Here is a 72,089-nt window from a genome sequence, read left to right on the forward strand (position 1 = left end):
AGATGGAAACGTTTTGTCTAGTTTTGTAAAGGACTAACTGTTATTTCTTTATTTTTCACACAATAGGCCATCATCTGACTTAGATTGGAAGCCGGGTACTTCGTCCCCAGTCAAGCCCCCAGTCAGCAAGCGGCCAAATACAGTGGAGGAAGGTACCTCATCGGAAGAGGAGCCCCGTATCCCAACTCCCCAAAGAGGTTCTGCCAGCAGGAGAACACCGAGAGGCAGAGGACGTGGGGGGAGAGGAAGATGGAGAGGCAGCAGCCGCAGCAATCAAGCTGGGTCGTCAACCGGCAGATCGGACGAAGGATGGAATGACACAGACATTCCAGACATAACACCACCACAGCCCACCTTCAGACCCAAGCGTGCACTAGGACCACAGCTGATTTGTACAGCAACATATACATCCCTGCAGCTGTTCCAGCTGTTTTTCACCACATGCATTTTAAAAACAATAGTTCAAAACACAAATGAGTTTGGGCCAACTCACTACAGAGCACCATCCAACCCATGGATTGCTATAACATTGGAGGGCATGTATTCATTCATGTCCTTGTTGGTCTACATTGGTTTTGCAAAATTGTCTGCATTCACTGACTACTGGAGAGGGGGAAACCTGTACAGCTTGCCTTTCCCAAAAAAGGTCATGACTGAAAAGAAGTTCCTCAGGATCGTCCGGACACTTCACCTCAGCAACGTGAAGACAGATGCTGCAAACGACCAGAAGAGAGGCACACCAGCCTATGATCGACTCTGCAAAATAAAACCTCTCTACGAGGAGATGAAGGAAGCCTGTAGAACTAACCATCACCCCAGCCAAGACATTTCCATAGATGAGAGAATGGTTCCCACCAAAGCCCGCATTGGTCTCAAGCAATATATGAAAAACAAGCCAGTTCGCTGGGGATTAAAACTTTTTGTTCTGGCGGACTCCAAGAATGGATATACCTGGGATTTTTCTATATATGAGAGCAAGATACAGGAAAAGACTGGCAAGGGACTGAGTTATGATGCAGTGATGGGGCTAATTGACACACATTTGCTGGGCACTGGCTACAAGCTATATGTGGACAATTTTTATAGCAGTTCAACCCTTTTTACTGACCTCTTACAAAAGAGGATCTGGGCGTGTGGAACCATCCGCACAAACAGAATTGGATTCCCCAAAAGCAAAATAAAGTCTAGTCTCTAAATCAGTCCGTGGAAGCATTCACTGGATGCGGAAGGATGCCACTAAAGTGCCCCACATGTAATGTGGCTTTGTGTCTGAAGCCTACTAGGAACTGTTTCGATGATTGGCACACTGCTAATGGCATGTAATAGCCATGCACATTGTCTGCAAAACCAGATTTGCACATATAAATAGTTTTCTGTGTATAAATGTAAATAGTTTGCTGTGTGTTATTATTAGTATAAATGTAAATAGTTTGCTGTGTGTTTATTTTTTATATAAACTGCTTTTCCACCAAAACACTTGTTTATAACACTTATATTCACACAATTTAGTTTCAACTAGGGGAAAAAACACTATAATGTGTTCATGCTTGTCAGCCATAGTGAATATGTATATGGGATAGGATACCTCTCAGTGTCACCTTTCATTAGAGCCTAAAATGAAGACTGTACGTTCAAGCGTAGTAGTCTTTTTAGCATATATGTGACTTTGGGGTACCTAGGGTCCTTTTGGAGTCTCCAAATGGCCTTTATTGGAAAACGCCTGGACATAGCCTTAGTAAAACATGTGTTAAATCTTCATTTTCTGTGATTTTTTTTCCATTGTGTTTTCCAGCTCATAAGTCCCAGCTATAATCACCTGCAGGCATCTATTTCACAACAAAATTCAGGCGGAAATAAAAAACCTTATATTTATCCATCCATCCATTTTCAACCGCTTATCCGGGGTCGGGTCGCAGTGGCAGCAGGTTCAGCAGACCGACCCAGGCTTCTCTCTCACCCGCAACATTTTCCAGCTCATTCTGGGGGACCCCGAGGCGTTCCAAAGCCAGCCGGGAGATATAATCCCTCCAGCGTGTCCTCAGTCTTCCCCGGGGCCTCCTACCAGTTGGACGTGCCTGGAAAACCTCTAATGGGAGGCGTCCAGGAGGCATCCTGACTAGATGCCCGAACCACCTCAGCTGACTCCTTTCGACACGAAGGAGCAGCGGCTCGACTCCAAGCTCCCTCCTGATGTCCGAGCTCCTTACCCTATATCTAAGGCTGAGCCCGGCCACCCTACGGAGGAAGCTCCTTTCGGCCGCTTGTATCCGAGACCTCGTTCTATCGGTCACGACCCAGAGTTTGTGGCCATAGGTGAGGGTTGGAACGTAGACCAACCAGTAAATGGAGAGCTTTGCCTTCCGGCTCAGCTCCCTCTTCACCAAGATGGACCGGTGCAGCGCCTGTTTTACAGCTGCAGCTGCACCGATCCGCCTGTCGATCTCCCGCTCCACCTTACCCTCACTCGTGAACAAGACCCCGAGATACTTGAACTCCTTCGCTTGGGGTAGGCAGTTTGTCCCCACCTGGAGGGAGCAATCCACCGGTTTCCGGCAGAGCACCATGGCCTCAGATTTGGAGGTGCTAACTCTCATCCCTGCCGCTTCACACTCGGCTGCAAAACGCCCCAGTGAATGCTTGAGGTCACGGTCCGAGGAGGCAAACAGGACCACATCATCCGCGAACAGCAGAGAGGCGATCCCGAGACTCCCGAACCGGATCCTCTCCGCCCCCTGGCTGCGCCTAGATATCCTGTCCATGAAAGTAACGAACGGGACTGGTGATAAAGGGCAGCCCTGGCGGAGGCCAACACCCACCGGGAACGTGTCTGACTTATTACCGAGGATACGAACACAGCTCCTACTGCAGGCGTACAGAGAGGGTCCGGCACCCCATACTCCCGCAGCACCCCCGACAAAAACCCCCGAGGGACCCGGTCGAAAGCTTTCTCCAGGTCTACAAAGCACATGTAGACTGGTTGGGCGAACTCCCATGACCCCTCCAGTAGTCTTGCGAGGGTAAAGAGCTGGTCCACTGTTCCACGGCCAGGACGGAATCCGCACTGTTCGTCTTGAATCTAAGGTTTGACAATCGGTCGGAGCCTCCCTTCCAGCACCCTGGCATAAGCTTTTCCCGGGAGGCTGAGCAGTGTGATACCACGATAGTTCGAGCACACTCTCCGGTCCCCCTTCTTGAAGATAATTATCTTCAAGAAGATAATAATAATAATATTTATGTGTGTTCCAAATTATATTACTCAATGTCAACAGCACTTAAAGTGATTCTGACTGTTGGGGGGGGGGAAACTTCAGAGTGTTACCTTTCAAAAGAGACCAAACCCATGCATTTACTCCACATGGTTCTACTACAGCGTTCAATTTACTTTGGGTATGCCTGGATAGGCGTTTTTTGAATTTTACAGGAATGCTAAGAGGTTAACAGCTGTTTTCACCGGCGCTGGTCTGCCGCGCTTCACCGTGGTCCATGCTGGCCTGGCATTCTCATCAACATGTGAGCTGGCGGGGGGAACACTAACGCTGTATTCCTGTAACGACGCGCTGCCGTTACCCAGACCACTGATAGTGTATAGTGGTGATATAAGTGATAGCTTGAACTGAAATTGTGATAAATGTAAAGTGGCAGAATATTTGTGTGGATATCTTGCAACAACTTACCTCTACCTATTTCCTCTTCCCAGGGTGTTCGGGCAAAAGATTTCACTGAGCTCCTGAGCACCCATTTATAGTTCCGGGAGATGCCAACTGGAGGAAGCGGGTAGGGGGGAAGTGAAGGTATGTATTGCTGTGTTTAGTTAAATAAAACTATCGGATTTATAATTTACTATATTTATAAGAGTTATAAATAGGATTAAATTACTAGGGATAAGTTTGGTATTGGTAAAATCATGCAATTATTTAGTGCACTTATTATATAATTATATTATATATTTTGTTATAGAGAGACTAAACTCTCGATGGTAGGTCTGATGTAATTAGTCACCAGGGGTGTATATAAAGGGCTCAATTTGTTTGCGAAGAGACGTGTGGAGACCAGTAGAAACTGGCTGACGTTGGTGTGACAACTGAACAGAAAAGAGCAAATAAAAATGAAGTTGCAACCTCAAGGCTTTTGACTCTGGATCGGCTCATTTGTCTCTATGACCACTCGACAGCCCGTTTCCGCCAAAAAAAAAAAAAGATGATTATGAGATAAAAAAAGTCATAATAAGGAGATAGAAAGTCGAAATTATGAGATAGAAAGTACGCATGCGCTTCAGTCGCTTTTTTCCTTTCCTGTTATCTGCCTTGTCTTCACAGATCTCTTCATCCCTTTGCCGGTCTAACGATGCAAACGGTAACTATTGACGTTTTAGTTAAATAAATATAGCATTGTTATTAATGTAGCTGTTGCATGTGTTTCTCAAAAGGGGGCTACCGTAACGACAGGCTCCACATAGCCCTTTCATACTGTAGCGTGAACGATGGTCTTGCCAGGGGAAAGAGAAGGGTAGAGGGGAGAGTAGGAAAGGCAAGACCTCGCACCTAACTCGGTGGCACTCCGTCGGCTGATTATCCTAGTGATCCCGGAAGAAATGATAATCCTCATCCGATATTGGCATAACGCCTTCGGTCTTTTATCTCGCCCCGTGCTATATCGTTAGGTTTTTGTGTTATTTTCGAATTAAGTTATAGGTTTTGTCGAGGGTGTTTTACAGCTTGCGCTCTAGGTCCCCTGCGGTAGGCTGTAACTTGTCTCAACCCTTATCAAGCGAGTACGTATATCGTCTATACCTTCTCTCTACCTATTTTGACACCATCTCATCATTATGACAAACACTTCAAAAGTCTTCACCCAAAGGTACTTACCTTAAGTCTCTTTGGTAGATTCAGTCGTCACCTCTGTATCTCACGGTGGATGGACAGGGAAAGAGGGTTTAAATTGTTTTAAAAAACCAGAACCCTTTGTTTGGTTTCAGTCCCTTCCAGAGGGTAAGGCTGAGTTTTTATTCAAAGTTTATCCTAGATACAAAAAATTAAATTCAATCAAACAGTTTAAAAGTCACAAGTAACTAAGAGAAGGGGTTAAGTTTTTTAGAGCTGGTGAGTGAACACCTCTTCTCTCTTGTCTACTCCTGCACAGATTTGCCAGTCTCCCCCAAAAAAAATGCATTCCTACCCCCTTTTTTTATACACCAGAATACATAAATCTTTCTGTCACCAGAGTTGGACAGAGAAGGTTTCACTACCTTATGTGGTAATACTGCCAATGCATGCTCTTTAACAAAGGAGAGAACATTTAACACATCTCATTCAAAAAGAGTATATAACATAGCAACTTATAGCGTCCTATGAATTTTATGTGGTCTAATCACAAACTATAATGAAAATGAAAACCAAACAGTATATTTATATATTCAATGATTATATAGAAAAAGAAAATGATTATATGGTTATAATAGTTAGACCTTTTTACTTTCATATTATTCCTCGGACACTCAACAATACCCCTCGGTAAGTGTCATCACAGCCGTAATGTCCTACTAACGCTAATGCAATATGTTGAAAAGTAACGCACATATTGTAACTGTGCACCAAGTTGTCCTCTGTCGTTTAGACAGGCGCTTTGCGGTGGAAAGTGTGTTAGCACAATACCATCTAGAGAATGAAGAACAACATTGAGTCTCAAGTATATTGTAGCGACCCTTGGTCAGGAAAGCTACGAGACGTTATATTGCTCATTGTGTGGTTTATTTGGGGACAGAACACAGGCTACTGTGGGCCGTAGGCTCCGCCAACAACAGTCAACACCGTTAAACGTTCTCTTAACGTCCACAAACAATAACACTTTAACATAACAGGTTAACATTACACGTCACTCAGTTTGTTACAGTATTTAATTCAATTCAGTTTATTTTGTATAGCCCAACATCACAAATACAAGTTTGCCTCGGAGGGCGTTACAATCTGTACACATGACATCCCTATTCCGGGACCTCACATCGGATCAGGAAAACTCCCCCAATAAAGATAGTAAAAATCCTTTCACAGGGAAAAAAGGGGAAGAAACCTGAGGGAGAGCAACAGAGGAGGATCCCTCTCCCCGGATGGACAGAAGCAATATATGTCATGTGGCCAGAATGAATAACGTAACGGAGTTACAGCACATTCAATGAATGTGACAGAAATGATTCATATAATGAGTAGTATGCATGGTCCATGATCCAGATAGCCACGACCCATTAAGCAGAAGGAGGTAGAGAGGAGGGGCATCCCAGGGGCAGTGGGAGGAGAAAGCAGGGCCATGGCAGCTGGCAGGACCGGCTCCAGGCCAGTTGCATCAGCAGGGCCATGGTTGCATCAGCAGCAGGCAGCCACGAATCCATGGAAAAAGAAAGTAGAGTTAGTAATATGCATTGAAGAGACAATCATTTATCCAGAAGGAGAGAAAGAAGAGGTGAAGAGGAGGAGCGGAAGAGGAAGAGAAGGAAAGGAGGAGCTCAGTGTATCCTAAAATGTCCCCCAGCAGTCTAGGCCTATAGCAGCATATCTAGGGGCTGGACCAGTGCAAACCTGAGCCAGCCCTAACTATAAGCCTGAAACAGCCCTAACTATAAGCGCCATCAAAGAGGAAAGTCTTAAGTCTACTCTTAAATGAGGTGACCGTGCCTGCCCCCCAAACTGAAAGTGGAAGCTGATTCCACAGAAGAGGAGCCCGATATTGAAAGCTCTAGCCCCCAACCTACTTTTTAACACTCTGGGAACCACAAGTAACCTTGCATTCAGTGAGTGTAATGCTCTCGTGGGGTAATATGGCACTATAAGGTCGTTAAGATATGATGGTGCATTACCAGTTAAGGCTTTGTAGGTAAGGAGAAGGATTTTAAATATGATTCTCGATCTTACAGGAAGCCAGTGGAGAGCAGCTAGTACAGGAGTAATGTGATCTCTCTTCCGCGTCCTCGTTAGTACACGAGCTGCAGCATTCTGGATCAGTTGGAGAGATCCAAGGGATTTACCGGAGCAGCCTGATAATACGGAGTTACAGTAATCCAGTCTTGAGGTAACAAATGCGTGAAGATACGCTTGAAGTTACGCTTGAAGTTTGGCAACCTGGTGGGTTTCATCTGGCTTGATCGACAGATATAGTTGAGTATCATCGGCATACGAGTGAAAGTTTATGGAGTGTTTTCTGATAATATTGCCTAAAGGAAGCATATATAAGGTGAATAAAATTGGTCCAAGCACAGAACCCTGTGGAACTCCATAGCGAACGGCAGTGGTAACCGAGGCCTCATCATTTACAAATACAAACTGAGATCGATCTGATAAATACGACTTATACCAGCTTAGTGCTGTACCTTTAATACCAAGCAACTGGTCTAGTCTCTGTAATAAGATGTCATGGTCAATGGTGTCAAATGTTGCACTAAGGTCTAACAAGACTAGTACAGAGACAAGTCCCCTATCTGATGCAACTAGAAGGTCATTAGTAATTGTCACCAGTGCTGTCTCTGTGCTATGATGCTTTCTAAATCCTGACTGAAACTTCTCAAATAAACTATTGTTATGTAAAAAGTCACACAACTGGTTTGCGACTACCTTCTCCAGTATCTTAGAGAGGAAGGGAAGGTTAGAGATAGGTCTGTAGTTAGCCAACACATCTGGATCCAGAGTGGGCTTCTTAAGAAGAGGTTTAATTACAGCTACTTTAAAAGACTGTGGTACATGACTAGTTAGTAAAGACCCATTGATAATATCTAGTAGAGAGGCACTAACTAAACGTAAAACTTCCTTAAACAGCTTAGTCGGAACAGGGTTCAGGAGACAGGTAGAGGATTTAGAAGTAGAAACCATTGAAGACAGTTGGTCGAGGTTGAGGGTAAAAATCCAGACACACAGCAGGGCCCACAGCCTCCTCCATGGCCATCCCACCTGAGGATGGACCGGCAGTAGTCGAGGACAGGAGATTACCAATCCTGTCTCTAATAGCCAGAATCTTACCATTGAAGAAGTTCATGAAGTCATTACTACTGAGGTCTATAGGAATACACGGATCCACCGAGCTATGACTCTCAGCCAGCCTGGCCACAGTGCTAAAGAGAAACCTAAGGTTGCTCTTGTTTTTCTCTATTAGTGATGAGTAGTAGGCTCCTCTGGCATTACGGAGTCTTATATGTTCTCAGACTATCCTGCCAAACCAACCGGGACTCCAGACCGTTGGAACGCCATAGGCCCTCAAGCTTCCGTGATGCTTGCTTTAATATACGGGTCTGAGGGTTGTTTAACACTCTGGGGTCTGGGTTAATTTTCTTGATTTTACATCATTTTTAAATGTCTCTTTTTAAAGTCACTTGCATATGATACATACATACAAACATTACAGAAGAATCTCAGCTATCTATATAATGAGGCACCATTGTCCCAAGGCACAAGTGTAAAGAGAAAATATGACTAAAGCTGAAAAATGTCATCTTGATTTTGGAAATTGTTCATATTTGTTGTGAAAACATAACTTTACTCATGTGGTATAGCGGTTTTGGTGATGGAAATTGGTTTACCAAAGGTCTTAGGTTCACAAAAGCAGTGGAATATATGAATAAAATGGTAGACACATGTAGATAAATGTCAAAAACCAAATGTGGCTTTGAGGCCTGCTATGGTGATTTGTTGGCAGGCAGACGGACAGGGAGACTGCTGCAGCGATGATGCATGTTGTCCTCTGGACCCTCACAGCTCTGAATCCACTCTGTAAAATACATTAATACAAGTCAGTATGAGTTCACTGAAATAAAGTTAACAGTGATAGAGACAACAGTTGATTACCAACCGTTCATAGCTGTAGTTAGCTATCTCCGTTAGCTCTCGTTAGCTCGTGCCATGTTAGCAGCACCTAACGTGACATAAACACTAATGTAGTAACGATTAACGGAGATCCAACAATACTGGTCGTACTAAGTTCACTGTAAGAAAGTTAACGGTGATCGGTGCAACAGTTGAGTATGCACCGTTCAGTCGTAGACACGTAAGGAAACATCCAAAACGGGGCTATCTAGTGACGCGCTAACGCCAAGCTATCGTCAACAAGCACACGTTAGTTACGGTCTTACAAACACATAATGGAGGTTCAATACTACTGGTCATACTAAGTTCACTGTAAGAAAGTTAACGGTGATAGGGGCAACAATTGATTGCTCACCGTTCAGTCTCACAGAAACGCTGTAGCCAGCTATCTGGCCCGTTAGCTCCGGGTAGCTCCTTGTTAGCGAATCCTTCAGGCACTGGAGCTGCGCCGTCTGTCCCCTCCAATATATTTGCTCAGGACTCTTTGCTTGGCATCTTCTGACTCACATTGAAGCTTTGCACACGTCGTAAGACACGTCCATGTTTAGATGCTCAGACGCGAAAGTGGAAACCATATCCGCCAGATTTTAAACCATATCTCTGTGACGTATTATTGTGATGATAGAATTTTTATTAAAAACTTAAAACACCTGCCCGGCCGTGTCGACGCTGGCCCCGCCCCCAAAGGGTTAAGGTTCCAGCTCAACTGCTGGACCTCAGTGACTATTATTAACCTGTTATGTCGTAGTACTACATATAAAGTATTAAATACTTTGTCGTATTTAAACATGAATTGACTGTGAAGAAGTTTGAATTCCAAAACTACAAACAAGAAAAGATTTTATAAAACTGTATAGATGCATGTTTGATTTAAGGTCACATTTGAGCTATACTTGTATTCAGGAGGTGCAGAGGTTTTTTGAACTGTCACAAAATGGAGGACCTAAGTGACTACTTAAGGTCACGACATGTGCCTGAGGGAGACATACAGCGAATGGAACAGGAGAAGGTAGCTAATATAGGAAATGCTTCATTTGGACTTTTTGGAAAATCTTTGTAAATATCTGATGCAGCTTATGCAGGTTGTTCACTGTTATAATTGAATACACTTGGCCTAAACTAATAGGCCAAACTAATAATAAAGTATTCCTTCATTGTAGATTGATTACAGTGTCATACATCTTATGACAGATGACCAGCTTAAAGAGTACCTGCCATCCTACGGTGATCGACTGGCTGTTTTTGGATACTGTAGGCGGAAGGAAAAAGAACCCAGCTGTCGCAAGTCAAAGCTCTTTGAGCGACTTAGAGGAAAGCTCTCAAGAAACCAAGACGTTCATGTGACTCAGTGAAAGCATCAAACCCCTCCAAAGAATGCTCAAAAGAATCAGAGAAAAATTGAGATTGGATTGATGAATTTTAGAGAAGGGGAATTTGTTCAGGTACGCACCAAAAAGGGTGGAGGTACCAGAAACTTGACACATTACATTATGGAGATACTTTAGAGGATAGTGGCATTGTAACTTTCCACACAGAAAGCATATCTGGGATGAGTACTCTGGTCTCGATACCTTGCCTCTCTCTCAGGAACCATCTTTTGGATCAGCCTTGCCTCCTTCCATGGATGTGTTGCAGGAACAGGCCAATCAGAGAGAAAGAGTAAAGAAAATTATTGTTCTTCATCGTGGACAGATGCTTAGAGAACTTATTCAAGTTTGTTCAGAGGAAAGTATCATGGAAGATGATGTCTACTTTCAAATTATTCTTCCTGATGGAAAGTTTGAAAAGGCTGTGGATGATGGTGGTGTTTTGAGGGATGTACTGTCAGAATTTTTGAAAGACTTTCATGAGCAGTGCACTATTGGGAATGGCTTCAAAGTGCCATTCTTACGTCATGATTTTGGGAAGGAAGAATGGGAAAGCGTAGGACGAATAATCAGATTAGGCTGGCAAAAAGAGAAGTACCTTCCTATCAAACTTGCACCTGTACTTCTAGAGCCAACTGTTTTGGGCTTTGTTGAGAGCGATCTTGTGGACTGCTTTTTCAAGTATATATCAGAGTCTGAGCAAGTGATCTTGGAATCTTGCCGTTCAGATTTTGAAGGTGTTGACCTTGAGGAATTGTTGGAAATAATGGATACTCACAGCTGCCGGAGGGTTCCAACAGCAGACAGCATTGAGCAAATCTTGAGAGAGCTTGCTCACCAGAAGCTGATTCAGGAGCCGGCTTTTGTTATTGAACGGTGGAGCAACATGCTTGCACCTATTAAATCAGAGCTGAAAGGGATTGCAGCAGTCTACGAAGAGCTACAACCAACATCAAGAAAGATCATGAGATTGATTACTTACCCCAGTACCCAGAATGCCCAGGACAAACTAATAGTCAAGTATGTAAGTGCATTCCTTAGAGAATCAGACAACCACCACCTCTCCTTTTCCTTAGATTTTGCACTGGATCAGACTTGTTCACGGGAAAGAACATCACTGTCAGCTTCACACAACTTCAGGGATTTCAAAGAAGACCGGTTGCTCACACGTGTGGCTGTTACTTGGAGTTGCCGGTCAGTTATGACGACTACCCAGATTTTCAACATGAAATTAACAAAGTTCTAGAAAGCAACGTGTGGGTAATGGACATTGCCTAAGCTAAAGAAAAGAGAGTGCATCTTGCTGTGAAAAATATGCTAAGACGGTTTACTTATATATTTGTTTGTATTTGTAAAAACTGGTATTTCATTACCTGATGTTCAGATAACTGTTGTTCAAAAAGCACTATATCCGTTTCAGTAGTTTAATAACATCTAAGCCAGTGGTTCTTAACCTGGGTTCGATCGAACCCCAGGGGTTTGGTGAGTCACTCTCAGGGGTTCGGCAGGGGTAAAGACACACACAGCATAGCCCGGTTCACACTAGCAATTTCGGGCCGCAACACACCATTTTTCTTCCTTTCTTCACATTGATTGTTGTTTTTTTTGTGTGAAATTCATGTTTTGTTGATTTTGTTCTTTGAACACAGTGATTTTATGTGCAACTGATGCATGGTTCATTTTGTGCCCTAACAAAATAAATACCTATGTTTTGAAAGAAATTCATTTTGGTGCCCAGTTTTCCTCTGTGCTCTCATGCAAACGTGCTTTGCTTCTAAAAACAAAAAGATATAGTTTCATATCTTCCAGCTGATGAAACACCAGTTCATGGATATAATCACGTGTTTTGGACTAAATCTTTTATGGGATTTTTTTTAAATTGGACCTTTACTTCTGAATGTGCTGGTATACAAAAGAGTGATCCATCCTCGTCATCAGAACCACACATCAGAAGCTTCTCAGCCTGTGACTCAAGGTAATGGATACATTCTAAATTGTATTTAGTAACTTACAGCCTGTTTGTCTGTCTTAGGTAGCAAACGGTGCCATCGTTTGACTCCAGTCCTGCCGACGAGGACCCCAAATGTCACTTCAGACGCAACAGTGGAGGTCTAAGGATACCTGCATGGACCAAATATCGGAAGATTAGAGAACCCTCTAGAGTATTGAGACGGCCGGGAAAATGTTTATCCGAATTAAGTTAACTTCATCTCCTCCTGCATACTTTCAGCTACAGACACATTTCAACTTTTAAATGTTGACAATCTTCAACTATTACTGTATAATTCAGCTTTTTGATACTGCTGCCACTTCTTGGAACCACTGATACTTCTGCTGCTGCTTCTACTACAACCACTACTAAAACATCTGCTGAAAACTAGTACTCTTGTTAGTACTACGACAACAACATCTACAGTTTAGCTTCACCTGCATTGTAATTCATCTCTTGGATTCTTTAGATGATGCAGTTTTGCTTCCATCTTTTCCAGTTATACATTTCAACTACACGGTTTAGTTTCTCAGGCATAAGAAAAACATTCTTGAACGTCCTCATCTGGAAAATCAGCAACACAACAGCAGTCACTGTAACGGGCACAACTGTAGTCAGTTGTAGTCACTTCCCACATAGCAGATATGCTCCATTTCAAGCAGGTGTGTGTAGTAAAATCTTGTCAAGCATTTGGGTATAAAGGCACCTGCAGAACCTCAGTTTGACCTGCAACAAAGGAGAAGAAAAAACCATCATCCTGAGAGATGAGAAAGGTGCTATGCAGCTCAGAGTGAGCAGGGAAACTGCGGATCGACTGGCAACTGGTGAGTTACAAAAAAGATTACTTCATAAGTTAGTCATTTGTTTTCTCATTTGTATGGCCATCATGACCTTTGATTTGTTTCCAGATCCAATGTTTGTCCAAAACCTAATGGCCCAAATAACAGCTAAAGAAGAGAATCCAGGTAAATACACAAGGATCGTTCTTTTAAATGTTTAGACTTTCTCTGCAGTAAACTCTTAAAAGCCAATGCATCACATTTGTATTGTATTACAGTGTTGTCACCTAGCCTTCTGTCTTACCCACTCCTAAACCTCAAACATTCACCCTTGGCCCACAGTTCCTCCTGCCTTCCCTCCGGTTTGGACCCAGGCGCCAGGGACTTCCACTCCTTGCCCCTCGCCAGTGCCAGAATGCCAGGAATCCCTGACAGGTATAGTGTCTTGTTTTGGAATGGATTATAATTAAATAGGAATGATTTTTACCATTATTGTAATGTCTTTACAGAATTTCAACACGGGACCACATTCCTGCTTCTTGAACTCGCCATGAGCTACCGCCCCTTATATTTCCGCAATAAAATCTCATTCTACCAAAAAACAACAAAAAAGGAAGAAGCCTTCCATGGCAAGGGGTACACATTCACAAATGATAAAATACGGAAAAAGCTTGGCAATATGCTAACCACATATAAAAAAGGGCGAAAGACCGCTCTCGGGTCACAGGAGAGGGCAAGATCACCTGGGACTACTTCTTGGTAAGTGCTTGCTCTCTACACATCTTAAATGTTAGTTGGACTCTATCAGTCTTCCTATTTCCCTTTTCAATATTTTGTCACCTACAATTTTAACTATGCAATATAGTTGTATCTCTGCAGACAAACTTGAAATGACCACTTTGTACATCTGATTTTGATTACAATCCTGTTGTCCTTTTACAGCAAATGGATGAAATATTTGGTGGCTCTGGGGTGGGGAGTGTACCTCCTGGGACGGCATGTCCACGCCCCTTGTCCCCAGTCAGACGCCATCGTGTGACCCTGACGAGGAGCAACCCTGGCGATGCCAGAGAAAAGGACACCAAGGGGGAGAAAAGGCAGCAGCCAGCCTTCCTTGCAGGAGACCAACCAGTCGCATGCCGAGCGGAGGACGCATGCACTGGAGTCCCTGGTGAGGCCGGAACTAGGGGAGTGGAGGCGTCTCAAAGAAAGAAGGGCCCGATTTGAGAAGAAAATGGTGACCTGCATGAGTCAAATATTAAACCAATTAAAAAGGAAATTGGCACACAGAAAAAAGAGATGATTGGACTTTTGAAAGATGGCAATAAATAATATTGAAAACAATATTCATGTGTCTGTTTTTGAGAAATCATGTCATTAATAAACTCAACAAACTTCAAAAGGGAATGCTTTATCAAATATTACAAGGTTGTTTTCTACTTGCCATTTGCCCTGAAGTGCCTTCCATCCCCCTGTGGCACACTGCACACCAGCTCACAAAATGTGTAAAGAAAGTTTTAACTAAAAGTAGTGTGAAGGTGTATATTATCCTTAAATGTGGACACAGATCATGTTTCTGTACTGAGATGCATCCTGGTTGTTGGGCTGTGGTGGATGTGGATCATCAATGTCCTGTCTAAGTTGATGAAGGCCCTGCTCATCTTCATCAAGTTGGTCACCTGAATCCAAACAAATGTTGTGAAGAATGAAACATGCTGTGACAGTTGCACTCATATTTGCCACTTCTTTCATGTGCAGACATTTGATCCTCCGGAATTTGGTTTTCAGGATCCCAAAAGCATGCTCAATGGCCACACGAGCTGCAGTGAGCTTTTGATTAAAGCGCCTCTGCCTGGCGGTTAGGTGCCCATTATCCCTGTAGGGTTTCATCAGTTGTCTCAGAGGATAGGCTGAATCACTGATGATGTGCATTCCCTCTGGGACCAGGGCCTGAGGATCCTCTTCCAATAGTCGTGCAACATCTGTATGACGAAATGCTCTGGCATCATGCCAACTACCAGGGTGACCAACATTACGTGACAGAAGCGCCGTTCACTGTCACAGAATCCAGTGAGGATGATGGAATAGAATTGTTTTCGGTTATAATAGGCTATGGGATTGTTGCAATGTGGTTTAACAATGGGAATGTGACATCCATCAACAGCACAGACTGTATTTGGAAATCCAGCTGTTTGAAAGTGTAACTGGGATGTGTGAAGTGCTTCCCCTGTAGGCCACAGGATGCGATGGGACAGATGTGTAGTGACCAGGGAACAGAAGTGGTGGAGATGTGTTGAAAGTGTCGATTTTGAAATGTTGAAGCTGTCTGCCACACCCCTATAGGACTCCTGGTTAGCCAGAGTCCACAGACAGGCGAGAACACTGTTTGACAGAGGTAGTTTGGTTTTCTGTCTGTTCATGTAGTGCGGTCCCAGCGTGGTCATAACATCCTAGTTAGGAAAGAAGTCAAGAAGAGTCAAACTGACATGCAAATATCAGAGATTTATAATTGGGCCATTAAAATGCTGTAGATAAGCCTACCTCCACATGTCCTCTTGAGTCTGAAATGACTTTGGAAGTCGCTGACACTGTACAGAGCGACAACCTCCTCAACAAAATGCAGTATTTTTGGAACCAACCTAGCAGAAGAATAATGAAGCTGATTCTTTACAGGTTGGAAAAGAAGCAGTTCTTTAATTATTGTGATTTCTGATCACTGAAAATCCCACACCGCCATCCTTTTTAAGAAATAATAAAAACAAAGCTTTTTTAAATGACATGATACGTACATTCTTTGATTATTCCATTGTTTATAGTTTTATAATTTGCCTAAAACTTGACAATCCTCCATGAGTATACGATGCTAAATTGACTGTGCATGAACGTATATTCTGGTTCATTTGAAATATTTAGATAAAACAAAAGATAAGCATATCACCGTTCTCGGTCCATGTCTACCTTCATGGATTAGTCTTCTGCCTCAATTTCATCGGCGATCAAGAATGCAAACGCTATTTCTTCCGCCATAGATATCAAAATTAGGTCTGTAAACTAGTACTAAACTTGTTCCGATCTAAACTACATCACCTTCTGAAGTAGTCTTTAGATCGGAACGAACAACTGTTTATGTGACTTCCTGAACAGTACTTCCTCTGTGTTCTTTGAAGGCTGCTGAAAACTGTCCGACTTGATCGCAGTTTATTGACTCCGCCTCCTGCTGCGGCCGCCTGCTCTCGTCTGGATTCCAGGCGAGGCGCAGCTCTAACGAACGAGCCTAATGCTATTTTCAAATAAGTGGATAAAATGCTGTCCCTAGTAACATAAGCACAGTCTCCCCAATGTGTTTCCACTTTCCCTTTTGACCCCACTATTGTATCAGAAAGACAGACACCATATGATTAAGTTCATAATTTATGTATTGGCATCATAAACGTCATTCGTACATTTATTCAAATCAAAGCTTCACACTCCAAAGTCATGGTGTTGCTACAACCACTGCCTGTTTTACATTTATTGTCCAATTGATGGCGCAGCAGAGTAAATGAAGCTTCGGCCCATGAGCGAACCAAATGGATGGAAAGCTTCATCTCGCCATCACTACTTGTCAGATTTCTAGGACGAAGAAAAAAAGACTATAGGCTGTATTTCAAATGTTGAAATTAAAAACATGATTGAGCTATATTGACGGTGCAAAAGATGCACTTGATGCACTGCTGCAGTCCATGTCTGATGCGCCTCAGTGCCAGAAGAGACATGCACAATGAGTTGCTCTATATGTACGTTGCGCCACAGGTGGACCCAGCCAATCATCAGGGCTTGATTGAAACACATGAAGCCAATCAGGTCATTAGAAACACACCTGAACAAATCACATCCAAAGCATTGGCACATTCTCATATATATATATATATATATATATATATATATATATATATATATATATATATATATATATATAGCAGAGATATCTGCATTCACATTGGAGAAGAATTTGAGCCACATTTCAAAATATAATTATGGCTGAACATGCAGCACATTTTCAGCAAGGAAAGTAACCTGTGGCGTTGTACTATTGTCCCCCTCAGTGTCTGTGTGGACCGAACTCCAGAAAAAGGTTGAGTTCTCTTTGCCAATGTTACTCTCAGATGTCGTTACTTATGTTATTTATAATTGTTTAACCTTTATTTTTTACCCAAATATTTTCCATTGGGATTAAACATCTTATTTTCTATGTAGTTCTGGCCAAGATGGCAGCATAAAAATGGTCATGTCAAAGAAACAAGCAAGAAACTTAGAAAATTAGGAATTAATAAACAGTGATGTTCAGCAACAGCACATTCAGTGGTCAATATATAATATATATATATATATATATATATATATATATATATATATATATATATATATATATATATAAATAAATAAAGCTTAAATGAGTCTGTAGATCACATCAAGATGAGGGTGCTTTAAAACAATGGTTCTCAACTGGTCTGGCTGCGGGACCCACTATCACCCCTGAATAACAAGCCAAATCAAGGAATATTTTCAACTTCTCAAATTGATTAATGGAATGATGCTGCAGTTTGAATTTGAGATGGTACAGAATATCACAGTGCCAACACAAAACAAACTAGTTAGAAATGTTCCCTTTTACAGTCAATTAAAAAACTAAAAGTGCATCTTAAGGACAGACTCAACAGTGTGTTCATGCACAAACATGAAATAAAAAAAGTCCAACGACTGAGAAGTAGTTTAAAAAAGAATCAAATGATGTAACTTTAGCTGAAAATACTCACTCACTGAATCTACGACAACCAATGCTGCACTATGGAAAAACAAATGCAGTGTCTTGAGGAGCAGCTTTTATCTACAAACTCAAAATATGTTTTACAAAAAGTGCAATTCAAAAAAGATTCAAGTATACAAAATGTACTTTTCTTCTGATTACCTTACCAGTAAGGAAATGCTGAAACGCATTGTGCCTTCAAAAATATTAAGCAGCACTCACTTCAACCTGGGGTGTAACACTGACAGACCTGAGTCTGGAGGAAAAAGCAGAAATAGTGGTTATTTTTACCATGGTGGACGGCGGAAATGAACTGTTTTCATGGCGATAAGCCACTCCTCCTCTCCGGCGCCAATGAAGTTGAAAGATCACAAATAGTCCGGCGAGTTTGCGCCGCTTTTGGTGTGAACGCAGCACATATATATATATATATATATATATATATATATATATATATATATATATATATATATATATATATATTTAAAAGGGACCATGTACAGTTAAAACATAAATGTCACCATTTGATGCACTGTACCAGATTTTAGCTACAGCTAATTCGCATCTGTAGTCCCTTGACAGACTATAACAAACATAAAACAAGAGCAAACAGTACAGGATAAAAGACACAATACAACATTATATGTGGGGAGAAGGGCACACAAAACAAAGCTACAGCACATTAAAAATAAGTAATACAAAACAGTAAAAGTAAGTAATACAAACCATTAAAAGTAAGTAATATGAACCATTTAAATTACGTCAGGCAGGGTACAAAGCAGTGTGGCTTTCACAGAAAAGGATGATTGCCCAAATGCAGTGCGGCGAAATGGAATGGTGCAGTCTCGTATGGAGGCTATTCTAGTGGATCTGATGGAACTCACTGAGCGACTGTACACAAGGTCACGCAGTGGAGGAGGGGCCAAGCCATTTTGAATTTTATAAACCATGCATACATTTGTAAATATTCTGAAGTTCACAAAGCTCAGCAGATTGTATTTCTCCAGTATCCAGTATCAGTGATGGAAATCCAATGGCTTTTTGTCCAACGTTTTAAGAGTTTGTTTATATAGGGATTCCAGTGGTCTTATTGTTGTTTCACCAGCCTGCCCCCAACATGTGATGCAATATGATATATGTGAAAGGATCATGGCATGCATAAAAATCTTGGCAGCAAACATTGAGAGACAGTTTCTAATATGTTTAAAATGAGCCAGATTGTACTTTATAGTTTTAAGCATTCTCTTAACATGTTTTTTGCAGTTCAAATTTTGATCCAGTATCATGCCAAGATATTTAAAATCAGTAACAATATCAATCCTTTCACCTTTGATAAGATAAATAAAAGCACAGGCAAAGACCCGCGACCCACTGAAAACCAACAGTTGAGAATCACTGCATTAAAAGAACTTTCACCAAAGATGGCGAGGGTTATAGGAATAATGTATACAATTTTGTTTCACATGGCAAAAGTTTAAAGATACTGTTTTTGGAGTCAGTAAAAAACATCATTAAGGAGGCAGTTTGTGGAATATAGTTTTATAAAGAAAATATACCAATAGTCTATTCTACAGTTTTATAACGAAGACAAACCAATTTTCTTAAACAAAACTGCAATGATGTGTGCTGGGCGGGGTTTCCTGGTTGGCTGCGGCCACTCAAACCTTCACATGTGCTGCTCATCTGCAATCAAGCCACGTACTCTCTCTACTGCATAAAAGCCTGCTTCAGTCTTATGCCGTGTTCACACCAAAACAGTTGCGAAATATTCGCGCGTCCAGATTACATGTTAAGTCAATGCACAGCTGCGTTAAAGCGAATTTTTCGCCGAGCGTCGCGATAGAAGCGAAACGGCGTCGCAACGCCGCTTTTTCGCTGTTTCGCTGGCGTTCAAATATTTCAACTCCAGCGAATAATTCGCATGACGCGGAGTTGCGAAAGCCAATCAGCGTTGAGAAGCTCCGCTCGTCACCGCCGTCCGGTCGTCTATGTTGCATCAGCAAAATGGAGGACCGACGTTCCGACGTTTGTGGTCTTTCCACAACAAGTACAACGCAGCAACAGTTTTTACTCCTTCCATGGTCGAGTAACGGAAATGAAGGAGATTTTCGCGGCGAAAAGGGACTGAAGCCCGCCCCCTTTCCCCAGCGATGGTTGCGAAAAACTAAAAAACACCAGCGGCGCGATAGAAGCGAAAAAGCGTTGCGAATTTTCGCAACTGTTTTGGTGTGAACACGGCATTACACTTGTCGCCAGACTGGCGCTTTAGTGTTCATGGTTGTTTACGGTGGCCAACTTAACGGTGTTGTAACCCGTTTCTTGAGTTCAGTTCTCTGGATCCCAGCCATCTAACGCACTGGAAAGCCCTGTTTGTCCCAGTTCCTCAGCTACCAATAATTTATGTTTCATCCCGGCAACACTTGCTGTAATAAGGAGTCCCTGGAATATCAGCTCCAAACCTACCTGACTGTATTACCACTTGTGCCTTGGCCTGGAAATGGAGGCTAAAGCCTGAGGTTTAAGGAAGATTTGCCTCTTCCTCGGAAGACTTTCAAAGCAATAAATTGCTTCTTTTTTTAGGACCGCACACAACGCATGTATTCGTCCCATGTGCAGACCACCACTAGTGATGGCGAGATGACTCTTCCTGAAGCTTTCCATCAAATTGTTCACTCATGGGTCGAAGCTTCATGGTACTTCATTAGCTTTACTGTGCCATCAAGTGGACACATGTAAAATGGGCAGAGTAACTATAATGACACCATGGCTTTGGTGTGACGCTTTGAATTTAATGCATAAATCATGTTTGCTGCGATACATGAATTATAAACTTAACACCCTGTGAAGCCTGACTCCTCAAATAATAATCAGAAACTTCTCTTTTTTTTTTTTCACATACAAGAAATTTGTCTTGGCGGGTGGTGCATACATTATACAAACCACAATCAACAGTGCAAAAAATTGAAAGTTGTACAATTTTAGAATATTATTTGGAACATTTCAGTTGGTTTGGTTCTTTCCCCAAACGGGAACATTTTTTTTATTTCACATTGTGGTAGGCAAAAAACTGTTTCTATCCTTGTTCAGGCAAAGATAGAATTTACATTTCAACACTATACTTTTAGATGGCAAAAAAGGTAAACGACAAACTAATTGTTTACTCAGATTTTTTTTTTTTTTTTTAAATTGGGCAATCTAAAAAGATTATTTAGGGATTCATGAAAAACATGTCAACGCAATATGTCTTATGACATTTCTACTTTTTTTTGATTAAATGCTCAACTGTATTTGCATTGTCATATAGTATAATCCAGATTATTTTAATGAAATGCAATTTACAGGTGAATTATTACTTTATATACCTGCTGTATCATCATATTTGATAGCTGTTTCAAAACTATTTTACCATACAATAAGGAATGAAACCTTAATAGGTTGCTTCAATGAGTAACTATCTATATTGAAATATTAGTAGCAATATAAATATTCTTACTGTAACCTTTTAAAAAATTGGCAATGATTTCCCTGGGAAAAATGAACGAGTAACTTTAAAGGGTGCCATTTTGAAAACTGCCATGTAATGCTTGCTGCTGCCGCCTGCAGTGCATGGAAACTACCAGATGGCAGAATAAATGTGTACAATTGTATGCAAACGGTTCTTTGAGAAAAGTGCTGCTCACGTTAATTACGTAGAAGTCTCTGATACTCATGTAGCAAATATTGTACAAATGGCGCTACAAGGTATGGTGTCTTTCCCTATGATGCGGGGTCAAAAGGGAAAGTGAAAACCAATTGGGGAGACTGCTTATGTTGCTGGGGACAACATTGTATCCATGGCAACATTTCCACAGTGCTGGGCTTCAGGCCGTTTCTTTTGAGACCATTTCGCTTGCTTTAGAAAATACCCTTTCCCAGGGCACAGATGAAGCTGGGGTAGAGAATAAAGCAACCACGGATGTCTACAAATTTGGATAAACATTTTTCCAGCCTTCCCAATATTCTAGGGCAGTGGTACTCAAACTTTTTCTTTCACTTTCTACTTCGGCGGAAGAAAAATGTTCGGGGGCCCCATCACTCCGTGCTTTTTCAAATGATAGAATAAAGAAAATTGAAATCCCTTTTCAAGTAAACTAGATTGCTACATCAGACAAAAACTAACTTGTTCAAACAATGCAAATAAAGCTCCATCTGTGAAAAAATTACTAATAAAAAAACCATTACCCAATGTGGCTGCAAATAACCTGTTTTGCACTGAATATATTTTCAAGATGATAACGTTCAACCTGTGCAAAACAAAATGAGTGCAGATGTGTGAGCCATCACGTATTAGTGGCTGCAGTGAGCTGCTTTCCTCTACAAATATTTTTAAAACTGGGTTGTAGTTTTGAAGTGGCCGCTCTCATTTGTGAGCAGCACTTTTCTCAATGTTGAGCTGAGATCTGTTTTGAGAAAAATGACAGCAGAAAATGCCTCACGGAGATCTCAGAGGCTTTAAGCAAAACGGCAAGAATCGGCTAGCAGGTCTGCTGGAGAAGTATGAACGACGCCGTCGTTGAGCATTCAGAGTTCTGCGTCGAGGGAACGCGTTGCCTGCAATTAACCGCCATGCCGCCAGGGGGGTGTGTCTGTGTGGTTTCAGGGGTTATATAGGGGCCGAATCCTTTCTCTTCCGGTCACAGTAATTTCAATGGCATCAAAGTTGGAGCGGCTGCATTTGGAGTTGGAGCTCATCAATATTGAAGAGCAAATGCTTATATTGCAAATGTTGAAGCGCAGGCGACAGAGGACGTTTGCGGAGGTGGCATGTACGACCACTAAACCGGTCGAGGCTGGGAACGGGTGAATTTACAACACTGGTTCGCCCACTGAGGGACCTGGATGAACAAATGCACTTTCGAATGTCAGCGGGCCGATTTGACGAGCTTCTTCGCCGTATACAGCCGTTAACGCACCAGGCAACGCACAGCATGCAGGGCTCAAGTGTCACGCATTTCGGTCTTAAAACCCTGTAAGACCCAAATATAGAAAAACCTAAAAAAAAAAAATTATTTGACCTTTCAGATGTTGTTGTAGGAGGCATTTGATGCAGAAATGAAAGAGTTTTTAAAAAAAAAAATGTTTATGTACGTTTTTAGAGAAATGTTGTAATATTGCAACATTGGGCTTAGCTGGGAGCAGGATTTCTGTATTTGTACTCACGTTGTCTGAACAATTCAGAACAACTAAGGGTTCATTTGCAGGGTTGATTGCTTACTTAGCCCCATAATGGTATATAACATTAATAATAATAATCACACATTAGCCATATTTTTATGAAGTCATTTATTAAAATTATTAAAAATATCAAACAAGATAAAAATCTTAAAAAGCGCATTTTTCCCCTCTTTTTTTCTTTTCATGACATTGGTCATGAAGACTTTCATTGGTGGTGAAAGTCCCAAAAACAGTTCCTGTTGTCTGTAAAGCAAAGGCGGACATCACACTTTCCGCATTGTGTGTTGGTGTATCCTTTATTGCACTGTCTGCAGCGTCCTCTCCCTGTCTTCCTTGGGAAATGGGCAACTAGGTCCTTGCGTACATCCAATGGGAGGTTTGCACATCTCTTGGATGGCCTCTTCTGAGCATTCAGGGGGCTTCCTGATGTCACTGTCTGTGTTGCTGGGCTCCCTTTGTCTGAAGATGGTCGTCCTCTCTTTGGAGTTTGAGGTGTTGCGTTTACCAGGATGAGAGAGGATGCTAGCTGTGCCTGAAACTGTCTCCTGTTCATTGTTTCTTTGCACGACACCTTGAGCGCTTTACAGTCCCGCTTGTAGAGCAGCCAGGCATTGACCACAGCGAGGATGATGGTGTGCCAGAAGATGTACATGTACCAGCGACGGGATTTGATGGGGAACTTATATTTTGCTGTAAATGAGTCCAACAAATCCACACCTCCCATGTACTTGTTGTAGGCACCAACAATGTAAGGCCTCTCAACTTCAATGAAGGTTTTGTTGGCTTTGTCCCAGCGTTGAATCTTCTGCACAGGTTCAGGTCCAGCAAAGGATGACACAAGTGTGACGGCCCTGCTGTCATACCATTTGACAGCACAGATGTTGTGATTCCCCTCCACTCTGACGTCATAGCTTCCTCTCCCCTTTTTCTTCAAGCTCTTCTCGTCTTCAAGGTTACAGTTGGGTAGGTGCACCTGCCTGGCTGTTCCCACGTAATGAATTCCCCGATCAAGGAGCTTCACTAATAATGGAACACAGGTGAAGTAGTTGTCTGCATACAGTTTGTAGTTCTGACCTTCTGGAAGTGTGGAAGCAAGTTTCATCACAACCTCACCTGACAATCCAAGTTCAGATTTGGCTCGTATTCCGTTGACACTGCCTTGGTAGACATCAAAGTCACACATCATGCCAGAGATTCCAGTTCTCACCCACACTTTGAATCCCCATGGGTTTGGCTTGCCTCGCATATATTGCTTGATGCTGCTGAATTTCCCCTTGAAAGGAATCATCATCTAATCCACAGAGTTGTGCTCTTCTGGTACCACCTGCAGGCATTTCTCTCTGAATGAATCAAGCCACAGTCTGAGTTTCCATAGTTTGTCTTTCTTTTCCGTCTCAGATACTGTCATGTTGTTTACAAAATGTAATGACGTCAACAGGGATTGGAATCTGTTGCGTGGCATCACATCAGTAACAGGAGAGAACCGCGTCTGTCTCCCAATACATACGGGTTCCAGACATTTGTACCAGGCCCATCTTCAGGTACATGCCAAGCATTTTTTTCAATTTCCTTTGCAGTGGTGTTTACAGATTTTCCATGCTCCTGAAAGCTGTACTCATTCGTGTTTTGTGTCAGAGCCTCAATCATGTCTTCGGACACAAACTTCTGGAAGTATTCCAATGGTGTGTGGAGGGAAATGTCATCTGCTGTGATATCCAGACCAGAAAAATCAGTGTTGGGACTGAATCTTTTTTCAGCCAGCGATACCTGTCACGGGGCATGGTGTGTTTGTTTGTTTTTGGCTCGATGTCCATGTAATTATCAGCTGGACAGACCATGGGTGGTTGGTTTTCTTTGTCCACTTCTTTACAGACATCTTCATCGGAGTCTTCATCACTCATCGGTGTCACTGATTTCCATCTCAACCTCACTCTCTCCATTTTGGACCAGGTCAATAACATCCTGCACCGTGTATCGCGGCTCTCTCCTTGCTGGTGGCATTCTGAAAATAAAATAGCAATTAATTAACGTGTGTGTGTGTGTGTGTGTGTGTGTATGTATGTATGTATGTATGTATGTATGTATGTGTATATATATACATACATACGTATATGTTTTATATATTGTAGTACATAACCTGAAGGAATAGATAGGGTGGTGGCCCAAGTGCTCAGGGTAGAAATGTTTTCCAGGCAGACAATACTGTCTGCCTGGTAAGTCGCTCTGGACAAAAGCGTCTCCTAAATTCCCTAAATGTAAATGGGTTAATGGCTCTAATTATCATTCTAAAAGGAAAACATGCATCCCCCCACTTACATCCACACCCCATATTCAGGAACATTCCTTTCCCCAGAACTGAATTGTTCCATGGACAAAGTCATGGAATTTTAGGTCAGGCTGATCAAATTAACTACATTTTTTAGAGATAAAACTTTTAAATCAGTCAAATTTGACCAGAACACAACACAAGGGTAGAATGTATACTATCCATGTATAAAGAAAATACTCTGTTTCAGGCAGTGGTGTAGTGGAGGGAATACAACCTGTTTGAGCCCACTGCGACAAGCCAGCTATTTTAACTACCACATTCACCCAGTGTTGTATAATTGCAACAATTATATAACAAGCTCTAAATGAAATTTTATGCATCTATTCCACATTAACTACATATGTACATGCTCTAGACATTATAATAACAACCAAAAAAAATACAAAAGACATTTTACTTACGTGCATCTGATGAATCCAGTCCAATGAAACCAATAGATGTTGTTCGAAGGAAACCTGGAGAGGTTGTGTGAGTTCATGGCCAGAAGGTGTGACTTATAAACAAATGTACGATCCAATAGCATTGTGAGACTGAACAATAGGACCCAATGACTATGTAAATGTGGTTGAAAAAAAGAGTTTTTTTTTTAGGATGGTTAAAGGTAACGTTGTAATTTTACAACAAGGGGTGCTACAGGGTTAAAAAACACTACAATAACAATATATTAATTGAGGTAGTTTGCTGTTCCTGTAAAACTGAGCAACAGGGCCATTGGGTTCCCCAGGTTACATGTCGGTCACTAACACATTTACATCATCAGGTCATGACCTTGTGTAGCTCAGAGCAGCAGGTCATGACCTCCCTTAGCTTAGAGCAGTAGGCCATGACCTTGTTTAGCTCAAAGCAGCAGTTCACATGTACTTCTATCTGATCCAATGGCATCTGCACACTTCTAGATTAGCAAAGAAAGACACTTTTTGGTATTTTCAATTCTGTATATCAAGCACAAGTTAAATACTCCCCTAAAAGCGTAGAAGCCTTCAGAATTAGCGGTGGCATTGCGATTACATTACTGTATTTGACTTGTATAGCTGTATCTCAATTCTTCGGATTCTTCTGTCTGCAGTTAATCTGCTCACATGATTTACATCATCAAAGTTTTGACTTACAAGAGCTGTTCCAAATCACAGCACTCGTCTGTCCACAAATGATTGTCATCAGTAAAGTGTCCATGGTCGGAGAGAGGACTGACTCCATTCTCTGTTTGAGTAGATTTCCTTTTCTATAAACTGTCACGCGTCATAAAACTATTGTTGAGGTATTCGCCTTAGAAGGCAGATTTGAAGGTCTTTTGAGGGATATTAACTTTTGACATTTTGTCTTTTCTTTTACTTATTTTGACTTTATCGATTTCTACAAACCTTTGTTCTTCTTATTGCAAAAAATAAATAAAACTGGTCTGTGTTTTGTACATTCTGACCAAGGTCCAGTCTTGCTCATCTCAGAGTGCCTTTGTAGTCTCGTAAGGTCAGAGACATCTTCCCCTTAATTTATTTGTTATGATGATGTTCAGATCTTGTTACTCAAATACATTTGAAGTTCAAATTCCAACATTTTGAGTTACTATTCTTAATTTGCTATGGGAAAGTCATTAGATTAGTCGATTAATCGAAAAAATAGTCGATAGATTAGTCGTTTATGAAAATAATCGTTAGTTGCAGCCCTAGAGTCAGCCTTTTCCCACATGAAAAAGATTAAGTCCAAACACCGTTCCACCATGACTGATGACCATTTGGTCTGCCTGACGCTGACTACCAGCAGCTACTGTCCGGACTATGCAACCCTGCTGGTTCCATGCAGTGAAGTCATCAGAGTAAAATGTAATGACCAAAAATGTACAGAATTGTATTGTGTCGTAAGGGTTCATGCAGTTATGCAAGGTACGCCAATATTGTAAATATAAAGTATACTCTGTATATTTATACATTAATAATGCTTTATATAGATATAAGCATTATTAATGTAGGTAGATCTTTTTGACTTGGTCATTTTAAAAGTAGCTCGTGAGCCAAAAAAGTGTGGGCACCCCTGGCCTAGATCATAGGAAACCTTCAGGGCCTGATTGTATAGAGACCCTTACTTTTTGAAATTGGCTGCTGATTATGTTGCAGAGCCACGTCCATATATTTTTAATGTGACAATGAAAAATAACGAAATACCAATGAATTGGAAATCTACCTTTGTTCTCCCAGGAGTTCTTGTAAAGCAATGCCATTTTATCAACCAACCAGTCAGGCTTTAGGAAAAAACATAGCACTATTACAGCTGCACTGAAAGTGGTAAATTACATTTGTGTTGCTCTTGACAAGAAGCAACACTGTGCGTCACTGTTTATTGATCTGTCCAAAGCATTTGACACAGTTGAGTATGATGTTTTAAGGCTGAGGCTCCTCAACTCTGGGCTCTCAGAGCAAGCGGTCGCTTGGTTCACGAGCTACCTTGAGAATAGGTCTCAGTGCATCCGATATGAGGGTCTGTATTGCTACCGTCTGTAAAGGTGTGCCACAAGGATCCGTATCAGGTCCACTTTTATTTACAATTTATATAAATAATCTGGGCCAAAATGTGGTGGACACTGACTGTCATTTCTATGCTGATGACACTGTGATATATTGCTGTGAGTCAACTCTTGTGCAGGCAATTGATCTCCTGCAAAATGCTTTTAATGTTGTTCAAGATACCCTTTTTCAACTGAAACTTGTTTTAAATACAGATAAGACTAAACTTATGTTGTTTTCAAACAGTCGGAATAGGTCACAGAATATCCCTTCGGTGGTCACTCTTGAAGGAAGTGAAATAGAGGTCGTTGACTCTTATAAATATCTGGGTATTCTGATTGATGACTCCCTCACTTTTCAGTCACATGTACAGGTGAAAAAGTTGAGAATAAAACTGGATTTTTATTTTTGAAATAAGCTGTGCTTTTCAAATGTAAAAAAAAGTGATTAGTTGCTGAACTGTAAAACATCACAGCCCTGTTTAGTTATGTCCACTTACTACTTCTCTTTAACTCAAAGAGCTCTGACAAGTTTTAGATTTGAACTTAACTGTTCAAGTTAAAACTTAGTTAAACTTACAATAATTACTTTTTTAGATTTGCTAGTGTTAATTAAACTTGGCTCTTTAAGTTATCAGTAAAAAAAAAAAAAAAAAGGAAAGACAGAAAAAGGTGGGAGTGAGGGTTTAAAAAAGCAAATGCTGTCATGTTTGTGTTTTAGGTAAACTGTCTTTTTTAAACCATGGCCAGGTTGAAGCTTGGCCATAATCTACTAGTTAAACACTGCAGATAAATCATATACTTGAATTCCAATGAAAATATAGGCATTTTATAGTAAACAAGAAAGGACTATTTCCACCGGCGGAGGGATTCTATTACCCTGACAACCTCCAGTGAATCGAGGCGGAGCAATTCACCGTTTCTGTCCACCTGCAACAAGAAGAGCCAACTGACCAGAGGATTCTTGTCGCTATGCTTGGGCGCATGAAGGTGAGTTTAAATTATGACTAAGTATTTTTCTTAATTAATAGCATGTGTAACGTTAGTAATGTAACACAGTTATGTAACTAGGTCGTGCTTTTCAATGGTCTGGAAAGGCTAACTTTGTGGCTTTAATGTTTAGCTAGCTTAACAATGTCCTTTAATAGTTTTACCCATGAACTTTTTTACACATACACCGCGCCCACACAGCAGAACGGGCACAGAGATGATGACACGGATTTGACAGAATCACCGTTGAGAAGCGCCGCCCGTCACCACCGCCGTCTCCCCGTTTCTGAATGAAACTGCTGCTGCTCCGCCTGAACCAGCGCTGACAGCGGCTTCATTGAGACGCTGTTGTGGGACTACGGATAATATTATGAACCCAGACACCATGGAGATTGATGTTCCGACATATGTGGAGTTTACACAAAAAGTATAAAGCAGAACTGGTGGTTATTTCCATGGTGGAAGGTATAATCGGTATCGTTTTACGGAGATACGCGAGACGCTGTTCCTGGAGGAGTCGGTGAAATTCACCGAGCTGTGTGCGGCTACGGATGATGTTATGAACCCAGACACGAGGGCGTTTCATGTTCCGACATGTTTGGGACTTCCACAACGAGTATAAAGCAGAACTAGTGGTTATTTATTCCATGGTCGATAGCGGAAATGAAAGCTTCGTCGCTTGTCTCTCTCACAGAGGCAAGCAACAGAGCTAAGCCACGCCCCTTTGGTCGCGCCGCAAATTCGCATTTGGTGTGAACACACTCTTTCTACTCGTGCGAGTAAACTTCCGCGGTGGACGCGGCGCCGCAAATTCGCGTCGCGTCCGGTGTGAACACGGCATTACAACACAAACGATACCTCTCTGTAATCGTAGTGATGCAGACAACAAGCTACAACCTTCATTTTACAAAAACGGGTTGTTCTCCGAGCTGTACGGATAACATTGGTCTCTATGTGCAGCCAGCTGTGAGACGAGTGTGCACAGGGGCGCAGGGACCGTCTGAAAAGTGCAATGCAGAAAATACATACAACAAAAATAATCAATGACTTCACTATTATGAATTGTAGCATTGCCAAAATAATGTCATACACCAATGGGCTCCCCCTTGGTTTATTACATTTGTTATTTTTGAAGAAATATGATTTCTATGAATTTCTATTAATATTTAATTAATATTAATATTCAATAGGGTCACAGTAATACAGTTGAAAAAGACAAAAATAATTTCTTACATCATTGGGCTCCCCCTTGTTGTACTACAGTTGTCCTTTTGAAGAAATATCATTTATACGTTTTTTTATAAATATTTATTAATATTAATATGCAATAGCGTCACAGTAATACAGTTGAAAAAGACAAAAAATCATGTCATACATCATTGGGCTCCCCCTTGTTGCACTACAGTTGTTGTTTTGAAGAACTATAATTTCTATGATTTTTTTATTAATATTTAATTAATATGCAATAGCGTCACAGTAATACAGTTTAAAAAGACAAACATCATTTCCTACATCAGTGGGCTCCCCCTTGGTGTACTACAGTTGTCCTTTTGAAGAAATATCATTTCTATGTTTTTTTAATAATATTTAATTGCAATTAATAAGCTATAGCGTCACAGTAATACAGTTTAAAAAGACAAAAATCATGTCATACATCATTGGGCTCCCCCTTGTTGCACTACAGTTGTTCTTTTGAAGAAATATCATTTCTATGATTTTTTATTAATATGCAATAGCGTCACAGTAATACAGTTTAAAAAGACAAACATCATTTCCTACCTCAGTGGGCTCCCCCTTGGTGTACTACAGTTGTCCTTTTGAAAAAATATAATTTCTATGTTTTTTTTAATAATATTTAATTGCAATTAATATGCTATAGCGTCACAGTAATACAGTTTAAAAAGACAAACATCATGTCATACATCATTGGGCTCCCCCTTGTTGCACTACAGTTGTTCTTTTGAAGAAATATAATTTTTATGAATTATTTTTAATATTCAATTGCAATTAATATGCAATAGCGTCACAGTAATACAGTTTAAAAAGACAAAAATCATGTCCTAGATCAGTGGGCTCTCCCTTGGTGTACTACAGTTGTCCTTTTGAAGAAATATCATTTATATGTTTTTTTTAATAATTATTAATATTTAATTAATATGCAATAGCGTCACAGTAATACAGTTTAAAAAGACAACAATCATGTCATACATCATTGGGCTCCCACTTGTTGCACTACAGTTGTTCTTTTGAAGAAATATAATTTCTATGATTTTTTAAATAATATTTATTCATATTTAATTAATATTAATAAGCAATAGTCACAGTAATACAGTTTAAAAAGGCAAAATCAGAGGCGCTGTTCAATCAAGAAACTGCACAATGAGGTGGAAATATAAATATGATTCTAACATCAACTACTCTACACAAATTACTTTGATTTAACTATATAACAAACTGTGTTGCATTAAACAATGCATCGATTAATTGAAAAGTTGATTCGTGCTGTGTACATAATATATACATCCATATTAAACTGCCTGTAGTCACTACTGTTGATAACATATCCATGTTTATTTATTTATATTGATTAATTACTGTTCTTCTAACATTAATGTTCTTCTAACATTATCTTTCTACGTGTTTGCATCATAGAAGACTGTAAATAAGAATATGTTGTACATGCTTTTATTTTGACATGAAAAGAATCGGCTTGTATTCCAAGTTTGGTTTTCTCGTTTTTGGATTCAGACGTCAGAAACAAAAAAACAGAAGTGGTTTTCCGTTTTCACGTTTTTGGTTTGAAACAGAAAACGAAGAAACCATGGTATTTCCGTAATTCCATATATTCGAATGAACAAACAAACGAACAAAACGTACACGGACCCACCCTCCGTAGCAAGTCGCCCACCATTTTGCCGAACCTAGAGCACTCATCCTGCAGTAGTTTCTGCTGTACCTCCAGCCTACGAGTGTCCAGGTTTCTCCATGAGTTTAGTGTCATTTGGCAGTCTTTATAGTCCTTCGAAGAGAAGTTGTACAGGTGGTCATATTTTCTGACCTCCTCGATTATTCTTTCTTCTACTTGGTCTATTGTTGCTACTGATCCACAAGAAGTTTAAAAACGGCGGTGTAGGAAGACAGACCGGAAGAAGCAACTGCCGGAAATTACGTTCTGAGCGGACCAATTACAGCGCTTACGGTCCGCGTCGACGCGACGCGTAGTTATGTTTTTTTGGAGGTGCGCGTCAGGCTACGGCGTAGGGGTCTGCGTCGACGGCGTAAGTACGCCGTCGACCTGACGGAGAACCATAGATTTTGGCTACAGATTCACGTTTTCACCAGTGTTCCAAAAAAATATTAATTACATGTTATACGCTGTTTAGAGTTAGTGTACGAAAGATAAAAAGGTGATTCCCTAAATAATATCTTTTACATTACTGTAAAAACATCTTCAAACAGCTGCATTTTCATTATTTACTTTTTTTTACAAGATTGGATTTGGACACATCGTGACAGCGTCATAATTGACCTTTGCCCAATACTCAGTACTGGGTAGAGCTTGAATGCATCATGTAACAAGTCAAGGCGACTTGAATGTGTTACGAAAGACGGTCCTTGGAATGGATCATGGTTATCTGGATCGTGGTCCATGTCTACTACTCATTATATGAATCATTTCTGTCATATTCATTGAATGTGCTGTAACTCTGTTACGTTGTTCATTCTGGTCACATGACATATATTGCTTCTGTCTATCCGGGGAGAGGGATCCTACTCTGTTGCTCTCCTGAAGGTTTCTTCCTTTTCTGTTTTTTGGGGAGTTTTTCCTGATCCGATGTGAAGTCCTGGGACAGGGATGTCGTATGTGTACAGATTGTAAAGCCCTCCGAGGAGAGTTTGTAGTTTGTGATTCTGGGCTATACAAAATAAACTGAATTGAATAAAGGCGTGTCCCTCTTGGTGTCCAACTCCATTCTACATCACTGTTGGGATGGATGCTCTTCGTCATTTCTCATCTCCATTAATGTTGCAGCTTCTAAAGGTGGAGCTAATCTTACTTTATATACTAAATAATTAAGCTATATACTACTCAATTATTCGTTATAGTTTATTAGTTGATTCATATTTGGTGTTAAGAATCAGAATCTGCAAAGTAGCCTAATTCAAGTACCACATTTTACCCTAAAATGGCTACATTTCCGTTATATTATATTGTTTTATTGTATATTAAAAATATATATTTATCCATGATTCCAGACCATGATTTAAGTATTTGAGTTCAGGACATCTCTGATCTCATCCATATATTATTACTTTTTTCATTTTCAGATTCTACTAAGTAAAAATCCCACGTTTGAACGTTGTATAATTTTGGATTAATTTTGTTAATCTTGTCTCCTGACACCGGGGGTCCAGTTCTCCTGGGTCTTGTCGCTTCGCATAACCAACTGCTTCTCAGCAGCTCAACCACATCCCCTACCTCCACATAGCCTCTTCACCTCTCGGCCTGCTGCGCCAGACCTCTTCTTTTATGCCACTAATCCTGGCAAAGCTCACACAAAACTATTTCCCCCTATACTATAAGTAGTACCTATGGGGGAAATAGTTTTCATCCCACATCAAAGTGATATGAAAAGGCTTCTTTTGCTTGTCTGGAAGGGACTCTGACATAGGAGTCAAAAGCCCCTTTTATACAGACTCAGCAATATTCCAAAAAGAGGTTCCTTCATTACTGCAGCTCTGGCTGGTCTGAGTGAAGGTGATATGGTTGAGCCGCTCATAAGCAGTTAGTTAGAAGAAGCAGGTAGGTGAATCAAAGGACAAATGTGGGACTTTTACTTGAGATCACAAAAAATAAAACAGTAAAAATGTATGTAGTCTGATTGTGTCAGTCATGGTTTGGAATTAGGAGAAATGTATTTTTATAGCACCTCAAACATTTAAAGATGGACCTATACCATGGTAGGAATGTGGGACTTGTGCTTTAGGACCTTTTTTAATACCATATTTTATCATATTAAAAAATTCAAACAGATCCCCTGCGTCATCCCTTTTATTGCATGCATTAACAACTTAAGTAGTTTATCATATCATAGAGAAGCCTTCCCCCAAAAAAGGGAATGAGCAGCAGAGAACATGGACGTTTGTATCAGCAGAGCAGCAGGAGATTATACATTTATTACAATTATATTCACAGAACTTTACCATTATATATTTTTTAATTTGAAATGGCACCTGCAGCATTTATTGTTTTCTTTTCATAAGCAAAACCATTAGGTGCAGGGCATCAAGAGTCTCCAGCTGGCTGACGTCATTACTTCCACACACTGACCTCCTCCGAACGGGAGCAGACTGCAGCACGCAGACACGTTCACTCTCCTCGGCAGAATGGGGAGGAAGATGTCTGCCTCAAATGTCTCCAACAACCTGCCTCCCGCTGTCGAGAGCGTTCACCAGCTACACGGGGACAACTCACCGAGGCACCATCAAGTGGAGCGCGGGGTTGTATGTGTGTGGAAGCTCGCTCACTCCTCCCGGGAGACAGCAGGCTGCTTCACAACAACACTTCCTGTTTTTGCACGACATGTGACCCAAGTAGCCAATCAGGAGCGAGGAGGACTTCGGCTGAGGTAAAGCGCCGAGGTGTTCTCAACAGAGTCCTGTTTCCTCTTCCTAACGGGTTAAAGTGGCTCGTGATGAAAGCATGTGCAGCAGCACAGTATGACAATAGTCAGGTCAAAGATAATGAAGGTTATGCTCTATCATATCTTTTGATTTAATTAAGCAAAAATAAATAAATAAAATGTTTAAATCCTGATCATGTTTATTTTTAAAAATCTTAAAATTAATTAAATATAATAGATATTTAATTCAGTCAAAAAAGAAGATTATTTGATTAAACAATCACAAATGAATGTACTACTTTGATTTAATTAGTCAATTATTGATTAATTAATCAAATTAAATACGTTCAATTAATAAATAGCAGCAAGATTTGCTCATTTGATCTCACCTTTTCAGCAGTGAAACAGTTGGAACCATCAGATAGGTGTTTGTCTTGACACGTGCTGTTTTTTATTTACCACTATCAAGAACATTTATTTGTTTAGATGTCAAAAGAAGTGATGGTTTTCACATTGGCTTTCACAAGGGAAATACATATTTAAAAGGGGTAAATCCATAGTTTGAAGGAAAATAAACAAACTGTGGCAGCAGTATTGGGCTCATGAGACTAAAGAAAGATACTTGCATGAAAAGCAAACTAAAGTAGGAGGGGTAAGAAGTAGTGGAACCAACAATATAACAAGTACTCATGAGTAGATTAGGAATTGGTCATAGAAGCTTCAACACGTTGTCATTAGTATCTAGAAAAGAAGACGTTAGTATACCATCCTAGACTAGAGTGTAAAAAAAATCACAAGTTACACATTTGTCTCAGAGGATAAAATCTAAGTTAATGTGGTATGTATGGTATTTATTCATGTATTATTATTGCGTTTGTGTGGCTGGTCAACACTCCGTAGCAGAAGGTGGCGGTAATGCACCAATAAACTGGATACCAACCGCCGAAAACTAGAAGAAGAAGCCAGAAGAAGAAAAAACGCAGAAGAAGGAAAACAAATAGAAGTAAAAGCAGCAGATTAGAGCACGCGCACCTGTATGCGCGCGAGGGGGCGGGAAGGGAAGTAGACCGGAAGTAGAGAGGAAGTATGGAGAGCCCTGAGTTCTCCTTCACTCTGGCTTATGTCGTCCTCTCCCTCTGCTTCGTGTTTACACCCAACGAGTTCCGCTCGGCCGGTTTCACCGTCCAGAACCTGTTCTCGTCCTGGCTGGGCAGTGAGGACCTGGGCTTCATCCAGTACCACGTCCGGAGGACCAGCATGACGGTGCTGGTCCACTCCGCGCTGCCTCTAGGTAAACTCTGACGCGCACACCCGGAAATAATAGTATTCTGTTGCCGACGTGAATACATAACTATCAATATTAATCATAAATTACCGACATTGAGTAAATAACTATGTCAATATGCTGAGAGTAGCTCTTGCTGTGTGGAGGGTGAGTGTCTGACACACTGGCGTCAGCTACTTGTGACGTCAGAGATTCCGTCCCATAGACACGCAGGGGGACAGCTCGGGTGACGTCATGCATTCACAGAGCTACACCTCCTGTCCTCGTCAACTAGGCTGCATCCCACGCCTCCTAACTGCTCCCTGTTTCCCTCACTTGAGTCTTTTCCTTGCGTCTTAGTCCCTCCCACCAGGGACGCATGAGAGAAACCATGTGAGGAGAGAGGACACTAGGAGGGATGACACAAGGAGAGAGAGGACACATAGAAATATGTTTAAGAGACATGAGACGTCCTTTCCTGTGAAGCGCCATGTGAAAAGCGTTGTCGGCTGCTGATCATATCTGGTCACAGCTGATCACATCTGGATCAGCTGTCAGTCGCTTTAACAGCTGAGAGACTTATGATGGAGTTTTTGTCTGAACACATTATCAGTGTAATGGAATAGTTTCCCGGTCCAGACAGTTTTTTGCGAACATTCCAATAACGATTCACTTAAAATATTGATAAAAGTGATCGTATAATGTTTTCAGTTGATTTTATGGCGTTAAACTACTACTTATACTAATAAAGACACAGTTATTATCAATGTCAGAGTGGATTTGTTTTCTCTGTAGTCTGTTGCCTGTTAAACAAACTGCATTGAGTAGGCATACACTGTGTGGTATCTATACACAGTGTGTGGTATTTGTTCTGTGTCCTGCTTATACACGCAGGATCTACCGGCGGAATGCGTTTGTCTTATTTATTAATTATTTACGTCTGTATGTTTTAAAATACTGATTGTGAAATCATTATAAAATAACCCACAATATGATTATGGTTTCTCTTCAACATTGGAATTATGTTTTTAGGCTCAATGTTTTCAGGTTAAACTTAAATTATATAACTCATCAAACCCGACACTCAGGAACAATCAGCCTCACGTGACTGAATGAAAGACGATGTAGAAAGTGTTTTAACCAGATGGAGACTCAGAAAACACTCTAATATACTGAAGACGATCACAGATTAAACTCAACCCTGGTAGGAAACTCCAGGATCGTGCTGCAGCGTCCAATCACATAACTGATGAACAGTGATGGGCATGTCCAGCGTTAAAACACTTCCTGGAAGCCGGCTCTCGTGGCTCCTCTGACACAGCTGCATTTTTGGAACTCTGGCAGATTGTTCATGAGAACATATTCATTTACTTTTGATTGAATTCATAACGGGCTGCACGGTGGCCAGCACCGTTCAGCCTGCGTGGTCCTGATGGGGCTGCTGTTCATATCATATCAGGTGTGTGGTGCTCATGTCTAAGTGGTTGTGGTCCATCTCTCCAGGTTACTACATGGGGATGTGTGTCGCCGCTCCAGAGAAAAACCTGGGATACGTTCACCAGGTCAGCATCCCTCATTCTGGACACTCATTGATGTTTAGGTTGTACTTTCACTACTTCATTCCTGCTAATGTACACATCTTTGCATCCAATTAAGACCCGTATGCACAGTATCACCCGTATGCACGGTATCACAAACATTTACCACAATTTGTTTCCACTTTCCCGTTTGACCCCGCCATAAAGACAGACACCCTATTAACAAGTTAGTAATGTATGTATTGGCATCACAACCATCATTTGTTCATTTATTCAACTGAAAGCTTCGCACACCAAAGCCATAGTGTTATAGTCACTCTGCCTGCTTTACACATATCGTCCACTAAGCTGCAATGCTTTTTATGATGTTTTTGTTATAACCATTTCTTTCCTTTAGTGATGGCTTGTTATATCTGGCCACAGGGACTACGGTTAAAATTTAGCCTCAGCTAAGACTGACACAGTTACCCCTGGCTTGATTGATGTGTACGGTCCCTGTTCAAATAAATAAATGAAATGCTTCAGGAAGCTTCATCTCTTGGGGGGTCGTCCTGAGACCACAAGGTCGCCGGTTCCATCCCGGGTCTCCCCATAGTTTGCATGTTGAAGTGTCCTTGAGCAAGACACTGAAGCCCCAGTTGCTTCACAGCAGCCCACTGCACCTAAATTACTAAGAATGGGTAACAATGCAGAGGATAGTTTCCCCACTGTGGGATTGATAAAAGATTATTATTATTATTATTATTATTATTATTAATAATCTCATAATGAGTTTACGGGCCGCTGGTAACACTTACCAGTACAGCACTTTACATACGGAAAGGAAAATAAACACAAACATGTTTCCCATTCACTGGTGTTGGACACAAACGCCGACACATGTGATCACCACAAAGAGACACACATGATCATCACAAAGACGGACACATGTGATCATTACAGTCTTCCACGGAGTCCGCCATCTTCCACCTCCATGTTTCTACGGCAGCCCAGAACGGACAAACTGAACACTTGCTGTAGAGAGAGCCTTGAGCGTTTTACGTTATCTGAAGGCAGAGATGCATTCTGAAACCCGGTGCTAAATAATGAAAGATCATAATATTGATAAATACCACTATGCATACCACTATATTAATTGGTTGCTAAAAACACAACATGGCGACGGCTAAATCCCTGACCTCGAGGCTTCAAAACATCAGTCCCACGACTACGTCCACTTCTTCTCTACAGTCTGTGGTTGCAACCTGCCACAAACCACTAGATGCCACTAGAGCGTACACACTGTTCCCTTTTTAAGTGCAATGCTTAGTATCTTTGAATGATCATTAACGGAAAATAGGATATGTCCTTAGGCCAATATTTTGATGATAATCATAATGATATATAATTTCAGTCCAGATGTTGTGACTCAAAGCTTTGAGAGATTATTTTCCATTTTTGCCTCTGCAATCTTTGACTAACGTATGTCCTGGACCTGATGAAGGATGGACATTGTTCTTGAACAAGTTCTCAGCTGTGTTGTCATGTTGCGTCTCAGCAGGTGAGTGACAGCTGGAGAGCGTTTCTACTCCTGTCTCTCTGCATCCAGTTGACCAGCTGGACGCTGGTCATCTACTGGTCTCGCCGCCACTGGACCAACCACCCGATCAGCCGGGCCTTACAGGCCCACATCCAGCCTCCTCACGCCGGCTGGGGCTCAGTGGCATCCAGCGTCAACACGGAGTTCAGGCGCATAGACAAGTTTGCTACGGGGGCGCCTGGAGCCAGAGTCATCGTCACCGACAGCTGGGTGTTGAAGGTGAACACCAAACTTAGATGTGTCCAAGCTGCGGCCCGCGGGCCACGTGCTGGCCAACATATTTATACGAGGGATTTCAAAATTGTATCTACAGTTGGCCTGCTGGCTTTATTAAGATGCAGTTCTTAATGTAAACACTAGGTGTCCGTATCACTACATGTGTAGATTGCCTGATGCCATCAAGGAAGTCAAACTCCTGTGGGAGAAATTGTGTTGACTTGCAGCTGTGACAGGTGAGCAGAAAGGGAATGATATTGTTGGTGTTCAGCAAAGGAAAGGCCCAGAAATTAAGCCCTCTGCACCACAGCGCCCTGCTCGGGGGTTAGATCTCACCCGATCAATAGCGCTGAACCAGCAGTAGTTTCAGGCTTTTCCCCACATGCAACTCCCTCTGTCAGAGTACTACAGGGGTCTGGAGAAGGGATCAAATCGTCTTACTGCAGAGTCACGCTTACAGCACAGAGTGCTTGTTAGTTAGTATCTTCAATGAAAAAGCACATTGCCCAAGGTTCAGTACTTCTTAGTCCTTGCAGCCCATGGCATGACAAGTTAAGACACTGCTGCTATAAAGGAAAACACATTTGTGTTATAAGATATTTGCAGCCATATGCATTTGTAATGGGTAGAGCTTGAATGCATCATATCACAAATCAAGGCCACCTCCGTTAGCGTTCGAAAAGCTTATTTTGGCATATTTGAGGTGCTATAAACATCCGTTTATACAAATGTACAAATCATGAAAGCAAACAAAATATCTATCTATCTATCTATCTATCTATCTATCTATCTATCTATCTATCTATCTATCTATCTATCTATCTATCTATCTATCTATCTATCTAGCTCGCTCGCTCGCTCGCTCGCTCGCGATCTGGGTCGTTTGAATGTGTTTACCATGAATGTCAGTAAATGTCGGTGCACTAAAAACTCTCATTTGACCACGGAGGTCCGAGTGTCTGTTGAGTTGAGCGCAGTCTCAGGTTGCTGGTGGTGGAATGGTCGGCTAATTGTAGCTTACATGTCTGGAGGTTCCACATCTACTGACCAACCGGTATCTCTAAATGGGGTTCTTTAGATTGCTCCAAGTGTAAATCAGTCCCTCGGCAGCCGAGGTGTGTGCCATCGCTACGCTTGTTGATGAAATACTGCCCGTTCAGCAGCTTGAGCTTCAGCTTCAGTGCCTTCGGTGCAGCGCCTTCGGTGCAGTGCAATGTGTGACACAGGCAGCCATGGTAGTGTGTGTGTTTTCCATAGATGAATGTTCATTACAAATCATCATCATCACTTTTAGTATTCTAATCTTTTGATTTGGATTTAGAATGTTTAAAAGGCATGAAGAGTTCTTCTCCTTACGATAAACCCCTCTGGTGCCTTTATTACCCACCTGGGACACTACCAGTCATCAAGCTACATTTTAGGTGATGGAATGTGAAGATAATGATAATAATAAATCAACAACTTGTTACTTGAGTGCCCACGTAGCGGGGTGTAGTCCAGTAAAACCACACCAAATGTTTTCACACTATCTTTCTGTCATCGGGTTGGTTCGCGTCTCATTTACAATTTAAAAATTTGAAGTTTTCTAAATTAGAAATAAAACAAACAAAAGAGAATTGTCATTTGTCCACATGCCTGACCGTGTCCGTCCTTCTGCAGGTGACCACATATCACGTCTACATGGCCTTACAGACTGAAAGTCATGTTACAGTGATAGAGTCCAGGCAGCACCAGCTGAGTCCAGACCTGGCCTCTCCAACACAGATCTTGACCATGAGAGTGAACAGCATCAACCCAGCAGTCAAACCCTTTGATATCAGGTGTGTGTGTGTGTGTGTGTGTGTGTGTGTGTGTGTGTGTGTGTGTGTGTTTGTGCGTGTGCCTCTGTGTGGTATTGAGCTTTTAGGAAAAAACAGCATATGACATGTCTGTCCCTCTGTTTCCAGGCTCATCTCTACAGAGTATGCAGAGCTCAGGGAGATGCTGCACGCTCCCATCAGGAACTCTCCCAATGTAGTGATCCTCCAAACCATGAGTGAACTCTTCCTGGAAACATTCAGAGCTCAGGTTGACCTCAATCAACCGTACACACTCCCCAGTGGACAGGTACACGACTGTCTCTGTGTGTGTAAATCCTGAGCACATGGAGAATGATTCAGAAGAATATTCTCTCTCCATACACAGGAAGTGGAGCCATGTATAGGATGCATGCAGGTTCCTGCAAACAGCAAGCTGCTCAGACTCTGCCAGGCAGAAGGTAGGTGTGAGTGTGAGAGAGAGAGAGAGATACACTACCGTTCAAAAGTTTGGGGTCACTTAGAAATGTCCTTATTTTTCAAAGAAAAGCACTGTTTTTTTCAATGAAGATAACATTAAATTAATCAGAAATACACTATACATTGTTAATGTGGTAAATGACTATTCAAGGTGGAAACGTCTGTTTTTTAATGAAATATCTACATAGGTGTATAGAGGCCCATTTCCAGCAACTATCACTCCAGTGTTCTATTGGGACATTGTGTTTGCTCATCGCATAGAAGACTAATGGATGATTAGAAAACCCTTGAAAACCCTTGTGCAATTATGTTAGCACAGCTTAAACAGTTATGCTGGTGAGAGAAGCTATAAAACTGGCCTTCCTTTGAGCTAGTTGAGTATCTGGAGCATCACATTTGTGGGTTCCATTATACTCTCAAAATGGCCAGAAAAAGAGAACTTTCATGTGAAACTCACCAGTCTGTTCTTGTTCTTAGAAATGAAGCCTATTCCATGCGAGAAATTGCAAGGAAACAGAAAATGTGTCTGGGTGATCCCAAACCTTTGAACGGTAGTGTATGTTCGGACCATTTTTCTTTTTTTGCAAATACCGTGACCATAACTTGTGTATTGATATATTTACAGCGGGTGAAATAAGTCTGGAGCACGTCACCATTTTAAATATTTTTCTCAAGGAGCTATTGACATGAAATGTTCACCAAATGTCGGTAACAACCCAAGACATTCATACATACAAAGAAAATCAAACAAATAAATTCAGAAATTAAGTGATGTGTAATAATGTGAAATGACACAGGGAACAAGTATTGAACACGCTGACTGAAATGTATTTAATGATTGGTACAAAAGCCTTTGTTGGTTCAAGATGCCTCCTGTTCGTGTGTGTGTATGTATATATATGTATATGTATATATATATATATATATATGTATATATATATATCTCCTGTATGAGAAACTAGTCTCATGCGTTGCTCAGGTGGGATTTTGACTCATTCTTCCACACAAACAGTCTTCAAATCTTGAAGCTTCTATGAACTCTGATCTTTAGCTCTTTACATAGATTCAACCTTATTGTTGAAACATACTGATGCATTGGTTACAGAAGGATTTCTAAACTTCTGAATGTTCCAGTGAGCATTGTTGGGGCCATAATCCGGAAGTGGAAAGAACATAATTTCACCATAAACCGGTCACGACCAAATGCTCCTCGCAAGATTTCTGACAGAAGAGTGAAAATAATGATCAGAAGAGTTGTTCAAGAGCCAAGGAGATCTTTAGAAAGACCTGGAATCAGCAGGTCCAATTGTTTCAAAGTAAACAATACCTAATGCATCAACACATGGCCTGTCTGCACACTCACCACCAAGACTCCGCTGCTGAAGAAACATGTTGAAGCTGGTTTAAAGTTTGCTGCACAACATTTAGACATCCTGTGGAACACTGGGAGAATATAGTCTGGTCAGAAGAGACCACAATGTAACTCTCTGGATGCCATAATACACCATGTTAGGAGGTCAAAGGCCACGGCCCACCACCCCAAGAACACCAGACAAAATCCCACCTGAGCAACGCATGAGACTAGTTTCTCATGCAGGAGACGTCTTGAAGCAACAAAGGCTTTTGTACCAAGTATTTAATATTAAAAAAAATATTCAGTCGGCGTGTTCAATACTTTAGTCATTCCATTTTATTACACGTAATTTAATTTCTGAACTTATTTGTTTGCTTTCTTTGTATGTCTGGATTACTTGGGTTGTTACCGACATCTGGTGAACATTTCATATCAAAAGCTCCTTTAGAAAAATATTTACTGAGAGAAATGAAGTGTTCAATACTTATTTCACCCGCTGTAAATACAGTATATACATATACACAGTATGTACTCTGACTACACCAGCCCAAAGTCAATCTAAATGTTCTTCTTTTACTTTGTTAGTGGTTATTTGCATAAAAAAACAAGATTTAAGTGATTAAGACATAAAATGATGATACATGATTGTATTCTTGTATAAGTACTTGCAGGGTGTGAATGGGTGAATGATGACATGTAGTGTGAAAGTGCTTTGAGCGATCAGAAGACTAGAAAAGTGCTGTACATTAAAAGTACAGTCCATTCACCATTTAACCACAGCTGTGTCGTACTAGTTTGCACATGTGCAGTAGCGATGTACAGATTAGTGAGTGAGTGAAGTATGTTGTTGTTCCTGTGGAGATAAATGACCTTCTAACTTGATATCTCATCAGTGCATTGACTCGCATTCTCGCCAATACCTGATCCAGGATCGGAGACATTTCTGATACTAGTTTTGGTATCAGAACAACTCTGGTGTGTGATGGCTATTAATGGGATTATGTCTTGTGAACATGAAAGTCCTGTTGTGTCCCTGCCTTTAGTTGTCTGGCTTTGTTGTTCATGGCTGTCTGTGTGATTGTGATTCTGACCCTGTGACTTGTGTGTTCGTAGGAGCGGATAACGAGTCCGAGTGCCAGCAGTGTTTCTGCAGACCCATGTGGTGTCTGTCCTGTCTGGGTCGATGGTTTGCCAGCCGCCAAGACCAGCAAAGACCTGAGACCTGGTTGTCCAGCAGAGTCCCCTGTCCCACCTGTAGAGCCAAATTCTGTATACTGGACATCTGTGCTGTCCACTAACGAGACTAAACGGATCCAAACCGACTTTTCCCGCTCAAAATCACGTGTGTTTGTGAGCAGCGTTCAGCAGCAAACCTTCTGAGCGAGAAGCAGTGGACAGGACACTGGACTGAACGTAGACCTGCTCATTCTGTGCTTTCCATAATAATAATGAATAAGGAGTGATCATGAAAAACATTTATGGTGTACATGGCATGATCAATGTGACATTTGGAGAGAAATGCTTGTTTGAGCCCCAATCAGATAAGAGGTTTGCTATCTGTTGCCATGACCAGGATATGTTGAGGTCAGCACAAAGAGCCTGCTTCAACTGACTTACTACTCAACATCAACATGTAAAAGCAACTCTCGGGTGATCATATGAATAGCCAATCAGAACCAAGGATTCAACTAGCATTTGCCTCATTGCCTTTTTTTTCTTCTCCAAAATCCTTATTTGTTCCCAGTGATTAACGTTGTCCTGCAGAAGTGTTGATACTTAGCATGGCTGAATTTAAGCGATTTGAATGGCCTCATTTGGGTGACAATTTGAAAAGTAAATACTATCTTACTGTATGAATAATATTGTATGCAGTTAAGATCAGATGCAGTTGCTGCATTAAGCGCTATGCCGACAGGTAGCAGCCACTTAATACTAATAACAAGCATTCCTATATGAATACAAAATATTCCTGTTTTCTTATAGTCATAACCTGAGTTTACACAATAAGGCACTTAATAAAATACAAATACAAACAAAGAGTTAAACACAAAACTCAGAACACAATCAATCAATCAAACTTTGTTTCAGAATCAGGGTCCAGATGGTACAAAACAATAAATAGAATAAAATACCGACAAAAGCACAATTTAAAATACATAGACCTGCCAATGTCTTATACATAGACTGCTGTACCAATGTCTCCCACAGCTGGGACTGGTAGCGTGTAGTACTCAACTTTTATGTTTGATAAAACCAAGATGATTTAATTTTCTGAGTCATTAACTCAAAAGATACATTTATACATAAGATTTCTTAAAACAGTTTGGAAAGCATTAACTCCTTTACTCACAAACATTTCACTGGTACTACACCATCTCTGTCTCTTCAGTAATATTCTCATGGCGTCTGTAGGCTTGCTTTCTTGTGTGTACAATATGCTCTAAACAGGGACATCTTCACTCCATCTGTACACATACTAAATGCATACATTCTACGTCATTGCCTATAAATATCATCATCGGTCATCTGTTCTGTAATAAAATGTCCAAGATTATGGTCACTATTCAATTCAGTTTATTTTATACAGCCCAACATCATAAATACAAATTTGCCTCAGAGGGCTTTATAATCTGTACACGTAACATCCCTGTCCCGGGACCTCACATCGGATCAGGAAAAACTCCCCCAAGTAAAGATAGTAAAAAAACATTTCACAGAGGAAAAAAAGGGAAGAAACCTTCAGGAGAACACAGAAGGGTTGTTATCAGACAATTTGAAGTCAGGGCATTTTAGACTTTTGCCCTCCTTTTGTTTCACAGATCAAGATAGCACTCTTACTGGCATTGTATTCGATATCCTGTTCCACACCAGAGACAGTACTTGTAGTGAGGAGCTGCTGGAGACCAACACTACACGGACTAAGAATCACAAGATTATCTGCAGGCATAATATGATTAACTAAAGTATTACCAATCATGCACCCAGTGTATTACAGGCCTTCAGCTGCTTGGACAATATATAGATCAAAAATAACTGGGGACTAATCCTTGTCGGACACCATTGTTAACCACAAATGGGTCTGAGACTCTTTGGCCCCTTGTTACTTGCATTGTCAGGTGGTTACCAGTAAGCCAGAACTCTCACATGTATTTGGGAACACCTCTTTGACCTTAATTTAATGACTTTTTGTGATTAACACGCTTTGGAGGTGTCAATAAAACACATGAGAACGGATGAGTTTTGACCTCTATAATTGTTGACAATTTTCTTACAGGCATATTTACACAAGCCAGTTGTCCAATCTCCACGCTTACGGACGCACAGACTTTGAGGCCATGGACACGTATAACAACCTGTAACATGGACACATGTAACAACCTGTAACATGGACACATGTAACAACCTGTAACATGGACACATGTAACAACCTGTAACATGGACACCTGTAACATGGACACATGTAACAACAACCTGTAACATGGACACATGTAACAACCTGTAACATGGACACATGTAACAACCTGTAACATGGACACATATAACAACCTGTAACATGGACACATGTAACAACCTGTAACATGGACACATGTAACAACCTGTAACATGGACACATGTAACAACCTGTAACATGGACACATGTAACAACCTGTAACATGGACACATGTAACAACCTGTAACATGGACACATGTAACAACCTGTAACATGGACACATGTAACAACCTGTAACATGGACACATGTAACAACCTGTAACATGGACACATGTAACAGCCTGTAATGTGCTTCCTCGCCTCAAGTTTCCTTTGAACGTGGCTGTGTCTGGAGCCGCTCCTACCTCCTGCCATGGCCTTGCTGATGCCCCTCCTCTTTACCTCCTTCTGCTGACATGGATTGAGGTTATCTGGGTTGTGGTCCATGCCTATCACTCATTATATGAATAATTTCTGTCATATTCATTGAATGTGCTGTAACTCCGTTAAGTTATTAATTCTGGTCACATGACATTTATTGCTTCTGTCTATCCGGGGAGAGGGATCCTCCTCTGTTGCCCTCCTGAAGGTTTCTTCCCCTTTATTCCCTGTGAAATGGTTTTTATCATCTTTATTTGGGGGAGTTTTTCCTGATCTGATGTGAGGTCCCGGGAAAGGGATGTTATGTGTACAGATTGTAAAGCCCTCCATGACAAATTTGTATTTGTGATTTTGGGCTGTACAAAATAAACTGAATTGAATTGAACATGGAAACATGTAACAACCTGTAGCATGTATTAACATATGAAACTTACAATTCATCTTACCTCGCTGATCATTCAAATTCGACAAAAGGAAAATAACAGTCAAAACCGTCTTTGTCAATCTTTCAACTGTTCCAACAATCAACTCTGGTTTGACACTTTGAAAAAGAGACTGAATAAGAAATGTAGATAAAAACACCACCGTAAGAGTTCAACTCTTTAACCCTGCTTCTGACGTCAAAGGTGACTCCCAAGAAAAGAAAACAGAAAGGCTACCATTCTAATGGCCATGGGAAAGAAGACTGTCGCCTATTTTTAGTGGTATTTCAAGCAAAAAAAACACATGAATATACATAATGTTGGTGGGGAAAGGGTTTAATACCCTTATATGAGGTGCAAGAGGAACTTCGAGGCTCTTAGGGATGTGTTGTCAACAGACTAAAATACTGCCCTTTTGTCTTCATCTTATTTTCTCACCCATGTGTCTGTATTAGAGGAGCAAGTTATAATCTCAATTACCTCCTGCTACCAGTCGCATTTTTATTTGATGCATGCCCATTGAATCATGGCTTGTGTGGCTCTGTATAGGAGCTTGGTCAAGTCTGATCAAAAACAGTGATGATCCGAGCATCACAGCTGTTGGCAATTATCTATGATGGAAGGCAGTGACGAGGAGTGCTGTTCTCTCCTCAGTATGCAGATTATAGTTTAAAATAAATAACAGATCAGTGGAGGAAAAAGCTGTGATAATAGAAAAAAACAATTTCTAATGCCTATTTTATTGTTTTAATTAGATTTTTTTCAATACAACTTTTTTCTACCAACACAAGCATTTCAATGCCAGTGTTTCCTTTTGTCCGCTCAGGTCTCTTTTTCAATGCCAAAGTTGACTCACTGTTGTAGCTTCATAATGGTCAGGCAGAGAGGTTCTCATGAAAGATGGCATTAAGTCGTATTATTGGAAATCCAGTGGATCCAGTGTTTTTGGAGTACAAATCAGGATATCTCACAATCTGCTGCTCAGATTTTGAACATTCTTTTTTTTTTTAATTAAGGTACCCCACCTTAATAGAGGTGCACTGTAGTGGCCCGTTAATTTGTGTTAGCACAACAGTTTATTGAGGCCTTTAACCCTTCAGGGTCTTAGGCCTTTTTCTCAATTTTACATAATCTCTTAAATTCACCTTTACAGGCACTTGCATATGAGATATATACCCATGTGTTACATCAAAAATTGCAGAACAATCTCAGCTCTTTATATAACGAGGCACCATTGCCCAAAGGCACAAGAGTAAAGAGATAACATGGCCCTAAAGCGGAAAAATTAAAGGTTGATTTATTCATATCTCTTGAAAACATAACTTTTACTCATGTGAACAAACTGTTTTGGTGATGTAAATTCTTAGTCTTAGGTTCACACAAGCAGTGGGATATATGGATAAAATGGTAGATACATGTAAATACATGTCAAATACCAAATTTTGTATTATCATTTTTTGAGTAGTTGTGTTGTCAGTCCCGCTCTCATTTTGATGAAAGTAGTGACAGAGACAAAATGGGACTCAGAAATGACTTTTACAGACCAAGCTCCATGGGGTGTGTGCAAATAAAAGAAAAATACTACAGTTTTTGTTTTCAAACAAAATATTTACTATATATTTGAGTCAATATGTACTATTGAAAAACAAACTATTCACAATGTTTACACAATGTGCATGTTTCAGTTTCATTTTTTCAAGAACAGTTTTCAGAACAAGAACAGCATGTGTACTCTGTATGTATGTGTGTTCTGTGTACTCTTTACCAGCACATGGTTGTGTGTCGCGTCACGCAGAATAAAACTGAACAGCAGATAGGAGCGGAGCAGAGCTGCCGTCTCTCTGGCAACTGTAGTTCTGCAGTGCACTGCAAGAAAACGCTTTTAGCTGGTTTTTAGCTGGGTAGTGTGCTGTCTAAGTGAAAACTAGTGTATTTTTACAGCGCAGGTGGGTGGGTAGGTCCTTAGGGATTTCCTGAATGTTCATTGGGTAGTTTCACACAAAATGTCAATGGACACCTGAAATGACAAATCACGGGGAAAGGCGGAGCTCAACACAGACTCCACGGACTGTCAGCTCCTGTGAGAGTCACGTAGGAACATTTAGTGGCACCTAGTGGTGAAGCTGCAGATTGCAACCAACTGAATACCACTCATTTCACTCCTTTTCTAAGCGTGACGAAGAATTAGGGTGGCCTTCAGGAACCAAAAAAAAGCGAAAGGCTCTCTAGCTAGTGTTTGGTTTGTCCCTTCTGGGCTACTGTAGAAACATGGCAAATCACTGGAGTGGACCCGCTCCCCAGTATGGTAATAAAACCCTTCTTAGTTTCAGGTGATTATATTTGATTAAAAACATGGTTACAATAAATCATGTAAATCATACAAAGAAATATAATGTATAGTTGTTTGATTGTATTGGCATAGTGTTTGTGAAGAATCACAATTATTAATATGTTAAAATTGTTTTATTTGTATTGAATAAACATAATTGACATATTTTGAAATATAACAGGATTATAAACTATAAAACATGTACTATTAACGCGGCGTAATGAATGAGCTGCTTGAACTGCAGTGACTGTTCAAATGTGTTGTCCTTCATGCTCATTTTACCAGATCAATAGTGAGTATTATCAAGAAATACATTCTTAAATCCATACTGATGTATGTAAGGCAACAGTGATCCAATGCAGAATCGGAGTGAAGTAATGTATTGGTGTTGGCTGTCTGCATAGTTGAGTGGAGGTTATTGCTGACCGAAGTCCCTCTGCATCTCTGTCTTTTAGTCAGTTGTTGTTTGTTGGCCTTTATGTACAGAACTCCACATTTCAAGTCAATTATGCTAGTTACTAATGGGTGGTGAAAAAAAGGTCCATCCTTTTCACTCCTTCATGTATCCACTTCCTCAGCTTTTCTCTGATCCTCATCTCGTCATTTGTCCTCCCAGTATTCTGCGTCCTCGTCGCTTTGTTAGAGGCAAAGATGTTGGGCCGGTCCACCGCTTTCAGCCTCATTCCTGGAACACAGAGAGGAAGGAGTCCATCACTACTTTGATCTCAGCTCTGACAGCTCTGGGTTTGTCTATCTGAGAGGTTTTAAAGGGGATCCACACAGCGATTTGGACGTTTACTCATCGTACTGTGACACTGGAGCTCATCAGGTTATTTATTATTGGTAGTATAACGTCATACAGCATGCACAATATAAATATCACTTACAGAAGACATATTTTCAGTGAAATTGAAATGACAGAAGTCTATCATACAATGTACAAATGGCTGTGTACTTTGTTGATGCTGTATGAATGGACTCAGATGACCAGAGGGCTGGCGGCTATGCTGTTGATTCTGGAGTGGTTAATGGCATGGTTTAAATCGACAAGGAACAGAAATACACACAGTAATCACTCCACAAGAAAAAAAAATTAAAATAACTGTACCATACACAGATATCAAATATCCACAAATAATCGAAACGTATGCAAGAAAATACTTTGCTTTTTAATCCACCTATTTATCCTGAATAAAAAACGATAACTGCCTGGTTCGAGGCACATATCTGGCAAAGGTTGCAAGAACCAACTGGAGCATTAAAGGTTCCAAGGAGCACAATTAATACAAGAAGTTTGGAACAACCAGGACTCCTTCGAGAGGCGGCCAGAGCAATGCAGGAACGAGGCTCGTGGTAAGAAAGGTGACCACAAACTCGATGGTCACTCTTGCTGAGCTCCACAGATCCTGTGTGGAAATGGGAGAAACTTCCAGAAGGACAACAATCACTGAGAACTCACTGATCACTGGGACTGATGAGGGTGGAGGGCAAGCTGAACAGAGCAAAGTACAGGAGTGTTCATGACATACAGGTCCAGAGTCTGAACACAATTCATTTTGAATGAGTTATGCCAAACGCAGAGCTCTACCGTACAAACTATGTCTATAAATGTATGTGTATAAACAATTACAAAGCTGCTGTTTCTACGCCTAGATGGCGATATTTTGAGTGTCGGTGAAGATGCTACAAAGTTAGCAAAGCTCCGATTGATCCAAGCTCCATTGAGAAAAAGTGATTTGCTTGTCGTCTTGCGGAGAGAACTAACAAAATAGGATTTCAGACTTTTTCACAAATCTTCATCAATATGTAGTTATTTCAGCATTCACTTTATCCATTTATTGCAATTAAAGCACAGATAAAGTTCACGAGATTCACACTGAAGCATTCAGTGAGAACACAGAGGAGTCAACTCTAACTCATTCATTTATTGGGGGGGGGAAAGCCCAGATGTCTGTGGCTCCATAGCTGTAGCCCTGCTGTCGGTCAGGGCTAACATTACTGTTTGTTGTTCTGAATCTCTGGTTACGCTCCCACTAGATCACGGCAGTTGGCCAAGCAGACACATTTAATTTCAAACTCATTTTGACCAGAAAAATGTGCCAACAATAATCTTTCAGATTATGTGCACAGCACAGACATAAAAAATATATGTAATGAAGTACAGTATATACTTCTTTCTTCACTCAAACTATAATGTGAGTAGTAAAAACTCTTAGTACTGAAATGAGTTCCAGTTATCCAAGATATTTGGGACCTCAGGTTTAAGGTGCTGCAAAAATCCAAACCCAGAAGAAGTTAAAAAAAAAGTAAATTCTTGCTAACTGTGCACACAGACTCAGTGGCTCTGAGGAAAATGAAAAAAAGTGTGCCCCTCTCCCAACCCATCGAACACTCACACGCACACACACGCACACACGCACACACACACACACACACACACACACACACACACACACACTCCCCCCCCCTGTCTTTCCACCAGCTGCTGATGTCTGACAGGCTGCTGATGACTGTGTTTTTTCCCCTCCTTGTTTCAAAGTATGTTGGAGCAGATGGCCTGGAGAGGCAGAGTGGGGGAATGTGTTGGAGAGACTGCTGGGGAATGTGCCAAGTGTGTGTGTGTGTGTGTGTGTGTGTGTGTGTGTGTGTGTGTGTGTGTGTGTGTGTGTGTGTGTGTGTGTGTGTTTGTGTGAACATTTGTGTGGTTTCAGTTCGCGTGCCTTCTTGCTGCCCTCTGCCCTTCATGGCGCCAGCTCCACTTCCCTTCCACTCTAAACATCTGGTGTCTGGAACTTTGAGAACACACAAATACATGCGCACACACGCACACACACACACGCACACACACGCACAGCAAGCAGGGAAAAAGCCCTCAGCTAGTTAACGTCTGAGAGAGCAGCATGACTGCAATAGTGTGAGGCTGGATGTAAAAGCACGTTGACGGCAGTAGAGGAAAATCTTCAATCCAAGCTTTCTCCCTTTGAAATATATTCATTTAAAGAATCACATGGGTGTGAAGTCACATTTAGCCATCCCTTTTTTTAATGCCAATGTGTACTTTAAGTGTTCTGTTCATAGTTGTATATTAAAAGGAAGACATTTTTTTATTTTTGGGAAGTTTCTTTTCCTCAGAAAGTGAATGCATTCCGCTTCCTTAGCAGGCTGCCAGAGGGTCGGTGTTACACAGGGGAAGGTGAGCAGACTTGCTAATGGTACAGAAGGGGAGGGAACATATTTAACTGCCCCCAAATTACATGTGTAGCCACGTTTACGCGCAACTTAATGTGCTATAGCTAGCAGCTAGCCTGTTAACTGACACTAGCAGTGCACTGTTCCCCATTAAATGTTCATTTGGGGGCTCCTTCAATAGGCCACACTGGAGAACAGGTAGTGTTCATGTTCGTTTGGGGGCTCCTTCAACAGGTCACGCTGGAGAACAGGTAGTGTTAGCAGGGAAGCTAATGCGGGTTGTTGGTCGGAGGTTGTTATGACCGTCTGTGATCAAGCGCTGACATTCATGCTTTATGCACATACTCAGGTCTACAACACAAAGGTGTTTGGCAGGTGATACCATACCAACCTGAAACCAGAGGGAGGAGCCAAAAACAATGTGTTTTATTTAGAGTTACTACAAGGAACGTTTAATCGGTTAAACAAATTCTCAATTAAATACTGACGCCTCTATATGACCTCCATGCGTTAAGAAGAGCGGGTTCTTTTAACCACTGGGTCAGGAGTTCAATCCCCAGTCCTACTGTCTGCATGTCAAGTGTCATTTGTGATATTTGTGATGCACTATTGATCTCAAGCATTCTTGTCATAATTTTTCTCTTTTCTGTCTTCTCACAATCAATCCTCTGACATTCACAATAGATGACATGCATATTCATGAACCTTATAGGAACGCTATTTCATCATTTAAAATTAATGTCAGTTTTGGGGAAGTGTCATACTCAATTCCAGGTTCATACTTGTACTACAACACTTCAATATTCAAAACACGTTATTTGTTTCTCATACTGTCTGTCTAAGACACATCCAGAGTGTTTAAATCTGTGGAGTCTCACATTTCTGAGTATGGGCTGTGTGTGTTTTTCCATGGATTGAGTGTTCCAGTACTTGCTTTCAAAGTATTTATATATAACGTAGACCTGCTTTATAAAAACTCCCTTTTTATACGACATGCCCTTGAATCTAAATAAAAAGTTTACTTTCTTTAACTTCCACCCACTTACATCAATTAAAAAGGCCAGCAAGCTGAACGCTGTAGTATATCGACTGAACATTGAGCTTCATTTTCATTTCATGAACAATTCCAGGTACAAAACATTGCGTTGCATCGTTTGCATCACTTCTAAGATGGCTTGTCAAAGGGAAACAAGGCCCAGGTGAGTTGGGTCTGCTGGAGATATCATACTGTACGGTCTCAAATAAAACGTAGGAGTTAAATAATAGTTCAGGGCATGTTCAGCACAGATAAAGGCGGGGGAAAACATATTGAACTGTTGTACTGTAATGGCTCACATGCTACATTTACACAGTAAAGCTAGTTCCTGCTTCCAGAGTTTCATTGACAGTAACTTAACAGGAAACAAAAGGATGTTAAGTAAGAATGATTGGAATTAAATAATGACTGCAAACAGTAGTGTAAAGAGAACGTGCTCTCATCAGTGGTGGGTAAGACATCCCTGCTGTGGACATTATACTATATGTATCAAGACAACAGGTAAACATGGACAATGTGTTAAGTTTGTATAACAACAAATTAAAATCAGGAGCAGGTCAGAAAACAGGGAGGCCTCATACTGAAATATGGTCAGACATAATTCTAACGGTGGATTTGTTTCTTTCTGTAGCCACGACTTCAGAATGTACGTGAGAGAAGGAGTGCAGTCTCACCTTCCTCTTCTTGCTCCTGCCCTCGGCCTGCAGGGTCCTGGTGCACTGCTCCACACACTCAGAGAAGTTCAGACTGCTGTGGTTGGGACTGTAGTCCAGCTCAGCCAACTGACCCAGAGACAGGATGTAGTTGCAGGCTATACGTAATATTGCCAGCTTGGAAAGCTTCTGCCCATAAGAGTAACAAGGCACCTGGAGAGAGGAGGAAATAGGGATCAGAACGTGTGTATGTTTCAGCAAACCACAGATATGTTGGGTGTTTTTGCAGCAAGTAGATGACATAGTATAGCAAATGGACTTGTACTTGACTGCTCAAAGCACTTTCACACTACTAGTCACCCATTCATACACTGATGGGAGTGGCTAAGGTTCCACCTGCCCATCAGGAGGAGCTAACATTCACACACCGTAGGCGCAGCTACGGGAGACATTTGGGGTTAAGTGTCCTGCCCAATGACACAGCTACATGGACTAGCGGAGCCGGGGATCGAACTGCCGATCCTCTGATTGAAGGACGACCCTGCTCACCACTGAGCCACAGTCGCCAAGTGAAGTGACTGTTATGAAAAGTTACATAGTATAATATCACTATTGAAAGTTACATGGTATGAAAACAAGCATAACAAGCAAGAAAATCCTCTCAGGCGAATCCAATGGCACGGAGGGGCAGTGTGTTGAGACAAAGCATTATAAATGGTGAAATCAAAGAGTCATGGTCTGAAACCGAAAGACCACCCTCTTGAATAAAGATTTAAAACGCTCCATACACACTAAATAGTTGGAGTTTGTCCCACATCCTCCAACGCCACCCAACTAAATGGCTGTTTCCATGATCATTTAAATGCTTGCTGCGCTTCAACGCAGAAACCTTTTCTTTACCAACCTCCATTGTGTCGCGAGTGCCTGATCGGTACTGCGCATGTGCAACTCAACAGATCTGAGAAGGAAGCGAGATGGCTCAATCACATTTTTACCACTTGCTCGATCGGGCAAGTGAGTTTCTAGATTTACTAGCACTACGTAGCATTTGACTTATTCAGTTTCCACTCCATTATTTAAGCTGTTTTATCTGAATTAAGAAACATTTGTCACCCAATGCAACAGCATGGCTCTTTCAAGTTTCTATCAGTTTTGGGTGGCAGTGGCATGGTGGCTAAGATGTATGAGGCTTTGTGCTCTTTTAAGCAAACTGGTGCAAGCAACCTTACTTTTTAAATCTGATCAAACAGAATCTCTTGTTTGCTGTGCATGTTGCCATCCTAACGTTGCTTTGCTAGAAGAACATTGTACAGTGCTTTAAATGACTAAATAAGTGAACCTGTATTCACTTCAGTTACAGACCGACAGACTTCTTCTTCTTGTTTCATTTCCTGCAGAATATAGTCAGCGTCTGCATATTGAGGCCCCCGTAAACATATTTACTCAAAGCCCAAAAATGTATGTGATTATGCAATGTTAATGTGAAGAGCATGCTTGAGTTGGAGCTTGAACATGTGTGCGTGTGTTGCGTTATCAGTATAGAACGTGAGTCTGACCTGCTTCCTCAGGTTCTCAAACGCAGCACTGATGGTGTGGACACGGGTTCTCTCTCGGGCGTTGGCCAGAAGCCTCCTGGTCTGCTGGACGACTTTGACCTCTGGGTGACGGCCAGGTCCATCAGTACTCCCCCCAGCCTGCTTCCTGGGAGACTCCTGAAAGCAGAAGGACATTTGTTTTTCTGTTTTCACTGAACTAAACAACAGCACCATTTTATTCAACTGTCCTCTGGAACAGAGCTTCTAACACACAAGTCCCCGCATAGGGTTTTTCCACAGGACAGCAAGGTTACCTTGCGTTTACTATACCTTCTTCACAATTAAAGCTTCCCACCAGTGGATAGTTTTAAATGTGAATAGCAGCAGTCGGAAATAAAATCATGGCTATGCCCTGCTGGCTTGGCACGCCGTGGCTGACCCAGGCCCATGCAAAACCTCTATCAGACCTCGAAGGCAGCAGTTAATCCTTCTAACCAAACCCTGATGAACACCTCACAATAATTAACCTAGGTTCATGTGCACCTAACTACAGCTAATTATTGTATATTAAAATGTATGTTTATCAGTTCATTGTATTGTTTTGTCATTTTGTTAGAAATGTGTAACCTCACTGGGCTTTCAGATTCTTTTTTTTACCTTGAGAAAATAAGACTTCTGGGGATTCAGAAGAAGACGTTTTGCAGTGAGTTCATAATGGAATCCAGAAAACAAGAAAGCTTGAAGCATAAGGACTGCTCAATCCCAAAGCTACATGTTTGGATGGGTCACCGGAATGACACAGCCAGCATATGAAAGCACATTTACTCCTGGGCCTGTACTGACAGACAGCCTACAGTCTCATGTGCAGTCTTTCTATTACAGAATAGCACATCAGTATTGAGGATGGGCAGAACCCCACCACACTAACTCAAACTCTAACGCTATTCATTTGCATCAATAAATTGTACAGTACTGATTAATAATTGCTGATGAGTATTGCCCATTCCAAATGATCACAACAAATGCACTAAATTATAGCTGCACAGCAATAACAAATGTGTAGCTAACAGTTATTTTCATTACTAATTCATATATTGGTTATTTTTCAGTTTTTATTAAATGTCTTGTTTTGTAAGATATTAAGTTGACTATATATGCACATACAATTCACTGGGATTTAATACATCTAGCTTAAACCATTAATCAATTATCAAAATGTTGCAGATTCATATTCTATCTAATTCCAATACTTTGATATTTCTCCGTATTATTTTCTTCAGATACACTCCACACAATCACCTCAGGTGACTGATCCTGGGGCTCCAAATACTCGTGACACTGGGAGGTCTGGGAGGCCCTCGGCACCGGCAGCGCTGAGGTTTGGGGCTCCAGGGAGAAGGCCTGGTGGCCGGGTGAATGGCTGTGGCTGCTGCTGGATGATGTCGACAGAGGGAAAGTGGAGCGGAGGCCCAGTTTGAGTCTGTTGGACAGAGGCTGGGATATGGCAGTGGGCCAGTGGGAGATCTCAGAGTTAGAGAATGGAGAGGCGGGTAACTGGGACAGTTTGGAAGTGATGCCAGGCACGTTAATGCCAATTCTCATGTCTATGGCACCGCTCTGATCTGGAGCCTCGCTGCCTTCTGGTAGTCCGGACAGAATCCCCGTAGTACTGGCTATCCCCTCGCGTGACATCATGAGCTGTCTCTGTGGAGGCGCCAACCTGCTGACATCACACCCCTCTGTCTGCGTGTCATCTACTGAGGTCACATCCGACCCGCTCTCTGGATAGGTCGCCATCCTCTCGGGCTCAGGGCCGCTGTAAAGCCTTTTAGGCTCCCGAGACTTCCTCTTGAACTTCTTGTTGGTGTCTGGCACAGAGATCAGCACTGGCTCTTTGGTCATGGATCTATTCCAATTGTTACTCAGTGGATGAGGGTTCTTCATTTTCCCGACAATTAGTGTAACTAACAAGCTGTTGAAGTGAAATTTGAACGGCAAATCTAATTTCAACTATGCAAAATACAGATGTACGGAATGCAAAGCCTTCAAAACAATTTCACTGTCATCTTTCAAACTCTTCACCTGCTGGAAGCGTTGGCTTCATTGCTGTAATCCAGTGAAAGAGGACCTTTGTGTTTCAGACACAACTTTTGGTCCAAGTCTATGTGAAAGTTTCCAACTCATAATGTACCCATACTTAACCGGTATGAGTTAAAAAAAACAACAACCTTCCTTCCTGCCCAGCCTTCAGCTGCCAACAGTGTAACACAAGCTGCTCAGCGGTGCTGACAGAAGCTGCACAGCCGTTGAGCTACTCCGACTCCACCAGCAGAGTTCCTGTGGCTCCACTCTGTCTGCATAGCAGCATCCTGAATAATCTGCATTAGTACACAAAGCTGTGTAACATCTGCTGTTCCGCACAAGTCCTCCCTCTGGTTCCAGACTGGCAGGGAGCTCTCCTCAGCTCTAAAGGGTTCTTTCTGTGCCTCAGAGTCGGGTCAAAGTGGAGCTGTCTGAGTGTGGCTCCAGTCAGTCTGCATAGCAGCCCTGTGAATAACCCACACTGAGACACACACTGCAGCACAGCTGCTGGACACAATAATGGGAACAGCACATGAACAGGATCTGAAATAATAAATGCAGTTCTGGAACAGTGAGCAGGTCTAAAACACCTCACAGTGACACCCTAATCTTCATCCATACTTGAGAAGTTGTCATGGGCATAACACACGGAAGAAGTTCATCTCCCCTCAAAGTAGCAGCAGCCAGTCTTGGTTCGGGTGTCAGCATCAAAGTGAAAACTTTTCCTGCAGGATCTGGTGCCCTACATGCTACCCCAGGACCGGTGCATCCCGGAGTCTGTCAAGGTTCGGGGTCCCCTCTTGAAGAAACGCTACCACTTCACAGTGTAAACGTCCTGCTTATCCAGAAGTGCAACCGGACGTATCTTCTGAGCTGACACCGGAACACCGGGTCCGGTCCTCTCCGGGTCTCACGGGAACCTGCTTCTCTTTAGCCTGTGATAGAGACCAGAGAGCTCAACGTTACAAAGAGAAGCTCGTGCTCGTCTGCTGGCGTCTGACTGGCTGGAGCTGTCTCGAGCCTCAAACACAAACACATGCACACAGAGGGAGGGGAGGGACGAGGGGGGGGGAGGAGAGAGAGAGAGAGCGAGAAAGAGAGGGAGGGGGGACAGGGAGGAGTGAGAGAGTGAGAGAGGGAGGGAGGGAGAGAGAGTATTTGAACATTAATCTTTGGTTGTAGCAGCTCAGTCTTGAAACCTGGTTCGAGAGGGTCTCTGTAGTCACGTTAGCAAAGATTATTTACTTCCAATAAAAAACCTTACCTCAACTAAAAGTTAGAGAAACGTCTCACCACCACCACCTGGTGGCGTATAATAGGAGCTGGTTTGAATTTTCCAAAAATAAAAAAGTAAGACAATTAAACCTAATGGATCAAGACTAAATCATGAAGCTCCATGTGCCAAATGCTCTTAATTTTGGACTTCAGGATGAAAGTCTGTTTAGACCACCGAAATACAATTTGACAACCTCTGATTATTGTGATTTTATTTCTTCAGTTTTTTTTCTTGTTTTTTGGCAAAGGAAAAGCTGTCCTTGTTTGGCAGAAGGGCAAAGTCTTATTCATTTATTGCATTCATCCGTATGTGATTTATTGTTGGCAAGTGATATCATGTAAGTTCAGTATCACAACGTTGCTAACATGCTGTTCTGTGATCAGTTCATGAAAGCATGCAGCTTATCATCCATTCTTCCACACTCAACAACACTGTAACCCAGAGCTTCATTTAACGGAAACTTTATAACCCTAACACGTGTATTGTTAGTAGGAGTGTGGTGTTGAGAACCCAAATGCACAGACGCAGCAGTTCAAGTTCCAAGGGCGGACTTTATTGCGACAAAACAAAGCACAACGAATAGACAAACTAATACCACCGGTAATGTCCAGCAAACACAGGAGATCCACCTCCCCTGCTCCAGAGTCGGGAGGGCAACTCAACCGCTCTTGTGAAGGATGCTCTTGAAGCACGCCGGACGGATTCCGCTCCAGAGTCGGGAGGGCAACTCAACCGCTCTTGTAGTCAATGCTCTTGAAGCACGCCAGACTGATTCCGCTCCAGAGTCGGGAGGGCAACTCAACCGCTCTTGTGATCCACTCTCTCCTGAAGAAGCAAACCGAACTGGAACTGGAACAACCCGACAAATGAGCCAGGTACGCAGTGGTCCCTAAATCACCTGACGGTGATCAAGGCAATGCACAACAGCTGGGATGAAGGAGAGGGGCGTGGCAGTGGGCGGAAACCGGGGGTGGAGACTTACGAGCAGACAGGGAATCCAACAGTACCCCCCCACCCCGTTAACGGGAGCCTCTTGGCGAACCACCGGATCTACCTGGGTTCTGTCGATGGTAGTCTCTAATGAGCCCCGGATCAAGAATCCGAGAACGGGGAACCCAGCACCGTTCCTCTGGGCCATACCCCTCCCAGTCTACCAGGTACTGATATCCCCTGCCCCGTCGGCGGACATCCAGGAGGCGATTGACCGTGTAGACGGGGCCCCCCTCAATGAGACGGGGGGGTGGAGGGGGTACAGACGGAGGATTTAAGGGACTGGAGACAACGGGCTTGAGGAGAGAGACATGAAATACTGGGTGAATTCTCATGGAACGAGGCAGCTGAAGTTTGACCGACACCGGGTTGACGATGGAGATGATGGGATAAGGACCGACATATCTGGGGGAGAGCTTCCTACACTCGGTGCGGAAGGGGGATGTCCTTGGCCGAAAGCCACACCAATTGACCAACATGGTAGTCCGGGGCTGGAACACACCGTCGATTCGCCGATCTCCTGTTCTGTTCTGCTGTGCGAAGTAGAGCGGCCCGAGTCTCTCTCCACACGCGCCTACAACGACAGGCATTGCTTTGGACCGAAGGTACGGCAACCTCAACCTCCTGGCTGGGGAACAGGGGAGGCTGAAAACCCAAAGAGGCCTCAAATGGGGACAGCCCGGTGGCAGTAGATGTGTGGGAATTGTGGGCGTACTCGACCCACGGAAGGTGACGGCTCCATGACGAGGGATTGGTGGCGGTCACACACCTGAGGATGGCCTCGAGCTCCTGGTTCATCCTCTCAGTCTGGCCATTAGTCTGTGGGTGGAATCCTGAGGAGAGGCTGGCCGTGGCGCCGAGGGTGTGACAGAAGGCCTTCCACAACTGGGACGAAAACTGAGGACCGCGGTCCGAAACTATGTCCGCCGGGATGCCATGAAGCCTCACCACATGTAGAACTAGCAGATCGGCGGTTTCACGGGCCGATGGAAGCTTGGGCAGGGGAATTAAGTGAGCAGCCTTTGAATACCGGTCCACAACTGTCAGAATGACGGTGTTGGTGTCAGATGGAAGGAAACCAGTAACGAAATCCACCCCGATATGGGACCACGGGCGTTGGGGCACAGGAAGTGGTCTGAGTAACCCCACGGAAGGTCGATGCGAAGCCCTGTTGCGGGCGCACGTAGTGCAGGCCAGCACATACAAACGCGTATCCTCCTCGAGAGACGGCTACCAAAAGATGCGGCGGAGCCAGTTTATAGTTCGGCGGATGCCCGGGTGGCCCGAGAGACGGGACTCGTGGGCCCACCGCAGGACTTGGGAACGGGCGGCCTCAGGAACAAACAGGCGGTTCGGGGGACCTCCTCCGGGGTCAGGCTGGGTGTGCTGGGCCTCACGTACCACCCTCTCAATCTCCCAGGTGACTGCACCCAGCACGCACGAGGCGGGCAGGATGGTGTCGAGAGTAGAACCTCCCTCCTCCGGAGCAAACTGACGGGAGAGTGCGTCCGGCTTGGTGTTCTTGTGCCCTGGCCGGAAGGTGATGGTGAAGTTGAAGCGTGTGAAGAACAAAGCCCAGCGGGCCTGGCGGGAATTGAGGCATCTCGCCGAATGGATATATTCCAAATTGTGGTGGTCGGTCCATACAATGAAGGGAAGCACCGATCCCTCCAGCCAGTGCCTCCACTCCTCCAAGTCTAACTTGACCGCCAACAGTTCGCGGTTGCCAACGTCACAATTCCTCTCCGCCGGGGACAATCTGCGGGAGAAGAAGGCACAAGGATGGAGCTTGGAGTCGGAAGCGGACCGCTGGGAAAGTACAGCTCCGACTCCGGTGTCCGAGGCGTCCACCTCGACGACAAACTGGCGGGTCTCGTCTGGGTGGACCAGGATCGGGGCCGAGACGAACCGATCCTTGAGGGCACGAAAAGCCCCGTCGGCCTCTGGGGTCCATGAAAAACGGACCTTGGAAGAGGTGAGTCGTGTCAGTGGTTCTGCCGTTCGGCTGTAGTTACGGATGAACCGACAATAGAAATTGGCGAACCCCAGAAACTACTGAAGCTTCTTTCTTGAAATGGGCACCGGCCACTCCGTTACTGCCTTAACCTTCTCGGGGTCCTTTCTCACCTGACCCTCCTCGATAAAGACCCCCAGGAACTGCACAAATGTAACGTGGAACTCGTTAAATGCGGGTTGAGAAAATGTATCGGCTAATTTGAAGTGCTTCATCACCCAAATCAATCAGATTATATTTAGGAATAAGTATATACTTATGAGGATTTATGTACTGTATGCACGTATGAATCATGTACTATATATGTGTATATGAGTTTGAATATGTGTATGGGCGGATCAGTATGTATGCATTATTCATAATCAGAAATTCAATCAATTGAAGCAGTGAAAATAAATTATGTATGATTCTCTGTATTCTCATCACGATCACCTTAATCATGTTCTACAATAATGATATGTATGGTGTACTAATAGCACTGTCATATAATTATGAGTGCTTTCAACACATCCATAAGTTTCTTAAGAGCTAAATAAACTTAAGAACAGCGGCATGCATCGGCTGATAGTCTGTGTCTGAGACGGGCGATCAGCTGCGCCTGTGGTGATCAATGTCCGCGGCTCGAGAAGCTCTCGTAAATAAATTATTTCTTGCCGGCAAAATCTATATCGCGTACAGGAAGTCATGATAATGTAAAGGATGGATCCTGGCGATCTGGAAGAACTCTCTCCCTATAAAACTAATATAACTAATATCGCTCCTTCATCAATGAGGAAGTGAGCTGCTTTTTTTGTCCGGTGGGAGTGTCCAGCTTATCCAGTGAAGTTCAGTAAGCCTGCCCGGGAGCAGGTTTAAATTTTTGGATGTGTTGCTATGGTGATTAATCTAAGCTTGCTTCGAGAAACCGAGAACGCCGGACCTACGTCATCTTATCCTGACAATTAGCCCGCTAACTCAGTAAGCCAGGTACGAGAAATAGGGCCCTGGTGGTAAGCGCTGTGGAGATCCAGCTTGGTGAATATCTTGGCTCCAGCTAGGGATTCGAAAACAGAGGACATCAACGGCAACGGATATTTATTCTTGATAGTGATTTGATTCAAACCTCTGTAGTCGATGCAGGGACGGAGGCTCTTGTCCTTCTTCGAGACGAAGAAGAAACCCGCTCCCACAGGTGATGAAGAGGGGCGTATGATTCCAGCGGCGACCGAGTCCGTGATGTACCTCTCCATAGACTCACGTTCTGGCCGGGAGCGATTATATAACCGGCTCGAGGTCAATGGCACAATCGTATGGACGATGAGGGGGAAGTGAAAGAGCCCGCTCCTTGCTGAACGCCTCTCCCAAATCCACATACTCCTGAGGCACTGCGACGAGGCCAGGACCGGTGTCAGGCTTGCTCGGGAGAATAACCTGACGGGGCAGCGCAGATCTGAGGCAGCGAGAATGACAGGGAGAACTCCAGCCGGTGATCCTACCTCCAGCCCAATCAATCTGAGGATTATGCTCCTTAAGCCAGGGAAGTCCCAGAACCAAGGGTGTCTGGGGGGACGGAAACGCATAGAACCGGGTATTCTGACTGTGATTGCCAGACACGTGCAGGGAAATTGGCTGAGTCCAGTGTGTTATCTCCGCCAGTGAACTGCCATCCAATGCGCTCACCAGCAGAGTGCGCTCTAGCGCCTCCACAGGAATTCCTTGACTCCTAATGAAGTCAGTGTCCAAAAAGTTCTGTTCAGCCCCGGAATCAATGAGGGCTGACAGGTGCACAGGCCCCGATGACAGCCTCAGGGTGGCAGGAAACAATGACCGAGACTCAGAATGGGGAATTCTCCTTGACCCACTCGCCAGCACCCCCACTCTTACTGACGAGCTCTCTCTTTTGGCCGAGCGGAGCACACGGCCATGCGGTGTCCCGACTCCCCGCAGTACAGGCAGCTTCCTGTGCGGAGGCGTCTCTCTCTCTCTCCTTCGGAGAGAGATGAATCCGACCGAGCTGCATCGGCTCCGGTTCCAACGGGGGAGGGGCCGAGGAAGGAGAGCGGGCGCGCGCCTGGCCGTACCGTCCGACCGGGCTCAGGGGCTGAGAGCCGGGAGCGGAAGAAAACTGACGCACCGGATTGGAAGACCGGTAGTTCCTCTCCCGACGGCGTTCCCGAATACGGCTGTCCATCTTGACTGTGAGAGCGATGAGCTCCTCTAAGGAATCCGGTTCGTCCCGAACGGCCAGTTCATCTCTCAGAAGCTCCGACAGACTGCAGCGGTATATTCCCTTCAGCGCCTCACTCCCCCAACCCGACTCCGCCGCCAGAATCTGGAAATCCATGGAGTATTCTGCTGCACTGGTGGACCCCTGGCGGAGACTGAGCAGGCGCTGTACAATGTCCCGGGTGTACACCGGGTGGTCGAATACGCTCTCGAAAGCCTCCTTGAAGTGATCGTAGGAGACCCGAGTAGAGCGTCTGTGGAGCCATGCCTCAGCCCAGACCAGCGCCTTACCACGTAGCAAACCCACCGTATATGCCAACTTCGCATTGTCCGAGGTGTACGTGCGGGGCTGCTGGGTGAAAACAAACCGACACTGGAGCATGAACCCTCGGTACTCCCCAGACACTCCACCATAAGGCACAGGAGAGGGAACAAAGGACTCACGGGTGCAGGCGGACTCCTCGTCCTCCGGGACCGGCTCCACGGCGGTGGGGCGGCGCAACGAGAGGTTGTGCAACATGCCTCCGATCTCCTCCATCTGGGACCCGATGATACGCTGAGTTCAGTAAGTCCTGCAACACCTGCTGGTGTTGGCCGAGGAGAGCGCCCTGCGAGGCAACTGCCCCCTGCAGCTGATCTGCAGAAAGCGATGCTACTGCGGCGGCTGGGTCCGTCATCTTTGGTCGGGTTGTTCTGTTAGAAGGACTGTGGTGTTGAGGACCCAAATGCACAGACGCAGCAGTTCAAGTTCCAAGGGCGGACTTTATTGCGACAAAACAAAGCACAACGAATAGACAAACTAATACCACCGGTAATGTCCAGCGAACACAGGAGATCCACCTCCCCTGCTCCAGAGTCGGGAGGGCAACTCAACCGCTCTTGTGAAGGATGCTCTTGAAGCACGCCGGACGGATTCCGCTCCAGAGTCAGGAGGGCAACTCAACCGCTCTTGTAGTCAATGCTCTTGAAGCACGCCAGACTGATTCCGCACCAGAGAGAGTGGGCGGAAACCGGGGGTGGAGACTTACGAGCAGACAGGGAATCCAACATGTATGTGCAGTTTTTTATTTGTATTTATGGGCCTAGGGTCAATCGGATGGAGTTTTCAGTCTACGACCGAAGATGTAGAGTTTTTTTCTGTCGTTCCGCCAAATAGCTTAGATTCTGTTGAGTGAAAGCTGGGCCCCCTTTGGAGTAGAAAGTCATATGCAGCCTGGTAAGAGGAGGTAACCAACTAACGAGCACGTAGCCAACCTTAAATACGATAATAATGTCCATTGTTCAACATAAAAAAAAAACGTATAAATCAACATATTTATTGTGCCGGACTCGAATAGAGTTTGTTTGTCGTGCTCTTTGGAAACTGATACATGTGGAAAAAAATACCACGAAAAATCATAAAATGCCTTTATTGGGGGCGCTAGTGAGCAAGATATGGAGTAAGATGGTAATTTCAGTGCTCTTGCAGAACAGACAATATTTTTACATAAAAACAGTTACTATTTCAGGAATATCAGCCTGAAAACTCACCAAGGCCAAAAGCTGACTGATGCAAGCTAAATATTTTTTTAATGGTCGAAAAGCTTAAAAAATACCAATATAAATCCGGCGGTAGCAAGAACCATGAGGCAGATTTTTTTGTGCTGAATTGGAACAACTTAAAGTATACTTAGTACAATTTAAGTATATGACTGTGTGTGTGCTAATATACATGCCGATAGCTCACTTAAATTATACTTTTTTGTGTTTTAAGTATATTTGAGATATATTATTAGTATTTTACAAATATGTAAACATTACAATATTAATATATTTATATTGTGTTAATAGTATACCATGGTTATACTTTTGGTATACAATTAACACAATATAAATATAATAATATTGTGTTAATAGTCTAACTTTTGGTACACTATTAAAGCTGATTGGCCAAGACTCGACACATCAAAGATGTTTTATTGCGAAGATCACAACATCACCTTTTCTCCTTGTCTCACTCCAATCTCAGAAACGCTGGCCGGCCAGTTGTATTCATCCAACACTTTCTTCTATTTTGACTACACAGGAAATCCTGTTGAACCAATATTATTTGTTGAATGGATTACCACCATTATCACTATATCAATATGACATGCCAATATTGCTACCAGTGCAAGTCAAATATATATTTAATCACTGTGGTGTGTTTATCACGAACATGTGATCCTACTGCTTTATAAATCACAGAAGCTTTAAATTGTCTACATGCGACTCAAGATAATTACCTACCTGTTATGCCCTGCACTTTTGCAACGTCCAGTTGGTTTCCTTTGTGAACAACAGGGCAGCCAGCTCCTGGCAAAAAAGGGTAATTCAAGACCTATTAAGCCGCAGGAAGGCCCTCTTCGAAACTGTCACAGTGCTGCAAGCCAAGGCGTGCTGTATATGAGTGAATCAATGGAACACATCAATATACAGTAGGAAGATCTCTACCTACCTATTAGGAATTAATAGACGTTATTCACATGTGAATACAATGTGCTTCATTATTTAAAACACTGCTAGTAGTCTGTACATCCCTCTATGGAGCTGTACCACCAGTGGTGTGGAGGTTCTCAATCTACTAATTGGTATTAATTAGTAGATTGTAAATCTTTATTTCAGACACATTTGAACTTGAACAGCAGACGATGCTGGCAAAGACATTTTTCTGACAAATTAAAGCAAAAAAGTTATTTAGCGTTTCATCGCTGTCCATAGAAAGCGATGAAGGATGAAGGTGTACCATTAGCCGAGGGCATCATTGCCTAGACATACTCCACACACTCCTTCATTTACTTAATCATTTCTGGGAGTTCTAGGTGAATGTAATAATAAGTGTAAAAATAAAGTTACATTTGTTTGATTACTATGTACGTGGTAGAAAACAGAAGGATTGAATGTGAACGTTGGCCAGTAGTAGATGGATAATAGTAATACTTAGTGCAGAGCAATATTGTGTAAACAAGCTAAATCATTGTTTAAACATGCTGTCTTGTCAACCCCTCCAATTCTCAACTGAGCACCTACCACGAAGGGATGTCATGATGTCATCCATGTTGTTGTTAACATCCATCTGTTGATACAAGAAAGAATGGAATACATAACCCAAAGGAAAAAAAAATACTAGAGTTACTTTAAACCATATGTCCTTGTCAGGTACAACAGATATGTAAGATAACTGCCGTGTTACTATCATAGGACTGATATTTCACATAATGGAACATTTTTCAAACAAACATCTTTGGGTCTGTATGTTTTGTTAAAGTGGCAAAAGCCTTCAGAATGAAAATTATTTAAATGTTGTATTAGTGACAACATTACATTAGAGTCTACAAGTGTGTTACGCCCAGACCTTCTGGGTAGTTCTGTGTTCACTGTCTGTTCCTGTTGTGTTGTCTGCAGTGGCGGGCTGCAGATTTTCTACCTGCGCCAGCTGTTTGCAGCGCGAAAAATAAGCTAATAGGGAAAAACAAGTATAATACATGTAGTGTATTTGTGAAAAACAATTAAATTATAAAATAGATACCACTTTTAATTATAAAAACATAGCTATAACTTTGTGATTCTGTTTAGGCCAGCTGAGAAGGCTTAACAGGCCCTGACGGCCCGCCACTGGTTGTTTGTCACTCACCTTGTCTATCGTTTCAGACGTCTCCCTCCTCGTGTGCCACCCTCCTGTGTGATTGCAAGCCCCGCCCTCATTGTTTCCACCTGTGCCTCGTGCCCCTGTGTATTTAGTCTGTGTCAACCCCTTGTTCTATGCCAGTTTGTCTGTGCGTTTCTCCGTGTTTGACCCGTTTCTGTTCACTCGTGAGTTTGCCTGCCGATCCGGGTACCTCTGCCTGGACTGATTACCTGTGTACCGAACCCTGCATGAAGGAAAGACTTTGTTTTTACACCGGACTACCTGGCCTCTGAGTCTGCTTCCGAGTCTTGCTCACCGTGGTTTCAGTTCCTTACCAGACAAACTGGCCAACATGGACTCAGCAGACTCCGATCCTCTGCGTCAGGCTCTCGCCTCACAAAGCGTTCTTGTGGGTCACCACGACCAACTTCTCAGAGACATGATGGAGTCCCTCCAATCCCTCTCTACTAGTGTGGACCAGCTTGGACAGCAGCTCCATCAGGTTTCCTTACAGCTGTCCCCTTCAGTCTCAGAGGCGCCTTCGCTAACCCCTACCCAGGCCGCTGTTGGCTCCCGGGAGCCACACTTCCCTGCACCGGAGCGCTACGCTGGAGATCTGGGAACATGCAGGTCTTTTCTTATGCAGTGCTCCTTAGTTTTCGACCAGCAACCCTCTAGGTATGTGACTGATAGAGCTAAGATCGCCTTTTATTATGGGATCACTTGGAGCGCGTTAGCCTGTGTTACTACCATATGGGACAGTCTCCCACTAGCTCCTCATTCCAGTGTTTCTCTGAGATGCGTAAGGTTTTTGATCACCCTGTATGCGATAAGGACGTTGCTTCACCCCTACTTTCCTACGGCAGGGATCCCGCAGCATAGCTGAGTTTTCCATCGACTTTAGAACTATAGCGCAATGGTCAATGTGGTCTGATGTATCTCTCCAAGGGGGTTTTCTCAGAGGACTTAATAACCCAGTGAGGGAGGAAGTAGTAGTGAGGGATGACTCGGAGAGTCTCGATGCCTTAATCACCCTTGCTGTAAGGCTAGAGAGCCGTCTTGGGGAGCTTAGCCGGTTCGATCCCCAGTCCCCCCATAGTTCACATGTCAAAGTGTCCCTGAACGAGACACTTAACCCCAAGCTGCTCCCCGGGCGCCTCACAGGGCAGCCCACTGCTCCTTAACCAAGGATGGGTCAAATGCAGAGAAGAATTTCCCCAAGGGGATTAATAAAGGATCATTTCTTCTTTTTTCTTTCTCTTTTAGCCCGCCAGTCCCTTGCTTAGCCCCTCTCCCCCCCTACCTCCCCGCTGAGGAACCCATGCAGCTTGGGAGGACCAGCTTGACTCCAGAGGAACGGCAGCATCGCCTATGGGAGGGCAGGTGCATCTACTGCGGCCAGAGGGGCCACCTCATTGCCCCGCTGGCCGCAGTAGATGCAGACCGGGCGCATCAGTGAAGAGACACTGGTGAGCCGTACAACCCTGTCCGTAAGTCCCCCTCGTTTACTCCCCATAGTTTCTATCACCTCTCCAACGGCCTCTCTCAGTCAGGACGTGTTGGTGGATTCTGGTTCTGACGCCAACCTAATGGACAGTGGATTGGCTCGCAAAGCTAGAGTTGGAGGGCCGTCTCCTCTCCAAACCCCTGGAAGCTATTCAATTCAGTTTATTTTGTGTAGCCCAAAAATCACAAATACAAATTTGCCTCTGAGGGCTTTACAATCTCTACACATAACATCCCTGTCCCGGGACCTCACGTCGGATCAGAAAAACTCCCGCAAATAAAGATAGTAAAACCCATTTCACAGGGGGAAAAAAGGGAAGAAACCTGAGGGAGAGCAACAGAGGAGGATCCCTCTACCCGGATGGACAGCAATAGATGTCATGTGTACAGAATGAATAATCTGGGACTGACTAAAATTAGCACAGTAGTCCTCTGTTATATTGAGACATGGTTATGAATCAAATACAGAAGGAATAGCTTCCTAGCAACAGCACTGTCAATTAGACATCTGGTGTAGAATCTTTTATCTACGCCGTTAGTATAAACTCAAAAGTTATAAGACAATGGTCTGATAAGAGGGTTCTATGGAAACACTGTAAAATGCTCCACGTCAACACCATATGCAAGAGCAAGGTGGAGGTTGTGGTTAAAGCGGTGAGTCGGTTCCTGTACTGAAGCCAATTGAATCCAACAATGACATAATTGCAGCATTAAGGCTATCATTGCCGACATCCACATGAACATTAAAATCACCTACAATAATAACCTTATCAGTCTTAACCTGTTGAGCCATACGGTACCCTTATATATCAGGTCACAAGGTACAAATCAAGAAAGAAACATGGTATAAATCCCCCCCTCACAAAAAAACAAGCATGTTAGGTATCAAATTAATTAATTAATCCCCCATGTACAACCTCTAAACACAACTCAAACAATAAATAGGGTTAGGGTTAGGGGTTAGGGTTAGGGCTTAAAAACTTGGTTAACCTGGTTAATGTAGCTAACGTCTGAGCTTCGATGTTGCGGAGCCGTGCATCTAACCCACTGAGACCTGCCACCAACCTAGCAAATAAACTACACTTATTACATGTACCATTATCTTTAAAGGAGGCAGGGAAATAGCTAAACATGTGACACGCTGAGCGAGAAAGTAGGAGAGGGAGAGAAGGAAGACATTGCTACCAGCTAAGCAAGGTAGCCCAAGAACTAACAATGTGAAAATAAGACTGAAGAAGAGTCAAGTGTTGAAATGTGAAAGATGTACAGCAGGTAATCAGCCACTTGTACTGAAGAATATCACACAATTAGCTTGGTTTAGCTGTTGCTGAGACAAGTAACTACGTTATCGACTAACACACACGGTGGCAACCGGAAGTGAGGCAAATACGCTTACAGTCTATGGTGCCATTGGGGTCCGATATATTACAGGATATAAATGGAATATCAATATTTCATTGCACTTTTTTTCTCTCTTCCACAGAAGCATGCAGATCTTAGAAAGCTACATTTTAATGGTTGGTCTTCCTCTCTCTGTTTCTCGGTCATGCCAGTTTTCTTCACTAGGATTATGTCTCCTTTCTCTACTTGTCTTGGATGTCAGAGAAAACTAATTTAAGATGGACATCTGAGCCTTCAGCTCTTTCAATCTGTCAAAACAGAATAATTGTTGCACGATGAAAGGGCAGACCCAGACCTCTCGATATTGAAAATGACAGAGGGAAGTTTTCTATGTACGTATATAATTGATGTGTAACAGAAGACTTGGACAGGATATGGTATCAACAGAAGTCTTTGGAACCCCACTACAAATCAGGTTTTAGCACACTGAGGACTGTCATACATGGTTAACATAGTTCCATTAGTAGAATAAATGAGATCATTTCAACAAAACTATTTAAATTCTACTTTAAGGCATTGCAACCAGACACATTTGAGAAAGGAGGTAGAAAGAAAGTGCCCTTGCAAGAACATAACTGCGTTTATAAAATGAATAATGTTGTTGAGGTTTCAAGGTATCTTTTCTTTTTGCATATTTAGCAATTTTGTCATTCACTGTAAAACTCCATACCTCCAACAAAAAATGGATTACACTTTGCTCACTGAGGGGACAGCAGTGTCGGTTGATTGGTCCAAAGGCTTGTAATGAAGTTTGGTATAGACTTGTGTGGTCCCCAAAGTATGAACTCTAATGACTTTAGTGATGCCCTGACTTTGCTAAGGTTGGAATATTTGGTTGGATATTCCTCACAGAAAAAAATAACGTCCTGTGTAATCGTTTGTTTATTTGTTGTATTCTAACAAGCACCAATCTCTTCAAGTCCGAGACAATCCTAGTTTAAATGTCACAAACCCCACATAAGTGGAGCATCAAGGGCTCATAGATGTAATAACAGCAAGACAGACAGGACTAAAGGCTGGAGATTACTGCTAAAACCCCAAACAATTAAAGTTCAGGAGGAAGAAATAGTAAAACCTGTCGAAGATATTCATATATATATATATATATATATATATATATATATATATATATATATATATATATATATATATATATATATATATTCATCATCAATTGGAACACGTTTTATTTTTTTTAGAAATGCCATTGAAAAAAAGCCAGATCAGAAAAGCTAGTGGAAAAGAGGCTAGCCCTGAAGTAGTCAAGCCTTTTCTATCCTTCCCTGGAAAAAATCGAATGACATCAGCCTCT

General features: G+C 42.5%; 2 protein-coding genes across 2 annotated transcripts; one reads left to right on the forward strand and one right to left on the reverse strand.

Moving 5' to 3' along the window:
- Window positions 1-35,440: 35,440 nt before the first annotated feature.
- Window positions 35,441-45,877, forward strand: tmem129 (transmembrane protein 129, E3 ubiquitin protein ligase). Its single transcript, XM_079229061.1, has 7 exons — window positions 35,441-35,707; window positions 37,184-37,242; window positions 38,756-39,016; window positions 40,673-40,833; window positions 40,960-41,119; window positions 41,198-41,270; window positions 43,757-45,877. Exons 1-7 carry the CDS (start codon window positions 35,503-35,505, stop codon window positions 43,939-43,941), a joined length of 1,104 nt encoding a protein of 367 aa, XP_079085187.1. The 5' UTR covers window positions 35,441-35,502; the 3' UTR covers window positions 43,942-45,877.
- Window positions 45,878-49,454: 3,577 nt separating this feature from the next.
- Window positions 49,455-57,601, reverse strand: atoh8 (atonal bHLH transcription factor 8; the record flags this gene model as incomplete). The annotated part of the gene is made up of 4 exons (XM_079229185.1): window positions 49,455-49,929; window positions 54,144-54,335; window positions 55,679-55,834; window positions 56,957-57,601. 4 exons carry the CDS (start codon window positions 57,599-57,601, stop codon window positions 49,924-49,926), a joined length of 999 nt encoding a protein of 332 aa, XP_079085311.1. The 3' UTR covers window positions 49,455-49,923.
- Window positions 57,602-72,089: the final 14,488 nt, after the last annotated feature.

Source organism: Taurulus bubalis, assembly GCF_910589615.1.
Source record: "Taurulus bubalis genome assembly, chromosome: 13".
NCBI classification, from domain to species: Eukaryota; Metazoa; Chordata; class Actinopteri; order Perciformes; family Cottidae; genus Taurulus; species Taurulus bubalis.

What these genes read in the sequence shown, in the direction of transcription:
- tmem129 (XM_079229061.1), top strand. Translation starts at nt 35,503, where the DNA reads ATGGAGAGCCCTGAGTTCTCCTTCACTCTGGCTTATGTCGTCCTCTCC. An exon ending in CCGACAGCTGGGTGTTGAAG is followed by an intron (nt 39,017 to 40,672) that starts GTGAACACCAAA and finishes GTCCTTCTGCAG; the next exon opens with GTGACCACATATCACGTCTA. An exon ending in ACACACTCCCCAGTGGACAG is followed by an intron (nt 41,120 to 41,197) that starts GTACACGACTGT and finishes CTCCATACACAG; the next exon opens with GAAGTGGAGCCATGTATAGG.